The following is a 72089-nucleotide window of genomic DNA, read 5'->3' as shown; positions in this document are numbered from 1 at the left end:
AATTGAGACTGCCCAGAGTAGACAGAAGAGTTATGCTGACACACGCCGTAGGCCACTGGAATTCCAAGTAGGAGATTCAGTCTTTCTCAAGGTCGCTCCTATGAAGGGAGTGATGAGATTTGGCAAGAAGGGAAAATTAAGTCCTCGCTACGTAGGACCTTACCTGATCATAGAGAGGATTGGGAAAGTAGCGTACAAGCTGGACTTACCACAAGACATGTCAGCAATACATAATGTATTTCATGTCTCCATGCTAAAGAAGTGTCTCCATGACCCTATCCAAGTGATTGAGCCTCAGTCAGTGCAGATTCAGGAGGATCTTAGCTATGAGAGCAGACCTACACAGATAGTGGACAAAGAAGTTAAGAGACTAAGGAATAAAGAAGTACCACTAGTGAAGGTCATCTGGCAGAATCAGAAGCACGAGGAAGTCACTTGGGAGCGTGAGGACAGTATGAGACAGAAATATCCAGAACTATTCTAAGTTCGAGGACGAACTTTTTATAAGGTATGGGGATTGTAACGACCCAATTTTCCCTATTTCAAGTTCTAAAAGTCCTTATTAATACTTAAAAATTCTATAGAAATATTCTAGAGATTTTTAAAAATTTTAGAGTATTTTTACGCAATTTTTGGAAGTCGTTTGATATATTTACAGAACGAAAGAAGTTTTGACAAAAATAATGTCCAAGCTGAGATTCGAACTGTAGACCTCGGACAAGTCATAGGCCTTAAGCGAAGTGAGATAACCAAGTGTTCCACGGGAGTTTTGTTAATCAAGTAGGGAACAAAATATATATAAGCTATAGTTGGAACCGAATATAACCCTAAGTATAAGGATTTAATCCTTTTGCTGCGCCCGACGTGAACCCTAATTCCCTCACGTTCTCCTCTCCTTTCTCGCGTTGACGTTTTCTCGGGCGAAATCGCAGTCGCGTTAGGGCTTGGTCTTCGGCGACAGCAAAAGGCTTTTTTCCGGCCGGTCTTCACCCGTGAGTGACCACCTCGACGAGGGGAGCTCGGAAACACAAAGAAGCCGCCGAGATTTGAAGCTTCTCCGAACCCTAGAACCTTCCTCTTCTGGTTGTATGTCCCAAAAGCAAAGGTAAGTTGCTACACACCTACAGTAGGAGTAGCTCCGAATCTCCGTTGTTTTCTTTGGTTAATTCAGTGTGCACAGCCGGGTATTAGGGTTTTCCAAGTTTCAGATTTCTCTATAGGATTTGCAGTTCTATTTTTCCTTGCTAACGTGATAAGCATGAATTGTTAAGATTAAGTTTGGTTATGTAGTTCTCCTTTACAACTTGATATGCTAGTTGCTGGAAGTACCTTTGTTGATAATGCTGAAAGGTTTTGGTACTGATAGAAGTGTCAAACCTCATGTATTAGTGCTGAACTAAAATGTTAGTGCTGATGTATTAGTGTTTTGTTTGGATGCCATCACCCTCAGATATTATGTTTGAAGCAAATCTTAGTTCAATGGAAACTTGTCTTAGTGATGAATGCAGTATGCTAGAACTTTAATTTTCCTAGAAATCCAACCATGTTGAAGCATGCAAATTGATCATATTTGGTTATGAATCATTTTGCAGTAGAAATCTGAATACTTGAGACGTGACAAATATTGAGTTGATCTGAATATGTTTCATGAGGCTATATTTTTGGGTTATTTCTGGAATTCTTACCTTTACAACTGTCATGTATGAAAAGTTGGTATTGGAGTTAGTTCTGTAGTTTAATGTGAAGTAGGGATATGCTTAAATTGCTTTAAACCCTTAATGTGAAGGTGGCATACATTGAGCTTTAAATCCTATGTTAGACAGTAGTGAACAGTTGCAAAGCTAACTACTTACAGCCGCGTGTTTAGTATTTCTATTAGATTCTGTTATGTTATACTACAACCAGGAACATGCTGTAAGGAACAGTATTATTATGGAAACTAAAATGTCCTATTAAATCCTTTAGAGGATATGAGTATCTATAAGTAAAGGAAGGACCAAGGTCTAGAGAAGAAAAGATAACAAGTAAATCATTTAAAGAGGCTAGTACCCGACTTCCAAGGTTGTCGTTAAACAAATCCAGGTGACCAATTCCAAGGTCTTGGCCCTGGTAAGACCGAGGTCTTTACCCTCGTAGGACTGGTGGCTCGCTACCCCAGTCTCTACTAGGGAGCGTGCATTTGGTACTAAGCCTGGGCCCAAGAAAAGACAAGAAAAGAGAAATTAAATTAAATTAAATAATAATTTATAAGTATAATACTATAAGTATAAGACCATAAGTTTTTGGGACAAATGAAACAAACTTCATATATGTTTAGGATTAGCAAGTGTAGTTCTTTTAATTCTAAACACGCAGTATCAGTTTTCATTTGTTTTCCTTATGAGTTTATTGAGCATGATTAGTCTTATTTCTAGTTTGATTTTATTTTTATTCTTGTATAGCATGAGTAGCTTTACATGTTTAGCATTTCAGTTAGTTTGATTTCTTTGCTAATAGATGACCATGGGTAGCCCGCCCTCTCCTTAAGCATTCAGTTTTAGCATGTTTTCTTTTGTTATATACATGCATATCGAGTTTTTGTGAGTTAGATAGCGCTTACTAAGCATTCGCTTATAGTTTGCATTCCCTCCTACTGTAGATAAAGGAAAAGGAAAGCTAATATGAAGGAAGGCGACAAGGAGATGCGTGAAGGGCGTGTGATGCCTGGACTATGGAGAGATCTGGGGATTTGCTAAGAATTTATTCTTTAAATTGTTAGAGAGTTTAAATGGTTTGATTCTTAATGTTGTTGGATCAATTCCTTCTCCCTTCAGTTGTTGCTGGAAACATTGTAGTATGCTGGATATCTAGTTCTTTACCACTACTATCGTGTACTAGTAACATGCTAGAGTTTATTTTGCTTTCCTGGAATTATTTCAAGTATCTTGATGTTGTTTTAATGTTGCCGAATTATTCTGGTTTGATATAGTTGAAATTGTTTTCTTTGTTAATTGCCGAAGTTAATTCCTTTTGATGCTGCTCTAATTCTTGTATTGTACTGCTAGAATTAATTCATTTAATGTTGCTGGAACATTTCCTGGATATGTTGGAATTAGATTTTTGTAGAAGAATCTCCATGATGAAACAGTAGTATGCCTTGTTAGTAAATATGCTTCAGCTGTTCAAAATTCAGAACCGTAGCATGTGTTCGCAGCTAGATCTGTTTCCGTTGTTTTGGTTGTTTAGTAATGCAGCATGTTTTAAATTAGAAATGCATGTTATGTTTCCTTATGTTTGGTGAGAATGTTTATAGAACCATGGTCTTGTATGTTCAACTATCACATGATTGCATGATTGGATTTTATTTCCTAGAAATTTTAAGTATTACAAATATTAGAGTAAGGAATTCTAAGTTAAGTAGAGCCAATAGATAAGTAACGGTTACCCTTTTAGAGAGTAGTAAGATGGGTGGTTGTTACAGCAGAGCTAGGAGGAAGTCTAGAGCTTCTAGAGAGTCTGGGCCATGTAGCCCTGACCGACCGTGTAGCCCTCCCCATGAAGGAGCAAGGCAAGGCTGTGTGGTGATGACCGGTCATGTAGCCTTACCCGAATAGGAACGTGACATGGCCATGTGGTGATGACCAGCCGTGTAGCCTTGCTGAGGTCAAAATTTGGCACGACCGTGTGTGCCACACAGCCATGTGTGCCACACGGCCGTGTAAGGCATTCCTTGCTAGCGCAGGGCATGGCCGTGTGAAGGTCACACGGTCGTGTCACCTTGGCCGAGAAGAAGGGGTCTGAGGTCGTGTGAATCCACATGGTCGTGTCACGGGTCGTGTGGGGGTCACACCCTACTCTACAAAAGGAGTTGTTCTCCCCATTGAACTCATCCTTGGGTTAGGGTTCTCTTCCATTGCTTGAAGAGGGGTCCTCCCCATTGGGGAGACCCTAGATCTTCCCTCTTTGCCACTCTACTTACTACGAAACTGATAAATTCCATAAACAACTCTTGGTAGTATTTCTTTTTTTCTTAGAGTGGAGATAAGAAAATACATCAGCACCAAGATCTAACACCTTCCATGCATTAGCAAGTTCCAAGATCTTCTTTCACTATTCCGTCACACACACACACAAAACACCGCTCCTACTGCCTCCTCTTACTCGAGCTTTCCTTTACCTTTATCTGCAGTATAAGGAAATGCAAATCTATAAGTGAATGGTTAGTAAGTACCATCTACTCACAAAACAAGCATTAAAAGGGGAACATGCTTTCCAAAACTGCTTGGGGAAAACACAAAACTTACACTTGACAGTAATTCACGCTAAAATGCATAATTCAAAAATATGTACATGGCATGCATTTTTAAATAGGTTTATCATGTAAATCATCAACTTAAAACCATGCTACTAATATAAACGTGTAATTGAAACATAAGTCTTGCCATACTATAGAGTTCATCAATGCTACACTTTATACCTCAAGTTCTCAAACTTAGGAAGGCTTCCACTAAGACAAACAACGAATTTTGAAAACTTTATATTACATAACTAGTGAAAATAATAATAAACTTGCTTGGGCCTGACATTGTACCACTTTACACGCATCCTAAATAAGATTCGAGGTAGCTAATCCCGAACCTATTAAGGTACTACTAGACGATCTAGGGCCTAGGGCGATCTAGGAGCCCACCCATGGACCTTGTGTCCAGTACATGCCACTTTAAAGTAAAATACTTTCTTTTTAATATTGCTTTCTTATACTCGCACTTACTTGTCATTTAAACAAGCACCTTATGTGTTCTTAATCCCCCACACTTGTAGGGAAGCACTTTAGGGCACTTGAATATGCTTCTTAACCCCAAAACTAAATGGGAAGCAATTCAAGATACTCCAAACATGCTCTTAATCCCAAAACTTTAGAGGGCCTCTTACAATCATAACATGTATCTTCTTTAACATGCATAAAATATATCACAACATGTATCTTCTTTAAAATGCATAAAACATATCACAACTTGCATCATCGAAGCAACTCATATTGCAAGTGAGTAGTACTTAAATCCTTTTGCTATATCTTACTATTATAGGGTGTAGGAAAGACAATCCTCTCTTGTATGCCTTAATCTCCAAGTCACTCTTCACGCGCGTATTAATCCTTGTGAAAACTCTCCTCTTAGATTCTCCTCTTGAAGAACTTAGAAACTTGGAACCCTAAGGTTCTTAGCCGAAAACTAAAAAGGGGGAAGAGGAAGTTTCGGCTAGAGAGGAGAAGAGGAAAATGAAAAGTTAGGTTTTGGTCTCTTCCATTCCCTTTTATACTAAGTGGAAGTTGAAGCATCTCTTCACTCATAATCTACATATAATGAATAGTTTCCTATTTCTAATGTGATGCTTTACCACCACCCTAATGGCTACTTAAACCAATCTTAGATCAATGGTCTAGGGTTCAAATCCTAGCCCGGGTTATTTATATATATATTTTTATTCCTTTTCTCTTCTTCTATTTCTTTTTGCTCTTTTGGAAGAGAGGAAATTTACGGTTGTTACACATACTTCTAGTTGCTTTCCATTAGAAGATAAGAAACTTTTCTATGCTCAAATCACCTTACAAAACTAGTAAATTTCAGTTTACTAAGGTAGTATTTAAATTCTATTTTCAAGGTCATATTCATCATGATGTCGCCCTACGATTTCTTCATGTTTCCTCATATCATGTTTTATGTTAGTTCCTTGGGTTCATATATGTTTAGGTACCTTAAATGAATTCATGATTTTTATTTATGTTCTACTTATCATGATGACTATGTATATATGCTATGTCTAGGTTTCGGATCTCTAGATTAGGTAAGTTCAAGTTGCTTCTTGCTCCACTTCATGATAGTTTGGAATGCTATATGTAAAATTGCATGCTTGTGTCTAAGATCATGTTCATGTTCTTCTTATGTCTTATTATGATACCTTAATATGATCTAGGTTTAGGTGGATGTTATGTTTCTTTTTCATCTTATCATGATAATGAAAATTACTCAATGAGAATATTATGAGGGAAAAGGCCCCAAAGGGAGCCCGTTTACGGGAAAAGGCTCTAGAGGGAGTCCAATATCGGGTATGCTAACTGTAACAAAGTAATAATGATAATGATAAAGATGAAGATACTGTGAGAAAAAAGGCCCTAGAGGGAGCCCGTTTATGGGAAAAGGCCCTAGACAGAGCCTATTTACGGAAAAAGGCCCCAGAGGGAGTCCAATATCGGGTATGTTGACTGTGACAAAATGATAAGGATTTGATGGGAATACTGTGAGGGAAAAAGCCCTAGAGGAATCCCGTTTATTGGATAAGGCCCCAGAGGGAGCCCAATATCGGTTTCCATGTTAGGCTATGAATAAGTTAGGTTCTTGATATGCTAAGTTCATATTCATGTTATTCTATGAATATGTTAAGTTCATGATAGGCTATGTATAAGTTCATGTTATGCTACAAATATGTTAATTTCATGATATGCTATGTATAAGTTCATGTTATGTTATGAATACGTTAAGTCCATGATATGCTATGAATATATTAGTTTCATGATATGCTATAAATATGTTAAGTTCATGATATGATATGTCCATGCTCATGTATGTCCATGTATATGCTCATGATCAAGTCTATAATTATGCCAAGATCATTTACCATGCTTAGGTTTTTGCTCTCATGCTTATGTCGATGTCTATGCTTACGTTCATAGTATGCTACTAGGGAGATCCCAAGTTACCTTATATGTGATTTCCCTTAGTACACTAGATTTATAGTCACTAACTAATGCATAACACCATTTTGAACATGCTGAGTCTCTCGACTCACAGATTATAACCCTTTTTTCAAACAACGAGGTGAATGAGATAGGAGGCATTGACCAGTGAGCCAGCTCAGAACAAGGGCAGTACAACCCGAAGACCACCCAGTTTAAAAATTCCACATTTAGTTATGTTTTTTTTTGAATCGTCTATGTAATTTTATTTGAACTAAGAAACTATTATGGAAGTATGAGTAAGTGACATCCACAGTTTATGTATTATTATAAAAAAAATAAGAAAAAAAAATAGGGGTGTTACAGTTGGTATCAGAGCAAAAGCTTCTGGAAGGGTTGTGTCTATTACCAGTTTCGAGAAGCTCATGGAGTCAAGCCTCAGTCTATAAATTTAAATGCTTTATATCTTACGTGCATGAGGAAAAGAAAAGTTTGTTGAAATTTTTAGTTAGAGGTTTGATGGTATGGGTAACATTGATTAAAACTGCTTAGACTTAATTAATTGTTAGTTTGGATGTCAAAATATTATTATTAGCTTTATGCAAACCTAATATTTTTCCCTAATATAGAATGGTTTTAGCCCTTGGTTTAAAATGATATTATAGTAATTAACAAACTTAGGACCCTAATGCTTGTAGCTAAACTTTTGATCATAGCATGTCTTAGAAGTTTCAAATTTTCTTTCCTAAGTTTGGGAGAACGTTTGGGGACAATCTAGTAAATGCAGAAAAAATTTCGACATTGAGTGGTATCTTTCATGCAGCCCCGGAACCCCATGCTTAAAGGCTACAGAGTAAGGTGATAAAAATGTTCAAGGTTGGGTGGTCAAATTGCACCTAGGAGGAAATTACCTGAGAGACCAAGGGGGACAAAAGAAGTCACTTCCCAAGATTGTTTGGTAAGTGTTAATTTCGAGGATGAAATTTTATTTAAGGGGGAGGGGGAATTGTAGTGTCTGAAATCGCTTATTTAATTAAGGATATTTATTGAATTAAATTTTAATTTAATTAGAATTTGAATTTATTTTATTAAGAGGATTTATTGGATTAATTATAATTTAATTAGATTTCAAATTTATTTTATTAAGATTATTTATTAGATTAATTATATTTAATTAGAATTTAGATCTAATTTATTAATTTAAATATATATATTTAGTTAGATTTAATTAATTAGTTAGCTTACATTTATGGAATATAATTTGATCAATTTTATTAAGGAAATTGTTAGATATAAATATTTATTTTATACCCAAATATGCATATAAAATTTTATAGTCATACATAATAATATTAAATATATAATTAAATAAAAATAAAAGGAAAATATAAGATTAATATATTATATATATAACATGTATCATGTAAAATATATATATAATAACTAAGAAACTATAATATAATATGAATTATATATTTATATTATATATATATATATATATATATATATATATATATATAATTTAATATAATATCAAATTGACGACTTAGTATACATATAAAATTTTATATAACCATGGATATAGGTTTCTATTTTAGACATAGTATTAAGTTTTATAAAAATAATATAAATGACTTAGAATTTATAAATCTATAATTTATGAATTTTGTATATGTGGATATATATGGAATTATATAATCATGGATATAGATTTCTATTTAGACTTAGCATTAAGTTTTATAAAAATAATATATGGGACTTAGGAATTATAAAATCTATCTAGTATTAAATAAAAGTATATGAACTTATATATGACTCACGTGTATATGCATAATCTATAAAATACCTATGTTGTATATAATAACTAAGAACTACAATATTATCACATACAAATTATATATGTATATATAAAATTCAGATAATTATGAATATGGATAAAGGATAGGGATAAAGGTTTAGTAGATAAAAATCTAGACCAAGTCCTAAAGCCTCCACCGTATATAAACCCCTCACCTAGAACACCACTTGTTCTTCTTGTTGCCGCTGACCCTAAGGAGATTTCCCCGCCCTTTGTTTCTCCACCGGTGCTAGAGTTTCAAGGGAAGACAAGGAGCAATAGATAAGTATTTAAGGAATGTTCTCAACCATGTTATTTTTTTATTTAGCTACCATGTTATTGTTTTATTTAGCTTCTATGTCTTCTAAAATTTCATATTTATAGTTGTTAGGTTGGTTCTATTGTGGTGTAAATTATCCGCAATATGTGATCAAATTTCACTTTGGTGTCTTCTGTTGAAATGTAGGAAATTTAGTTAGCTTTTATTATCAATTTACAGTACCCTTTTCAGATCAAAGATGAATTTCATATGATTTTTATACCATTGACTGACGAATCTGGAATTATGCTGTGACCCTGCTACTTTTGGTTCTATTGTGGCATAAATTAGTCTCAATAGGTGAACGAATTTCACTTCGGTGTCTTCTATTGAAATGTAAGAAATTTAGTTAGCTTTTATTACCAATTTACAAACCCTTTTCAGATCAAATATCAATTTCATACGACTTTTATACCACTGACTGATGAATCTGGAATTATGCTGTGACCCTGCTGCTTTTGGTTTTGTTGTGGTATAAATTATACTCAATAGGTGAATGAATTTCACTTTGGTATCTTCTGTTGATATGTAGAAAATTTATTTAGCTTTCATTACCAATTTACATAACCCTTTGCAAATCAAAGATAAATTTCATATGATTTTTATATTACTGACTGACGAATCTAGAATTATGTTGTGACCCTGCTACTTTCGGTTCTGTTGTGGTGTAAATTAGCCTTAATGGGTGAACGAATTTTAATTTGGTGTCTTCTATTGAAATGTATGAAATTAAGTTATAATTTCATTTCCAATTTACAGAACCCTTTTCGGTCAAATGATGAATTTCATATGATTTTAAAATCACTAACTGACGAATCTGGAATTATGTTGTGATCCTTCTACTTTTGGTTCTGTTGTGGTGTAAATTAGCCTCAATGGGTGAATAAATTTTACTCGATGTCTTATGTTGAAATGTAGGAAATTTAGTGAGCTTTCATTACCAACTTATATAACCCTTTTCAGATCAAAGATGAATTTCATATGATTTGTATACCACTGACTGACGAATCTGGAATTATGTTATGACCTTGCTACTTTTGGTGTTGTTGTGGTGAGTTTTAAATTGTGTTTTAGAACCTTAGTCATCATGATCTTGCTCAATGAGTTGTTTCATATTTTATTAATTGTATACCCTTAGGAACAAGAGAACTATGTATGCTCAAAATAAGTTATAGACCTTGCAAGGTTCAGACATGATAAATGTAGGTTTAAATTCTATTTTAAGAGTTATGAATATGAATGTTGCATTACAATTTGGGGTCATGCTTCTAGTTGCTTTTTATTAAAAGATAGGAAACTTTCTGATGCTTAAATTGCCTACAAAACTAGTAAATTTCAATATACTAAGAGTAGTTTTTAAATTCTGTTTTCAAGGTCATATTCATCATGATGCCGCCCTACAATTTCTTCATGTTTCCTCATATTATGTTTTATGTTAGTTCCTTAGGTTTATATATTTTTAGGTACCTTAAATGAGTTCATGATTTTGATTTATGTTCTACTTATCATGATGACTATGTATATTTGCAACGTCTAGGTTTCGGATCTCTAGACTAGGTAAGTTCAAGTTTATTTTTGCTCCACATCATGATAGTTTAGTAATCTATATGTAAAATTACATGCTTGCATCTATGATCATGTTCATGTTCTTCTTATGTCTTATTATGATACCTTAATATGATCTAGGTTTAGGTGGATGTTATGTTTCCTTTTTCATCTTATCATGATAATGAAAATTACTCAATAAGAATACCATGAGAGAAAAGGCACCAGAGGGAGCCCATTTATAGGAAAAGGTCCTAGAGGGAGCTAGTTTATGGGAAAAGACCCCAAAGGGAACATAATATCGAATAAGTTTACTATAACAAATTAATAATGATAATGTTAAAGATGAAGATATCGTGAGGAAAAAAGGCCCCAGAGGGAGCCCGTTTACGGGAAAATGCCACGGAGGGAGCCCGTTTATGGGAAAAGGTCCCAGAGGGAGTCCAATATCGAGTAAGTCAACTGTGGCAAAATGATGAGCATTTGATGAAAATACTATGAGGGAAAAGGCCCTAGAGGGATTCCATTTATGGGACAAGTCCCCAGAGGGAGCCCAATATCAGTTTCCATGTTAGGCTATGAATAAGTTAGGTTCATGATATGCTAAGTTCAGATTCATGTTATTCTATGAATATGTTAAGTTCATGATAGGCTATATATAAGTTCATGTTATGCTACAAATATGTTAATTTCATGATATGCTATGTATAAGTTCATGTTATGTTATGAATATGTTAAGTCCATGATATGCTATGAATATATTAGGTTTATGATATGCTATAAATATGCTAAATTCATGATATGCTATGTCCATGCTCATGTATGCTCATGTATATGCTCACTATCATTATTCCTAGGTCATTTACCATGCTTAGGTTTATGCTCTCATGCTTATGTTGATGTTTATGCTTTCGTTCATAGTATGCTAGCAGGGAGATCTCAAGTTACCTTGTAGGTGGTTTCTCTTAGTACACTAGATTATAGTCGCTAACTAATGCATAACACCATTTTGAACATGTTAAGTCTCTTGACTCATAGATTATAACCTTTTTTTAGACAATGAGGCGAATGAGACAAAAGGCATTGACCAATGAGCCAGTTCAGAACAAGGGCAGTACAACCCGAATACCACCTAGTTTAAAAATTTTGCATTTAGTTATGTTTTCTTTCGAACCATCTATGTAATTTAATTTGAACTAAGAATCTATTATGGAAGTATGAGTAAGTGACATCTGTAGTTTGTGTATTATTATAAAAATATAAAAAAAAACTAGGGGTGTTATAGTTCCAAAGTGTCAAATATTTTATTAATCATATTTTATTGTGCTAAGTTTATTTTACAGTGTATAATTTGTATTTGGGCTAATATGCCTTGTAGCAAGTGAAAAGCATAAAGGCTCAGATAAACAGTGTTGGAGGTGCCTTCCATGTGGTCGAAGGTGCCTTGGAGATGGGAGTGAAGGCACCTTTGAGTGCCTTGAAGGCACCTTCAGATTAATGAACTTTGCAGAACGTGGAGGTTATCGAGTTTGAGGTCTTGGGGATAAGATATAGTTCTGGAGGCACCTTCCATGGTATTGAAGGCACCTTCAGCACTCTATAAAAGATGTCTTCAAGTAGTGATTTCTACACAACTCATCTTCAAGATCTTTATCTTGTCGTTGCTCCAAAGATGATCTAACAAAGCAATAACGCTGTTCCAACAATCAAAAGCTTGCAATTTCAACAATGTCGTTGTCAGTATAATTTTTAGTTGTAGTACTTAAGTTATTAACTTGTTGTACTCATCTTTATACTATTCTATATTGATAGTGAATTATGCAAAGTAAACACTCAATGAATGTGGGCCTTGCATTAGGAGTCGTCACAAGCTCCGAACCATGTAAAACCAACAATGTTAGTATTGTTCTTTCATTTTTACTATGTTTATTCTATGTTTTTCAAAAATATAAAAAAGTCATAAGCACTATTCACCCCCCCTAGAGCTTTCAATCCTACACAAATCTCGTGTCAAGAAACACTTGAACAAAATGGGGTTGTGGAGAGAATGCATAGACATCTTGTTGAGACAGCTCGTTCATTATTGTTGTGTGTGGATGTACCTAGTATTTTTTGGGGAAAAACTATTCTTATTACTACTCATGTAATTAATAAGATTTCAAATTCTCACAATTCAGGTTAATTTGTCTCCTTTTCAAAAACTATATGGTCGTGCTACTGATTATTCCTCTTTATGTGTTTTTGGATGTACTTGTTTTGTTCTCCGACCATACGTCGAGCGTGATAAGTTTTCCTCTAAGTCTGCTTTGTGTGTCTTCCTTGGTTATGGTGTTGGTCAAAAGGGATATCATTATTTTGATCCAGTTAGTAAAAAATTATATGTCTCTCATCATGTTGTGCTTCTTGAGCATATTCCTTTCTTTAGTACCAACACTGACGATGCCTCCCCTATGGCTACTCTTCCACATGACGATTTCACTGAATCTGGTGTTCTAGAGACGTCTCCTCTCCTACCTCTCCTGCGACTATTCCATCACCTCATGAGATTGCGAACAATCCTACTTGTCGGTCTACAAGTCCTCGTAAGTCTACTAAACTACCTAATTTTACTTATTCTTGTTAGAGCAGTTTGCACTAATGATGGACTCAGGTTTTGATAAATAACAAGTAAGTTAAGTTAGGTGTTTTGTGATCTGATTACTCTACCAAGTATATAGGAATTGATGGATCTGAAGGACCTGGCACCAAGATAAAATCCAACTAGGCCCACGAGACCGGATAGTTGGTGTGAAGTCTAGATAGGTCAACGGGACAACCTGAGATCTGGCAAAAGGTCATGTCGGATCCATAGGACTTGACAATCGATAGAAGTCTAGTTGGGTCTGCTGACTTGACAACTAACATGAAGACCTAGTGGGTCAAGAGGCTAGTCAACCAACTGCAAGTTGGTAAGTAAGGGTAAGTCACTGGAGGAGAGTGACTCAATGAGGATGTATCCCGATTGAGGGACAGTAGGCGTCGGTTCAGTTTATGTACATTTTGGATCCCTAAACTGAGACCTCAACTAGATCCTGGTCTTAGGAGAGACAAGGTCTAATTACTACTTAGTAATATTGTTCTAACACTTGTCTTGCAAGATATTATTTAGTTTATTGGACTAAGATGTTTTGAAGGGCAAGAAAAGCAAAGAAAAGCCTCGAGTGAATAGTACCTAAGGCACCTTCAAGCAGTGGAAGGCACCTTCCACAGGATAAGAATCATACCTCGTCACGGATAAGGGCCAAGTTGTTCGGGATTGAATTTGTCCTGTTGGAGGTGACTTCAAGGCCTTTAAAGGCACCTTCCACAACCCTTATAAGGGCTTCTCGACCTAACCTTTAACAACAACTTCCCTACAAGTTTCTAAACGTCGATTTGACGTTCAAAGTGCTCTGGCTTCCTGTAGTGACTCTGATATGACATTGTTGTACTTGACTACTATCGAGGAGTTGATCGATACCGAGCCTAAGATGACAATCTTTGAAGGTGTTGGGTAATAAACTTGTAATTTGTACTTAATTATTTACAAAAGGAGAAGTGTAGGGTGTTACACTTGTTCCATCTTTTCTGTGTACTTGATTCCCTTTTCCAGATGTACCAAAAAAGGTATTTTAGTGGATTACCTATTGATAGGTCCGCAGAACCTGGGTCTTGGAGTAGGAGTCACTGAAGGCTCTGAACCAAGTAAACTGACCATGTTTGCTTCTGTTTTCTTACTTGCTTTTGATTTGTGTGTCTTTCTGTTGCATTTACTTTGATCTCAAAATGAAAGCAAAGTTTTTTCAAAACCACATGATTCACCCCCCTCCTCTCACGTGTGACTTGATCCAACAAGTGGTATCAGAACAGGTTATACTCTAAATTGGTGCAACCACCAATCAAGCTAAGGGGAATTGACTTTTGGATTTTAGTTTTTCACATTCCATTTGAATCAGTAAAAGTTTACCTCTTCAAATAATTTTTTTTGTTCGGTTTTCACTCAAAATTGGTGCAACACAACTCAAGTTTCTCAATATATTTCATTTTCTTAAAACTTTGCTAATCCAAGACCAAGTCTTGTACCTTCTTCATGTTTTCTATTTCAGTTCTAAATGGCCCAAAAATAAGGATATAGCACCATCCAAACACCACTTTTCAACGAAGATAATTTTTCATATTGGAAGAAACTGATGGAGGTGTACCCAAAGACTAACTTCGACTAATGATTTAGCTTCACCAAAGGATACAAGGCGCCAGTCAACCACAAACATCAGAATTTCAATGGATCCAGAAAATTAGGATTGAGAAATGAAGAAGAAGGCCCAGATTGACTTCAAGGCCCTCAACACAATCTAGTATACACTAACGAAGGAAGAGCTAAACCACATTGGTCCACAGGAAAATGTAAAGGAGCTATGAGATAAGCTCATAGAACTACATGAAGGAACCAACGACGTAAAGGTAATAAAAAGAGACCTATTTTTAAATAAATTATTTAACATTAAAATATAGGAAGGAGAATCTGCCAATCAATTGCACGCGAGAATAAAAGACATCCTCAATGGGCTCCACACAATTGGCTATCAGATGGAGAACTGAGATTTGATAAGGTATGCCCTGAATGCCTTCCCTCGAAAGGCATTGTGGGAATCCATCGTGAATGCCTAGAAAATTTCAAGGAATTTATCTAAATTAAAGTTAGATGAACTTTTCTATGATGTAGACTCAGATGATGAAGAATACCTAGTGAACTTGGTAAGAAAAATGTTTAGCAGGAGATAGAAGAATTTAACCAAAAAGGACTTGCAGAGATCAACTCCACTTCTGACTCTAACAACAAAACAAACGTCACATGTTTGGATGCAAGAAGATGGGACACTACAAGAATGATTGCCCGAATCTCAAGAAAAAGAGAGCCCTCAAAGCAACATGGGATGAGTCATCCGTGGAGGAATCGAACGACAATGAACTAAGGTACACCAACTACCTCGCACTGATGCCATTTGAACTAGAGTCAGAGAGTGAATCAAAAGATGGGTCCGAACCTGAATTGAGCCATAAGTCTGTACTCATTTCTAAAGGTTCCATGAGGTACAATCTACTCTTAGTAAGAAATTCTTTAAAATCATTACATCTTTAGATAAAAAAATTAATTATGTCTATAAATAAAATAAATAAATTAAATATGGAAAATAAAATACTTAACGATTAACTAAAATCTATCTCAATGATAGAGTCGATTCAATATAAAATTCTGAATCGAGTTGCAAAACTTGAGGAGGACAATTCTAGATTGAAGGTGAAATACTTGAACTATATGAACTACTAGAAAAATTTATAACTAGATCCAAGTACCTTGATATGATACTTGGATCATAAAGAGCTATGTACAATAAGTTCTGACTCGGATACAAGTCCGGCTCGACTAAAAAAATATTTATATCACTTATAAATCAAAATAAGAAACTAACCAAAGCTTGGGTTCCGAAAGCGTGCCTAACCACACAAGTAGGACTCAATCAATTTTATATACCCAAAAATGAAATTCATTATTTAAAACCAAATCTAACTAAACCTATTAATTCAAAACCAAACTAAAATAAATCTTCAAAACTAAATTTCAAACTAAAGAATAAAATAAAATCAAACAATTCAAATTTAAATAAATTTAAATCAAATAATTATAAGGCTAATTTAAATTACCATCAAGTTTATTATTGTAACGGCCCACCTTCTACTAACTAGGCTGTAAGGTCGGGGTTACATTATGCTAAGTTATTCTATGGTTACCACTCTGTAATATTGTGCGGGAAAAAAAACTACACTAATTAAAACTTTCTGCTATTTGCTGTGAAATCTGGAATCTAAACTTTTCATGGTATATCATACCATATAACACCATTCCAAACTACTTAATACTTGTTTCTATGAAATTGAACATGATCTGATAGTCTCTAAGTGACCCCAACATTTCATATGGTCGAGGAGCTGAAATCAGACCTTTCCCGTCGAGATCAAACTTCCTCAATCGATCGGGGTCGGGACTCGATCGATTGAAACATATCAATCGATCCACTGATCATTCAAAGTGCTACTGTGCACAGAAGTCAATTCTGGATCGATCGACTGATCGATCCAGCCTGGCCAATCGATCTGATGGTCGATTCAGCTGTAACACCCACGAAATGCTAAGTTATACCTAGGAGTATTTTTCTTTAAAATAGAATAATAAAAGAAAGAAAGAGAAAAATGGAAAAATAGAAACCAAAATAAAAAGAGGTGAGATCAAGGATTGAACCTTGAACCTCCCACAAATGATAGAGTTAAATTGGTGCATAGAACCACTAGAGTAATGAATGATATGTGAATAGAAAAGAATGGAAATGGTAGTTAAAGGTGAGAAGATGGTTAAGTAAATGAACAAGAGAAAACCAAGTAACTTACTTTCTTTTCCTCTTGGTTAAGAGAAGAAGCAAGCAAAAGACAAGTTGCTTGCTTCCCTCCCTCTCTCTATTTTCGTGAGATTAAAAGAATGAGGAAATAGAGGGGTTAAGGGAATGAATGAAGACATGCTTCATTTACATGGAAATAAATAGGATTGAGAGAAGAAAAGCAAGAGATTAATCCTTCCTTCTTCTTCTTCCTCCTTCCTTCTCCTTCTTCATTCCCCACCGAAACCAAAAGCTCTCCCTCTCCTCATTTCCAAAAGCTAAGCTAAGGTTCCTCTCCAAGAAAACTAATTTACAAGAAGGAGCCTTCAAGATCTACCCCTTCCAAGCAAGAGAAACAAAAGGGAGTGCAAGAAAAAGAAGCTCTCTTCTTCCTCTTCACCTAGAGTATCTTTCCTTAAGAAAAATCACAAGCGAAAGGATGTAAGTATTCCCTCACCTGTGGTACAAGTTGCTTTTGTTTTCACATAAGAGTAGAATGCTTAAAACCTAGGGTCACAAGTTGGAACTTTCGGCCAAGTATAGAAAAAGAAAGATTTGGGTAGATCAAGATCTAAATAAAGCGTGTTCATTATGTTCTTATGATAAGTACCCTAGTATAAGAAGCTAGTTAATGTTCTCATGTTGTATGTTGACTTAAAACCTAGATTTATAAACATGAACTTTCGGCCAAGTATAGATGAAGGACCTAGGAAAGCTTAAGACCTAAACTAACCGTGTTCACTACATCCTTATGATATGTATGCTATGTTAAGGGATTGGGTTGGTTTTTTCTTATGCTTGAATGTTGCTTAAAGCTTAGCTTACTCTTCATGTATGTTTCGGCCAAGAACCAAATTAGGGTTTAGAGAAGCTAAAAAGTTAACCTAGCATGCTCATGTACCTCTTGATGATATGATATGAATTTAGCTAGGTGTTTATGTTTACATGTTGTTTAAAGCTTAACTTCCCTTCATGAGTGGTTCGGCCAAGAACCAAATTAGGGTTTAGAGAAGATAAAAAGTTAACCTAGCATGCTCATGTACCTCTTAATGATATGATATGAATTTAGCTAGGTGTTTATGCTTGCATGTTGCTTATAGCTTGGTTTCCTCTTTATGAGTGGTTCGGCCATTATGAGTTTAGAAGCTTAGATATGCCTCACATGATACGTTATGAATTAGGAGATGTTATTTAATGATGTCATGCATGATTGTGTCTTTTATGATTTGCTATGTGCCCAAAGATGCATGTTTTATGATATGACAAATAACATGCTCATTATGTATGCTTATGATCCATGCATGTGCTGTGTGCCCAAATATGCATGCTTTATGATATGGTAAATGACATGCTCATTATGTATGCTTATGAACCATGCATGTGCTGTGTGCCCAAATATACATGCTTTATGAAATGGCAAATGACATGCTCATTATGTATGCTTATGATCCATGCATGTGCTGTGTGCCCAAATATGCATGCTTTACTCCTCATGATATGATAAGATAAGATATGTTATGTTATGATATGAACCATGATATGGTATTTTACTTTGTATGGCTTGTACCAAGGGTGGGCTCCATAAGCGCCCCTAGGCCGACGGACTATGAACGGGTCTAGTAAAGGGATGGGCTACTTAGTACGCCCGTAGGTCGACGGACTATGAACGGACCTAGTTCCCTAGTAGGTTCGGGGCTAGCTATCCTGTCCTAGGGATTTCGCGCATTTATGTATGTATGTGGTACAAGCCGGGCCCTCATGATGATATTATGTTCAAGTACTATATGATATATTTCAAAAGACATCTTGCATTATGAAACATGATGATTTATGATATGATATAGCATGAAGTTCTTTATGATTTATGATATGACATGTTATGCTCTTATGATTTATATGACATTATGATTATGATATGACATGATGATTATGATATGACATAGCATGATGTTCTTTATGATTTATGATATGACATGCTATACTCTTATGATTTACATGACATGGTGATTTATGATGTGATATAGCATGATGTTCTTTATGAGATAATATGTTATGATGCTATGCATTCACCATGTGATATTAGATGATTATATTTCCATGATTATATGCTATGTGTTTATGCTTGAAATATGGATTTTGTGAGTAGGAAAGGATCTTACTAAGCCCGTGTGCTTACAGCTTACTTTCCTTGTACCACATATAATGGCAAAGAATGGATGACTGTTACGCTCCGCAAGTGTACGGAAATGTCGCAAGTAATATAAAAGATTATCGTATCCACAGGGACTGGAATAAGCACTAGAAATGCCTCAATGCGAATTAGCTAAACAACTATCCGATTGTTTCAAATGCAAAGTGAAGGTAAACAAATCTAATATTAAAGATCAACAAACAAGAGTTTAGTGTTTTGGGTTATGATAAGGGGAGATTCTAGGAGTTTCGGTTTCTTTGTAAGATTTCTTGAATGTAAATAGTTCACCAATTCTTATTGTAACGCCCGCCCTTCTTACCCAACCAAAGGCGGCGCTACGTTCTTTATACTACTTACGTACATGCTTTGGTTATACTATAGCAGCGGAAGAAAAAAACTTTTAAAGATTCATTTTATTTAAATAAGCATGATATCACAGATAAAATATGCATATATTGATTCTATAACTAATCATATTAATCTGTCCGAATCGTTCTTTGCCGAGCCACCACCACACACATCCTTATCCGCTCCTCCTGTTGCTCCTCTAGTTCATCCAGTTCTTTTATCTGCGGTACAAGGAAAGTAAGCTGTGAGCACTCATGGCTCAGTAAGTTCCTTTCCTACTCACTAAAAACCGAAAATCATCGTATATTAATATCATGCGTAATATCATAAGCATATAACATACAAAGGTATCATATTCATATCATCATGGCATCATATCAAATCATTAGCTAATTCAAGCACATATGCAGGCAATGCATCATGAATTTGAAAACTTATACTTGTAAGTACTTGAAATTAATATCATCATCATTGGGGATCCCGGTTTGTACCACATACATCATACGTAGGTCCAAGGTAGCAAGTCTTGAACCCTACCATATAACCGTCTTATTCCATCGACCCCGGGGCGTTTACGGAGCCCACCCTTGGTACAAACCATACAAAGTAATTTATCATGCATAACTATCATATCATATCCTTAACAATCTTTCATGCATTTCATTTTTCATTCTTCTCATTATGTATAGCATTTCATATGCTATTACATATCATGGCATTCACATAATTTCATTCTTCTCATTATGTATAGCATTTCATATGCTATCACATATCATGGCATTTACATACATTTCATTCTTCTCATTATGTATAGCATTTCATATGCTATCACATATCATGGCATTTACATAAATTTCATTCTTCTTATTATGTATAGCATTTCATATGCTATCACATATCATGGCATTTACATAAATTTCATTGCATAACATTTCCTAGGTTTCTTTCTTTCCCTTTTTTTTTTTCTTTTATTTCCTTCACATGGCCGAAACTACCATTCTTTAGCTAGGTTTTTAAGTAGTCTAAAGCATGAAAACCTAAGAGAGTTTCATGGTAAAATTTACTAAGAAACAAACATATAAATTTAGTTCATGAACAACTTGGCCGAAACATACAAATCTTTTAACATCTTTGTATCCTACCTCATGAGCATGTTTATTTAAATTTAAGGGTATTCCTAACCCTAAACCCCTTCTTGGCCGAAACATATGGGTGGGTTTCCTTTTAGTTCAAACATCTTCTAAGCAAGAAAACTAATTACATGGTCCCTAACATTTCATAGGAAGAACCTTGTACTAGTTGAGTAAAATAATGAATTTCTCTAGCCTCTTAAAAATATTTTTGGCCGAAATTCTAGGGTTAAGTGCTCCTCTTATCAAGCATCATATAGGTATAAAAACATGAAGAAGAATCCTTTTCCATGGCATAGAAAATCTATCATTTAGTGAAGACTAGTTAAACATCACTAGATTTCGAAAGCTCTTCTTAACCGAATTTTCTCATACTTGTTTCTAGGTTTTAAAATTCTCATAAAATCATAAAAACATATAAAAAGCCTTGTACCACAGGTGAGGGGAAGCTTACCTTCTTCGCTTAAGTTTCCTAGAATTGAGAACTTGCTTGGACCTTTCTTCTTGCTTGCTAGGTTCGGCACCAATGGAGGGAAAGGAGTGGCTAGGTCTTTTGGTGGAGAGGGGAGGAAGAAGAAGCTTCTCCCTCTTGTGTTGCTCGGTAACAACAAGGAAGAAAGAAGAGGGAGGGTGTGAGGAGGAAGAGGAGCTTCCTTCCTCTTGTGTTGCTTGGCAACAAGAAGAAGAAGAGAGGGGGTCTCGGCACAAGAGGGAGGAGGAGAGGGAGAGGAGTGGAGGATGAATTTGAAGTCACCCCTCCATGCCTATTTATACTAAAATGAGGGGAGGAAATTTGACTTGATTCATCCTCCCCATTTATTCCTCTTCTTTATGATAGGAATATTCTAGAGATATGCCTTGTGAGTTCTCTCTTAATCTCTCTCTTTTCTCTCCTTTAATAAAATTTTCTATCTCTCCTCTTACAATATCCTCTCTTATCCCAATTGGTTAACACATGCATGCATTCACAAGAGAACCAAGGTTCAAAACTTGGTTATGCATATTTTTACTTCTTTTTCTTTTTAAGTAGAAAGAATCCTTTCTTATTCTTAACTACTTAATCCTTCCTCTCTTTACTAAAAATTCTCCTATCCCCTTTGGTATCCTATACATGTTCCCTACAAGAGATCCAAGGTTCAATCTCTCTTCTAACATTTTATTTTCTTTTACACATAATAATTCATATATATTATGCATTATGCATAAATATTTCATACATGTACATATTATCTCTTATTTCTTTCTTTTGTCCACATTAATTCCATACATTTTAAATCATGTATAGATGATTATATTCTCAACTTTATTTTTCTTTCATAAAGTTTTAATCATCTAAATCCATCTTAATATTTAACATAGAGTATTTACATCCTCTTTTCATTCGTACTCCCATTACCCTTCTAGGCTTTCTAGGGGTGTTACAAACTCCCCTACTTATTGAAAGTTCGTCCCCGAACTTAGAATAACAATTTCTGCTCCGATTCATTATTCCTCTTATGTTATAGCCTAAGGTACTTGTATCTAGGCTACCATTCATGCATCCTACTTATCATCATGCACCATTCTCTAGGGTATAGCTTAAGGTATCCTTCCTAGGCTACCATTCATGTATCTTAGAGTATCATACTATTTTGCATACAAATAAATTATGCAACTGTACTTACGTGGAGCGACAGGAAGGAGCTTGATGTGTGTGTAGTGAGCTGGCAAAACTTCGCTCTGATACCACCTGTAACGCCCGCCCTTCTTACCCAACCAAAGGCGGCGCTACGTTCTTTATACTACTTACGTACATGCTTTGGTTATACTATAGCAGCGGAAGAAAAAAACTTTTAAAGATTCATTTTATTTAAATAAGCATGATATCACAGATAAAATATGCATATATTGATTCTATAACTAATCATATTAATCTGTCCGAATCGTTCTTTGCCGAGCCACCACCACACACATCCTTATCCGCTCCTCCTGTTGCTCCTCTAGTTCATCCAGTTCTTTTATCTGCGGTACAAGGAAAGTAAGCTGTGAGCACTCATGGCTCAGTAAGTTCCTTTCCTACTCACTAAAAACCGAAAATCATCGTATATTAATATCATGCGTAATATCATAAGCATATAACATACAAAGGTATCATATTCATATCATCATGGCATCATATCAAATCATTAGCTAATTCAAGCACATATGCAGGCAATGCATCATGAATTTGAAAACTTATACTTGTAAGTACTTGAAATTAATATCATCATCATTGGGGATCCCGGTTTGTACCACATACATCATACGTAGGTCCAAGGTAGCAAGTCTTGAACCCTACCATACATACATACTAGGCCCGAGTCTTACTCCATCGACCTATGGCATCAGAAGCCCATTACTGACGAGGCCCGAGTCTTATTCCATCGACCCCGGGGCGTTTACGGAGCCCACCCTTGGTACAAACCATACAAAGTAATTTATCATGCATAACTATCATATCATATCCTTAACAATCTTTCATGCATTTCATTTTTCATTCTTCTCATTATGTATAGCATTTCATATGCTATTACATATCATGGCATTCACATAATTTCATTCTTCTCATTATGTATAGCATTTCATATGCTATCACATATCATGGCATTTACATATATTTCATTCTTCTCATTATGTATAGCATTTCATATGCTATCACATATCATGGCATTTACATAAATTTCATTCTTCTTATTATGTATAGCATTTCATATGCTATCACATATCATGGCATTTACATAAATTTCATTGCATAACATTTCCTAGGTTTCTTTCTTTCCTTTTTTTTTTTCTTTTATTTCCTTTACATGGCCGAAACCTACCATTCTTTAGCTAGGTTTTTAAGTAGTCTAAAGCATGAAAACCTAAGTGAGTTTCATGGTAAAATTTACTAAGAAACAAACATATAAATTTAGTTCATGAACAACTTGGCCGAAACATACAAGTCTTTTAACATCTTTGTATCCTACCTCATGAGCATGTTTATTTAAATTTAAGGGTATTCCTAACCCTAAACCCCTTCTTGGCCGAAACATATGGGTGGGTTTCCTTTTAGTTCAAACATCTTCTAAGCAAGAAAACTAATTACATGGTCCCTAACATTTCATAGGAAGAACCTTGTACTAGTTGAGTAAAATAATGAATTTCTCTAGCCTCTTAAAAATATTTTTGGCCGAAATTCTAGGGTTAAGTGCTCCTCTTATCAAGCATCATATAGGTATAAAAACATGAAGAAGAATCCTTTTCCATGGCATAGAAAATCTATCATTTAGTGAAGACTAGTTAAACATCACTAGATTTCGAAAGCTCTTCTTAACCGAATTTTCTCATACTTGTTTCTAGGTTTTAAAATTCTCATAAAATCATAAAAACATATAAAAAGCCTTGTACCACAGGTGAGGGGAAGCTTACCTTCTTCGCTTAAGTTTCCTAGAATTGAGAACTTGCTTGGACCTTTCTTCTTGCTTGCTAGGTTCGGCACCAATGGAGGGAAAGGAGTGGCTAGGTCTTTTGGTGGAGAGGGGAGGAAGAAGAAGCTTCTCCCTCTTGTGTTGCTCGGTAACAACAAGGAAGAAAGAAGAGGGAGGGTGTGAGGAGGAAGAGGAGCTTCCTTCCTCTTGTGTTGCTTGGCAACAAGAAGAAGAAGAGCTCTCGGCACAAGAGGGAGGAGGAGAGGGAGAGGAGTGGAGGATGAATTTGAAGTCACCCCTCCATGCCTATTTATACTAAAATGAGGGGAGGAAATTTGACTTGATTCATCCTCCCCATTTATTCCTCTTCTTTATGATAGGAATATTCTAGAGATATGCCTTGTGAGTTCTCTCTTAATCTCTCTCTTTTCTCTCCTTTAATAAAATTTTCTATCTCTCCTCTTACAATATCCTCTCTTATCCCAATTGGTTAACACATGCATGCATTCACAAGAGAACCAAGGTTCAAAACTTGGTTATGCATATTTTTACTTCTTTTTCTTTTTAAGTAGAAAGAATCCTTTCTTATTCTTAACTACTTAATCCTTCCTCTCTTTACTAAAAATTCTCCTATCCCCTTTGGTATCCTATACATGTTCCCTACAAGAGATCCAAGGTTCAATCTCTCTTCTAACATTTTATTTTCTTTTACACATAATAATTCATATATATTATGCATTATGCATAAATATTTCATACATGTACATATTATCTCTTATTTCTTTCTTTTGTCCACATTAATTCCATACATTTTAAATCATGTATAGATGATTATATTCTCAACTTTATTTTTCTTTCATAAAGTTTTAATCATCTAAATCCATCTTAATATTTAACATAGAGTATTTACATCCTCTTTTCATTCGTACTCCCATTACCCTTCTAGGCTTTCTAGGGGTGTTACACTTATCCCTCAATTGCCAAACACTTGTAGAAAGTTGCCGGTTCTCTCTTGCAATAGATAACCGGCTAAGGACTGAGAAATGTATCTAAATATGATCAATTAGACGTGAACCTACGTTGTCCTTACACAGAAGCGCACCTATTACTATGCCTTCCTCGGATATTAACATAGAAGCCCACAACTTATTAATCTATCAAGATACAAGAAACTAATCACAAGATCCATCCTACTCTCTTGAATATTCCTATTTCCTCTTCAAGATTATCTCTCAAATGTCCTTACACGGGGTTGCACCTGTCACGTGGATCCCTCGGATGATCGAGTGAGAGTTTATCTTTACTGAGTCCACAAGAAATCCAAACAATCAATCAAGAATGAGAATTAAGCACAAATCACCATTAATCATTCAAGATCTAATTGATACAAGCAAGACAATGTCATTGAAACAAGAAATTGGCAAATCCATAAGAGATTACATCAATCCATCATACAAATACTCCCTTAATCCTAGAATACAAGATCTACTCCATGAATCGAGGAAGAATACCCGAAGAAATAAAGATTACAAGCATTTCTTAAATCCCCAATCCAAGAAACCAAGAAAAGGGGGAAAGAGAAAACTTATCTACGAAGAAGCCTCGTCTTCGGATCCAATCCTCGCTCCGGAGTCGAAATCGTCAAGAACTCCCCTCGAATCGCCCAGAAATCCTCCCAAGAATGGGAGGATACCAGCAAATCTTGCCTTCTCCAAAAGGGGAAGAGATCCCCTTTCAATTCATGAAGGAGGGTTTAAATAGAGGAGGAAATCGGGCGCCACACGGCCCCATGGCACGGCCGTGTGAAATTCACACGGCCATGTCCAGTTCCTTCTCTGCCAAAGTTGCACGGCCGTGTGACTCACACGGCCAAGACCCTTCTATTCTCTGGAAATGCTACACGGCCGTGTGGTGCACACGGCCACCACCTGCTTGGCCTCTGGAAACCTCACACGGTCGTGTAGATCTACACGGTCATGTAAGGCATCTGCTCTAATTTCTTCAAATCAAGACACGGCCGTGTGAGATTCACACGGCCGTGTCCTATTCCCTTCCAGTTAAAACTACACGGTCGTGTGTGATACACGGCCTGATGCTCTCTCCCTTCAATTCCTTCCAAGTTTGTCCGAGGACGCATAATCTTCACCAATTTCGACTCCTGTGTACAGAAAATGCACAAAAAGCAGATCTCCGAACCAAAAGAGTAAATATGCTAAAAGGAAAGCTGGAAGTATAAAAATGCATAGATCAAGCATGCTCAAAGTATGTAAATGTGCGTAAAAACATGCATAAAAGAGTATATAATCTACGCACATCACACCCCCAGACTTAAACCTTTGCTTGTCCTCAAGAAAAATGCTGCAGTCTAAATTCATATGTTCTATAACACATTCATAAAACCTAGTGCACTTTCCTAACTCTATCAAAAAGTTTCATTAACAAACGTGATCATGGAAACAAGTAAAGTATGGTTCAAGCATAAGAATCTTGTGCACAGTGTAAAAGTAACTCAACACCCTTCAAGTTTCAATCCATGTCCTAGTCAAGTCATCATCAAATTTGAATTCCTAATGTTTCCAGTGAAAGACAAGTAACCAGTGATAGGCACTTACTCACCATTCACTTGGTTCATATTTCTCAACTAACCCAAGGTCTCAAAGGTGTGCTCAATCTCAAGGGAAGCTAGGCAGTCATTTCCCCAGTAACCTAACTCGGTCTCAAAGGGGTTGACTTGCTAGATTCCACTCATGACAACTGTTTTTTATATCCCTTATTTATTTATTTTTTTATAAGTGTTTGCATTGTGCAAAACTTATTCACAAATGTACTTTTAGCACACATGTTGGGATATTTTGATTTTTCCAAATGAGCTTTAATGATTTGAGCCTCATCCAGTAACCAAAATGAAAGTTGAGAAATCACCATGGAAACCAAGTACTAAGCAAACAAGATGAATCATGACTATTTCAATGACATCAACTATTCAAGCATCAAGCACAAGTGTAGTGAAGATAAAATCCTTAAGGTTGAACCAAAACTAAAACTCATCACCATAAGATTCTTAACTTATTAATGCTTCCCAAGATAGAAAAAAGAACTACACAAAGTTTACTACTAGCATCATTCGAACATCATGAATCAAGATAATAATCGTGCTAACATTTCACTTGAATCCAAGAAAGCATATAAGTGAAGATTTGATGTTCTCAAAAAAAAAAAATTTTTTTTTTGCCATGATTATTTCAAAAACAAGCAAAATAAAGCAACAAGCAATGAAAATATGAACCAACATGAAAAACTAACAAAAACTAAAAACTGAAAACCAAACTAAACAGTACATGACACCCCCCGAGACTTAAACTTTTCATCGTCCCGATGAAATCAATATGGTGGAGGAGGTGGAAAATCAGGAAAATTAGGGAAGAAAAATGCAAAATCTTTAACAAACCATTTAACTTCGTTTCTGAAAAAATTATGATACTCAAACAATTTATCAATATCATCCTGCACAAATCTCATAAAACCTCTAAGATCTTCATGAAATTCCATTTTAGCCTTATAAGCATTCATCATTTTAGAAATCTTATCAAACAATTCTCTCTCACTCTTAAAACAATCTTGTAGCTTTTTAAATAGTTCCTCCTCCATAAGCTTCTTATTCTCAAGAAATTCATTAGTTGAATCTAAATCACTATGAATATTCTTTAAAGCAGAATTAAGTTCTTGAAACATAAAACTATAAATCTCTTGGTTACCCTTAGAAACATTTCTTGGAGTAAAAGATGACAAAGCTCTAGATTGTTGCCTAGCTAACTTTAAACACCAATTCTCTTTATTATGAATTGTAGTAAAATCATGATTGGGCAATTTTAAAGGGAAACCATTTTTAATGAATAAACTAAATCCATGCTCTTCATGCTTAATCATTTTCATTGCTAAACATGAATTCAAATCCAATGTACAAGAACTCTCCACCACCTCTGATTCACTCAAATCACATCCTAATACTAAGGCCAATTGAGTAAGTAATCCCCCTAAAATAATAGGTGTGGTAGAATTCGATTTCCCTAATTTTGCCAAATGTTTAAGAAAGAAATAACCAGAATTAATTTGAACATTTTCGACCATTGCCCACAAACAATACAAATCTATAAGTCTTACTGATCCCTCTTTGTCCTCCCTTCCAAATATAGTGTTTTTCATGAATAAGTAAGCATATTTAAAAATAGGATTGATAATTTGGAAAACTCTAGAATTATGAGGATCAAATAGCGGTTGTTCAGAAATTTGTCGCCAAAAATGTGAATTCTCAAATTGGGGCAAAATCACACACACGTCATTCTTTGGCAATTCATAACAAGTATTAAAATCTCCCAACGTCCATTCATAACTTTCATTAAACAAACGAAATTTAAACTTCCCCCCACCTTGAACATTATCAACCTCTATTGAGCTTAAAAATTCAAAAACAATTCTAGGATAAGTAGGATATTTTATGTTCACTAAACCACTCCATCCTATCCTTTCAAATAACCAAACTAAATCATCCTTAAACCCCAAAGTTTCTAAAGTTTCAACATCAAGAAACCTAGTGCTTAAAAGAGGTCATTTACATAAAGAAGAATATCTATACCGTTGCTCATCACCAGAGAAAACAATACCAAAGTCATTAGAAATACCTTTAAAGCAAACATTCCTCTCCTTTCTTGCAACCACCTTCTCCTTCCCTTTTCTTGTGGCCGAAATCTCCTCAATCACGTTTTCCATGGAAGAAAATCAAATCTCCTTAAGAAGAATGAGAAAGAAAAATTAGAAGAAGTAGTTTAAACCTTTAGAAATGGGAAAATAGGAAAGAGGAACGAGCGGCGGTACACGGCCGTGTGCCGCCCACACCCCGTGCCCTAATTCCCTAAAAAGATGTGGATCAGGCCGTGTGATATCACACGGCCATATTCATTTCTCATCGCACGGCCGTGTCTGTGACACGGCCCCCTTCTCTTTCTTCTCTGGATTCCAGACACGGGTCGTGTCTGGGACACGGCCTAGACTTTTTTCTCCTCGGGATTCTTTACACGGCCGTGTTTGAGACACGGCCTAGACCTTTTTCTCCTCGGGAGATCCTACACGGCCGTGTCTGGATGACACGGCCCAAGCACTTCCCTTGAATGTCATGGCTTAACCTGAAAACAAAATTAAAAACAAGTAAAAACCAACAAAATGAATTTATACTAGCTAAAAGAATTCAATCTGGAGGGCGAGGTTCAGAAAAATACAACCTTTGTACCTCTTCTATTTTCGTACCATGAATATATTTTTTCAAACGTTGACCATTTACCTTAATTATCCCAAAATCTTTGTTCCAAATATCTGCAGCTCCAAAAGGATAAACCTTCTTTACCTCATATGGACCCGTCCACCTTGACTTAAGCTTCCCAGGAAAAAGTTTTAATTTTGAATTGAACAACAAAACCAAATCTCCTACACTAAAGTCTTTACGAAGAATGTGCTGATCGTGACATTTCTTCGTCCTTTCTTTGTAAGATTTAGCATGCTCATATGCATCCATCCTTAATTCATCAAGTTCGTTCAACTGAAGCTTCCTTTTCTCCCCTGCTTCCTTTAAATCCATATTCAAATTTGCAATTGCCCAATAAGCCTTATGTTCTAGTTCAACTGGAAGATGGCAAGGCTTACCATAAACTAATCGAAATGGGGTCATCCCAATAGGAGTTTTATAAGCAGTTCGATATGCCCATAAAGCATCATCTAATTTCAATGCCCAATCCTTTCTTGAAGTGGATACAGTCTTTTCCAATATGGACTTAATTTCCCGGTTAGATATCTCAGCTTGCCCATTAGTTTGAGGATGATAAGGTGTTGCTACTTTATGCTTCACTCCATATCTTCTAAGTAAGTTTTCAAACTGTTTCTCTATAAAATGTGATCCTCCATCACTAATGACTGCCTTTGGCACCCCAAATCTTGGAAAGATAATACTCCTAAATAATTTGATAACTGTTTTCGCATCGTACGTAGGAGATGCCACAGCTTCTACCCATTTGGACACATAATCTACCGTCACAAGAATATACCTATTCCCATATGAAAGAGGGAAAGGTCCCATGAAATCAATTCCCCAAACATCAAATAACTCAACCTCAAGAATGTAATTTAACATCGTTTCATTTCTTTTAGTTATATTCCCAGTTCTCTGACATTGATCACAAGACTGAACAAACAACTTAGCATCCCTGAATAAGGTTGGCCAATAAAATCCTGCTTGAAGAATTTTCGTAATCGTTTTTGAACTACCCAAATGTCCTCCATAGGACAAAGAATGGCAATGAAACAAGATATCTCTAACTTCTTCTTCAGGTATACATCTTCGATAAATCACATCATTGCACTTCTTATACAGGAGAGGTTCATCCCAAACATAATTCTTAACTTCTGAAAAAAACTTTTTCCTTTGTTGATGAGAAAAATCCGGAGGTAACACTCCACTAGCAAGGAAATTCACAAAATCTGCGTACCAAGGAGTTTTCACACTTGATAAAGCTAATAAGTGTTCATCCGGGAATATGTCATCAATAGGTAAATCAAAATCCACCTCATTTTCTGACTTTTGAGATATTCTAGATAAATGATCCGCTACTACATTTTCAGCTCCTTTCTTATCCCTAATCTCAAGGTTGAACTCTTGCAAAAGTAAAATCCACCTGATTAACCTAGGTTTAGCGTCTTTCTTTCCAAGTAGATATCGAATAGCTGCATGATCAGTATATACTATTACTCTTAATCCTACTAGATAGGATCTAAATTTATCAATAGCAAATACCACTGCCAATAATTCTTTTTCTGTAGTAGAATAGTTTACTTGGGTTGCATCAAGTGTTTTACTTGCATAATGGATCGCATGTAAAATCTTATTTCTTCGTTGTCCCAAAACTACTCCTATAGCAAAATCACTAGCATCACACATTATTTCAAAAGGAAGATCCCAATCAGGTGCTTGAATGACTGGAGCTGTTGTAAGAGCACTCTTGATTTTATTGAAGGCTTCAATACATTCGCTATCAAAATAAAACTCAACATCTTTAATCAACAGATTAGTTAATGACTTGGAAATCTTTGAAAAGTCCTTAATAAAACGTCTATAGAAACCAGCATGTCCTAAAAAACTCCTAACTCCTTTTACATTGATGGGTGGGGGTAATTTGTCTATTACTTCCACTTTTGCTTGATCTACCTCAATACCACGCTCTGAGATTTTATGCCCCAAAACTATTCCTTCCTTAACCATAAAATGATATTTTTCCCAGTTCAACACTAGGTTTGTATCTTCACACCTTTTTAGAACAGTAGAAAGATTTGACAAACAAGAATCAAAGTCATTTCCATAAACTGAGAAGTCATCCATGAAAACCTCCATAATTTTTTCTATTAAATCTGAAAAAATTGCCATCATGCATCTCTGAAAAGTGGCTGGAGCATTACAAAGACCAAATGGCATCCGACGATAAGCAAAGGTACCATAAGGACAAGTAAAAGTAGTCTTCTCCTGGTCTTGAGGATGAATTGGAATTTGAAAAAATCCAGAATATCCGTCCAAGTAACAAAAGTAAGAATGTTTAGCTAATGTTTCAAGCATTTCATCAATAAATGGTAAAGGGAAATGATCCTTCCTTGTTTCTTTATTCAACTTCCGATAATCAATGCACATTCGCCACCCCGTCATTGTTCGTGTTGAAATTAGCTTATCTTCTTCATTCTTGATAACAGTCATTCCTCCTTTCTTTGGAACCACGTGGACTGGACTCACCCATTCACTATCCGAAATTGGGTAAATAATCTCTGCATCAAGAAGTTTAATCACTTCCTTCTTTACTACCTCTTTTAAATTTGGATTTAGTCTCCTTTGATGCTCAATTGAGTTCTTGTACCCCTCTTCAAGTAAAATTCTATGCATACAGAGAGATGGACTAATCCCTTTTATATCATCAATTGTATATCCAATGGCCTTTCTATGCAACCTTAACTCATCCAACAGTCTCTTTGTTTCAAACTCATTTAACTGAGCATTAATTATAACTGGATAAGTAGAATTCGGCCCAAGAAATTCATATTTAAGATTTGGTGGTAATGGTTTAAGTTCAAGTTGAGGTGGTACTATTTCTGGTAAAACTGGCTCTTGTTCTATCAACATAGTCTCCTCCTTAGCCAAGCTTTCTTCTAAAAACTCTTCATTATCTAAAGACAGATCATCCTCCTTATGATCACCAAGACATACCCCCTTTTCTGTTGAAAATGCTTTTTCACCAAACATTTTTGATAATGATTCACAGCACCAAGGAAATAATGTTTGGAAATCGTTTTGATTCAAGATAAGCCCTTTTTCAACATCATCCTTTTCTCTAATGATATCCATTGTTAAGAATGAGCTATCTTGCTCTGCCCAATCATTGGAATTTTGTGTAATTCTGCCAACTATCTCAAAAGTTTCTTCTAGACTTTTTTTCAAAAATGATCCTCCAGATGCTAAATCCAGTTGATTCTTATTTGAGAAAGAAAGCCCAACATAGAACAAATGCATAATTAACCATTTCTCAATTCCATGATGTGGACATAACTGTAGAAGAGAAGAATATCTTTCCCAGGCTTGGTATAATTTTTCTCCATCCAATTTCTTAAAATTTAAAATTTGACTTCTCAAATAAGTAGTTTTCCTTGGAGGGAAATATTGGTCAAGGAATTTTTGCTCTAACTCATCCCATGTTTTGATACTTTGAGACTTTAGAGAATTATACCATCTTTTTGCAGCATCCTTCAGACTAAAAGGAAAAGCAAGCAGCTGAACAATATCAGATGAAACTTCTTCATATTTCAAAGTATAACAATATCTATAAAACTCCATCAAATGGGAATAAGGGTTCTCAATCTCCAATCCTCCAAACTGAGTTTTTTGAACCATGGAAACAAAAGATGGTTTGAGTATAAAATTTCTTGCTTGTATGTTAGGGTAAACAATTGCTCCCATTTGTTTTGCAGACTTCGGAGCTCCATAATCTCCTAGTGACTTGCACACCATGTTTAGATATTCTTGTTCTTCTATTTGCCTTTGCAGAATTCTTCTTTTATGGAAAGTTCTGTCAATCTCAGGGTCAAAAGGAAAGAATTCCCCTACAAAGTTAGATCTTCGCATACACAAGAACAAGATAGCAAATGACAATTCAACAGAAAAAGAAAAAAAAATAAAAGAATCAAAAATACAGAATTGAATTTGTACAAAAAGAATTAACAAGAAGTAAAAGTTATACAAGAAAGTAAAAACAGAAATCTAATGATTAGTTACAACTATGCAATATGAAAGGAAAACAAATGTTATGTTTAGTCTAACTCAATTGATAATTCCTAATATTATAGCGCAGTCCCCGGCAACGGCGCCAAAAACTTGTTACGCTCCGCAAGTGTACGGAAATGTCGCAAGTAATATAAAAGATTATCGTATCCACAGGGAATGGAATAAGCACTAGAAATGCCTCAATGCGAATTAGCTAAACAACTATCCGATTGTTTCAAATGCAAAGTGAAGGTAAACAAATCTAATATTAAAGATCAACAAACAAGAGTTTAGTGTTTTGGGTTATGATAAGGGGAGATTCTAGGAGTTTCGGTTTCTTTGTAAGATTTCTTGAATGTAAATGGTTCACCAATTCTTATCCCTCAATTGCCAAACACTTGTAGAAAGTTGTCGGTTCTCTCTTGCAATAGATAACCGGCTAAGGACTGAGAAATGTATCTAAATATGATCAATTAGACGTGAACCTACGTTGTCCTTACACAGAAGCGCACCTATTACTATGTCTTCCTCGGATATCAACATAGAAGCCCACAACTTATTAATCTATCAAGATACAAGAAACTAATCACAAGATCCATCCTACTCTCTTGAATATTCCTATTTTCTCTTCAAGATTATCTCTCAAACGTCCTTACACGGGCTTGCACCTGTCACGTGGATCCCTCGGATGATCGAGTGAGAGTTTATCTTTACTAAGTCCACAAGAAATCCAAACAATCAATCAAGAATGAGAATTAAGTGTTAGTTAGAGCCCTAGAGCCAATCATTTGATGATTGTATGGACTCATGTATATCATATTCTTGTTTATTAATAAAGGCATTTGTTTGGTTATTATACTTATTTATATTAGTGCCAAATAGACTAAGTATAATAGCATCCTTGAGTAGAAGGTTCATACCTATATCAATCGATTAGTTGAATCGATAGTGAGATGATATAGGGAACACTACTCTAAATCATTCCTAGTCGAGTATTAGCATTCAGGGACAATGTTAATACAATAAGACTAGCATGTAGGTCAGCTCGATGACTTGATCTCACAAGTCATGGATATAGAGATATCAAGCTGACACATGGGTATGCATTAGAGAATGTATACTGAATGACCCGCCATGAGAAAGTATCATGGATCGTTATATGAGTGTCATATACTTTCTCATGTGGCTATTAGTATGACTATTAGTCCTTAGACCTGAAGTCACCATGGATCCCTACATAAGGAGTTATGTACTTTAGTTTCGTCAAACGTCACCCGTAACTGGGTGGACTATAAAAGCGATTATTGGGTATATAACGAATTATGTAGAGGGATGTGAGTGAGATGGGATCTATCCCTCCCTTATGACGGGAGCGACATCGGTATTCTTGATAGAGTGAGACCACTAAGTGCATGGAGCCCAAATGAGTCAACATTAGATGTTGAGCTCATTTGATCGAGTGAGTCTACTTGGAGTTCAAGATTTAGATTGATTAGAGGATGACACGGTCTATGCCTCACATTGATCAATCTAGATGTCTAGGATAGAAGGACACTTGTCATTATTTTGTGAGTAGTCACAATTGGTAGTCACGAGGTGATGTCGGATCTCGACATTCTTGTAACTTGGGTAGTAATGATGTGTTGCTAGATACCGCTCATTACTTATGCTCCTAAATGGTTTTAGGGCATTGCCAACGTTACAAGAACCTATAGGGTCACACACTTAGGATAATTAGGTGAAGATTAGGTTCATATGATGAACCAAGAGGATTAGATTCATTTGATGAATCAAATTGGATTAAGAGTAATCCTAATTGGGCTAACTTGAGTTCGACTCAAGTTGATTCATGTGTTAAATGAGTCTAATTTAGATTTTGACTTATTGAATCAATTTAATTTAATGAATTAGATTCATTGTATTAAGTTGGCTCGAATCAAATGGTTGGATTAGATCCACCATGGTAGAGATTGAGTCAAGTTTGACTTGACTTGAGAAGGAAGACCAAAGGTCAATTTTGACTTGACCTTTTGCCACCTCATTGGTGAGTTGGCATTAGGTGGACCAATAATGATGTTCCACATCATCATGAGTGTCACCTCATGGAAGTGACAAAGTCACTCTCTTAATGGTTTCATATTAATTGCAATTAATGCAATTAATGTGATTTTATGGTTTCATATTAATTGCAATTAATGCAATTAATGTGAATTTTGAAATGTGGCCGGCCACTTTGTTTTGGGTGAAGAAATTCATTTTTCATTTACTTGTGTGTATCTTCCTCCTTCTCCCTCTCAAGCTCTCCCTCTCCCTCTCCTCCCTTGGCCGAACCACATAGGTGCTAGCACACCTTGGTTTTTGGTCATTTCCATCTATTGTGTCCGTGTGGATACTTCTAGAGGACCGGCGCTTGACGGTCTTGAGATCCGGCATCATTTGGACGAGCGGGAACGCGAAGGGCATCGCATCAAAGGTATAAATGGTTTATCCTTATGTAGATCTACTGTAGATTAAAGTTTTTCAAACTCGTACTCGTATTTTCGTTCGGTTTTACCTTGCACGAGATCCGTGGCTTGGGCGATTCGGGGTTTCCGCGACGCGAAAAGCGGTTTTCGCTGCCCGAAAAACCCAACATTAAGCACAAATCACCATTAATCATTCAAGATCTAATTGATACAAGCAAGACAATGTCATTGAAACAAGAAATTGGCAAATCCATAAGAGATTACATCAATCCATCATACAAATACTCCCTTAATCCTAGAATACAAGATCTACTCCATGAATCGAGGAAGAATACCCGAAGAAATAAAGATTACAAGCATTTCTTAAATCCCCAATCCAAGAAACCAAGAAAAGGGGGAAAGAGAAAACTTATCTACGAAGAAGCCTCGTCTTCGGATCCAATCCTCGCTCCGGAGTCGAAATCGTCAAGAACTCCCCTCGAATCGCCCAGAAATCCTCCCAAGAATGGGAGGATACCACCAAATCTTGCCTTCTCCCAAAGGGGAAGAGATCCCCTTTCAATTCATGAAGGAGGGTTTAAATAGAGGAGGAAATCGGGCACCACACGGCCCCATGACACGGCCGTGTGAGATTCACACGGCCATGTCCAGTTCCTTCTCTACCAAAGCTGCACGGCCGTGTGGTGCACACGGCCACCACCTGGTTGGCCTCTGGAAACCTCACACGGCCGTGTAGATCTACACGGCCATGTAAGGCATCTGCTCTAATTGCTTCAAATCAAGACACGACCGTGTGAGATTCATACGGCCATGTCCTCTTCCCTTCCTGTTAAAACTACACGGCCGTGTGTGATACACGGCCTGATGCTCTCTCCCTTCAATTCCTTCCAAGCTTGTCTAAGGACGCATAATCTTCACCAATTTCGACTCCTGTGTACAGAAAATGCACAAAAAGCAGATCTCCGAACCAAAAGAGTAAATATGCTAAAAGGAAAGCTGGAAGTATAAAAATGCATAGATCAAGCATGCTCAAAGTATGTAAATGTGCGTAAAAATATGCATAAAAGAGTATATAATCTACGCACATCAATGACCTAGGGGAGCTGCAGGAGAGGCAAGGAGATGTGTGTAGTGGTGGTTCGGCTAAAAGAAATGGAAGACCTGCTTATGTTATTTCGTTCTGATGAAATGGACTAAGTGTGTTATGTTATTGTCCGTATGACTTCAGGATATTTTTAAGTATTTTATTTTCGAAAGAAATTTTAATATGCATATATGTTTCCGCAATAGTAATGGTTAAGTACGTAACCCCGCACCCTACTAGCAGAAGGGGCGGGCGTTACATCAGCAGTCTTCTGTTCCGCTGGAATTACTTTCTGATCGATCAGCTGATCGATTCATAGCCAATCGATCAGTTGATCGATTCATCAGCTTTATGTACGCGGAAGTCACGTCTCAATCGATCGGCTGATCAATCGAGAACTTCTCAATCGATCAACTGATCGATTCTGCAACTCTCTATTCGCGGGGAATTACTTCCCAATCGATCGGCTGATCGATTGAGGACTCTTCAATCGATCGGCTGATCGATTGAGTTTCTGATTTCACTGAAATCCCACACGAACTCATACAGAACTTTCAGAATTCAACTAAACATAAAACAATACTACTAGGCATGTTATTACTCATACCTTGCTATCTAATATCAAGACAATTAGCAGTCTAAGCATGGCATAATACATAGTTTCACAATTCATGATACCTAACATCCTAAAAGTGTAGAAAAGTGACAACATAAAAAAATACTGAGTTTTAAATTTGCTAATTCCCAAAAATCTTTATTCCAGGTTCCTTCTCACACACATCTTATCGCATTGTCCTCCAGCTTCCGCTAATCCATCTTCCCTTTACCTCTATCTGCAATATAAGGAAAAAGGAAACTATAAGCTTGAGAGTTTAGTAAGAACCATCTACCTCACAAAACATGCATTCGATGAAACCATGCTTTTAAAAGATGCTATTTGAAATACATGCTGATATTCATGCTGAAAATGCTAAAGCATGGCATCAAATACTGTTCATAGAATCTTGTTGTATCAATAAGAAAACTGAACTGATACATAAGCTGAGCTAAACTGATGCTAGGCTAATGCTAAATCCGAACTGTATTCACATAACTGATTTGTGAAGTTTTGAAAACTATTTTCATAATAGATAAAACTAGTAATCATGCTGCTGATGGGCCTGACAACTGTACTTGCTATGCGCTCATTCCTAACTAGACCCAAGATAGCTAGTCCCGAATCTAGTAGGGTTTACTAAGTTATCTAAACCTAGGGACGACTATGGGAGCCCAATCCAAGGACAACTGAGAGTCCAGTACAGTGCCACTGATAAAAGTAAAATACTGTTCATAACTGATTTATCTTATCTTGCTCTTACTAGGTTATCTGAACCTAGAGCTAGGTTATCTGAACCTAGAGGCGACTATGAGAGCCCACCCATTGGACCATAGTCCCATATAAGCTGAAGCAAGACTAAACATGCTATTTAAAATGCTTCTATGACATTTAACTGAGCTATTAAAATGCCTATTGTCGCATTTAACTGTACAAGTCATTCTATCGAGCACTTGGTGTGCTCTAACTCTCCTCGAACTAATGATCATGCATATGGCTGAACTAAAGGTATAAAAATGCACGATTAACTACTTATACTGCAGGTGAGGGGTTACTTACTTCCTGCGCTAAGTTTTCTTACAATCCGATCGCTAGGTTTCCGGAGAAGAAGATCTCTTCGACGATCCTCTTACGTCTACACGTTCTTCTCGCGGAGGGGAGTGTCCTCGTGCCGGAGTGGTCGCCGGAAGGTGCTCCTACGACCCTAGGGATGGAACCCTAGGTCTCTTGAGGTTGGCGTGCCGAGAAGGTGCGGGAAAAAGAGAGAGGGTGGCGTGTGAGGATTTGAGGGAGAGTTGTCGTTCAAGAATAATAAACTCCCACTTAAATTCCTTATTTATATTAAGGGATCAATACAATCCAACTTGATCTTAAATATAATTCCTCTCCTCTTCTTTCAGCACACCCCTACTGGGGCCCCCTGGTTACTAAGGTCATTTATAAATCGTAGGGTCTAATAGGACTCGGGTTCAATTCCCGCTTAGGCCATTTTATGTTTTTATTTAATTTTGCTACTTCTGCTACTCCAAAAATTCCATAAAAATATTCTAAAATTCCAAAAAAATAATAAAATATTTCTAACATTTATTTTGAGAATTTTCGGGCATTACAATTATGACTACAAAAATAATCAATATAAACCTAAAACCTAAACCTAAAAGGTCAATAATTCAGGGGGAGGCTCCAAACTAGCTTCCACCTCTAAAATCAATAACTTACTGGGTGGGTAATTAGGACTAGTCTAAATAAGAAAAAAGTTTAACTTGATAAACGATACTGGTAAAGTTTTGGATGATAGTCGGTTAGGGAATCTCTACTTATGCATGTCTAGGAAGATATGACTTTGACCTGGTGCATTTGGTTTAGTGAAACTAACTGAAGCTACCCTTTATGAATCTTAACTGGTTAAACCAAAGTTTTGTATTAAGTTCAGTGGATAGGACTATTTGAAAATTTTCGAAGGCGTGGTTACTCTAATGATGTCCACGTGACTCACCATAACTTAGAAGTTTATCTAAAGAATGTCTATTTGTTGAACCCAAGACTAAACATGAATCTAACAAAAAGTCACACCCAACCATCGAACTCATCTAATTTATCTCACAATATTATAGGATTCCCTGACTAAAAATGTAGATCGAGTGAGATGATTAAGGATTTAAAATTAAATTAAAACTTAAAAATTAAAACTAAATTAAACTAAAATTAAAAATTAAAAATTAAAATTAAATTAAAACTTTAACATTAAAACTTGAAAATTAAAACTAAATTAAAAATTAAAAATTAGAAATTAGAATCTAAAATTAAATTTAAAATTACAATTTAATTAAAAACTAAAATCAAATTTTAAATTAAATTAAAACTAAAATTAAATTAAATTAAAAACTAAAACTAAAATTAAAATTAAATTAAAATGAAAATTAAATTAATTCTAAAACATAAATCAAAACTAATAAAAAAAAGGCGCCTCTGAAGGCGCCTCCAAGTCAATCGGAGGTGCTCTCGTAAGGGTGGGAAATTTCTTTCCCTAACTGATTAAAGAAACCTTCAGTCGATTGAAGACGCCCTTCATAACACCTTGAAGGCGCCTTTGATGAGGTTGAAGGCACCGTCAACTCAAATTTTTTCAATGAATAGAGCTACACTCTATTCATAATTGTGGCATCCAGAAGGCACCATCCACAGCGAATCTTCGCTACTTCTTCATATTTTCCCCTCCAAAATCTCAACAATGCCTCCTCGGTATATCCTAACTTAACTACATAACTCTTTTTGGCTATTTATTTGCTATTATATGAATGTCTTGTATGTTTAAAATTTTAGGAAACAATGACATGTTAACCCTAGCCCTAACAATGCCCCATCTACTTATTGCTAGGTTTCCCTCTGAGAGGCTTAGGTTAGACATTTTACGGCATACATATGTTGCACTAATATCTAGGTTTTTGAGTAGGTCATTCTTCATCAGATACTGTGCACCTATCGTAGAGATTATTGATTACTATCAGTTGGATAAATTAGTTTACTATAGTCATTAGTGAACTTAGATTTGTGTGCCTAATTTTAGAACAATCTAATTAAGATTGATGACCTCATCTATTCCACTAGAATTGGTGGAAAGGACTTTAGTTTTTCCCCTACTTTATTGTATGATAGCTTAGGACTTAGGAGATCAGCCTATCCATTTTTGTGCTATCCTAGTAGAGATTTGTCATTTGGAAAATCTTACTCCCATATTACATTAGATAATATCTACATGTATTTTTTTGGGGAGGAGAGACTACCTATAGTGACTGACTTTAGGTCACTCTCTCTTAGGGTCTAGGACTATATCCTATATTGAGTCCTAACCACCTGCATTCTGCTTATCACATCTCGTGATGTTGTGATGATGCAACCATCTCATTCATTTTTTCTATATACACTATGCCAATGCTTTGACATCGACATAACATTACACGTATTCCACAATGTCATTCATGCATCTAGTCTTGTCACTAGGATACAGGTTCATATGTTATATTGTTATATTTTAACATACATATTCTTGGCCATAGGGATAGATATGACGCAGGGTACGACCACTCCCCTTAGCACATATGATGAGATTGGTCAGTATCAGTTTTCATTAGTGCATATAGATATCACTGCTCAGGAGGGACTAGCTTGGAGAGCAGGACCACAGCCAGATATACCAAGTGAGGCTGAGGATGATTTCCCACCTATCATTCCGGACGAGGGGGAGGAGTTACCGACATTCACGGAGGAGGAGCTCTTTAGACAACCTCTGACTCTGACCTAGCCCTCAATCGCACTATCCATCGAGGACCGACTAGCACGACTTGAGGAGTCTTCCGCACAGTTATGACAGTCAATCTCGGATGGATGCACTCTTAGAGGAGAGATGATGACTAGATTTTCCTCGATCCAAGAGGAGATGACCGTCGGACTTCAGCAGATTCTTCGAGCTGTGCGAGTGTCTGAGCAGTCCCCACCCTCTCTAGCTGATGAGGACCAGACTTGATCATCTTAATACATTATCATATGTTGTACACTTGGTTGACTAGATCTATATAATTGTCCACTCCTTGTCATCTTATTTAGATAATCTAGGATTATGTCTCATAGACTAGGCCTGCTGTTTTCAAAATATTTTCCAAATAATTTGCAAATTCTAGGAAAAGTTTCTTACCTTTATTTTTCAAAAGTTTCCCAATTCCTTAGATTTTCAAAAATGATTTTAGTCTAAGTCTAGATCAAATCAATAGAAAGCATGATATTATTGATCTAGGACTTGAGCATCTCACAAACACACTAGAACTTCCTTGATTGTGTATTCAAAAACTTAGAACGGTGTGAGATGTGTAGGAAAATTACCTAGACTTATGATACTTATATCAGTGCATCGACACAAGTATGGGCGAGAAACACCAAATTATAGTGATCAGGTTAAGTAATCCATCTTAGTTAAACATTAACTAGAGACATTTACTTAACTTGACTAATCAACTAAATACTACTATCTTCTAGTAGTTAGTTAGTAACTAAAGGCTAGACAAGTTAGGATGATTTTTAGATGAATATTTTTAAATACATACCAGGTCCAAGGGGAGGTAATTTCGAACCTACTTTTAAACCTTTTGTTTAGTTTTTTTTTATACAGTGAAAAATGTTTTAAATCATCTTATTAATTTGCTAGAACAAATTAATAGTTGAAAAGTTTGAAAAATTAATAGTTAAAGTATTTTGCAAATTATGTTTGAGAAAATCTCTAAGTTCTTAGCATTTCAACAATATTTCTAAAAATTCTTGGCATTTCGAAAATATTCTTAGCATTTCAAAATTATTCTTAAGCATTTAAAAAATATTTCTAAAAATTATTAGCATTTCCAAAATATTCTTTGTATTTCAAAAATATTCTTAATTATTTTAAAAATATTTCTAAATTAAAAAATTCTTAGCATTTCGAAAATATTTTTAAATTAAAATCTTATTGTTGAGAATAGCTTTCAAGCTTTTGTTATAATACTTAAAACTCCTTATTTTGTTTACCTAAACAAATGTTATTTTTGAGAAATTATACTTGCATCTTGAAAATTTAGTTTTGTAAAATTTAACTTTGAAAATATCTTGAAAGCTACTTTAAAAATTATTTTGCAAATAAAATTAATTCCACTAACTACTCCCTCCAATACACCTGGGAGTTTTATTTTTAACTTAACTAATTTCTCTGTGTATTTTTTTATGAATGTCAAAGGGGGAGGGTCAGGGTTTAAGTTAGAGTTAAGTTAGAGAACCAAAGAAAATCAAAAGAACTTAACTCTAAAAATGATCAAGAGAACAACTAACTTAGACTTCTCTTAAATCATTTCTTCCAAATATGTTTCATTTTGTCATATATGTTTTGTATATCTTTTCCTAACTTTAACTCAGGTTGTCATTGTATCAGAAAGGGGGAGATTATTGATGCAATTTGTACTAATCATCTAACTCAAGTTTTGATGAATGATAAGAGAGTTAGGTGTTTTTGTGATCTGATTACTCTACCAAGTATGCAGGAATTGATAGGTTTAAATGACCTAACACCAGGTTAAAATCCAACTAGGCCTGCGGGACTAGATAGTTAGTGTGAAGTCCAAATAGGTGAATGAGCCGACTTGAGATCTGGCAAATAGAACAGTTGGGTCCGCAGGACCTAATAGTCGATAGAAGTCCAGTTGGGTCTGCAGACCTAACAACTAGCATGAAGACCAAGTGGGTCAAGAGGCTAGTCAACTGACTGCAAGTTGGTAAGTAAAAGTAAGTCACCGGAGGAGAGTAACTCGGTGAGGGCGCATCGCGGTTGAGGGATAATAGGTGTCGGTCCAATTTAGGTTCATTTTGGATCACTAAACTGAGACCTCGACTAGATCTTGGTCTTAGGAGAGATAGAGTCTAATTACTACTCAGTAATATTGTGCTAACATTTATCTTGTAGGTTATTATTTGATTTATTGGACTAACATATTGTGTAGGGCAAGAAAAGCAAAGAAAAGCTTTAGGTGAATAGTACCCAAGGCGCCTTCAAGCACTAGAAGGCACCTTGGCATTGTTCATAGAAGGCGCCTTCAGTACATGGAAGGTGCCTTCCGAAAGATAAGAATCATACTTCATCTTGGATGAGGGCAAGGTTGTTCAGGGTCAAATTTGTCGGGTTGGAGGCACCTTCAAGGCCTTTGAAGGCATCTTCCATAGCCCTTATAAGGGCTTCTCGACCTAACCTTTAACAACAACTTCTATAGAAGCTTCTATCCATCTATTTGAGGTTTTAACTAAATGTCACACCCCGGAAGAGTCCCTGCTAGAGGAAATTTCAACAACATCTCCCCTGTACGAGTGACAATGTGAAACTTGACTACATAGCCCTCGGGGCCCCTCACAATCCTCGGCCAACACCATCGAAACATATACAATAATATAAACAATCAATCCACGCAGTTTATAAAAAATCAGCCTTCGGCTGACTACACAACACATCATAACACGCAGTTTATAATACAACCTACTCCACTACTCGAGGAAAACTCAACCCACAATGGAAAACCATCGCAATGGAAAATAAGGGTAGTAGACTAAAACTCAATATAAAATCCATGAGTGCAATATCTACACATCACAAGTATGTAGATCACAAACATGGAAACAAAGTCTGAAAGTAGAAAACCATATCTACACGAGGTGGGGGACTAACGATTGGAACCTCCTGACAGCCTCAACCTGAAATAGAAATAAAGCAATGGGGTGAGTTCAACAACTCAGTGGGTATCAAGCTGACATGCATAGAAAGATATATCTAACAGAAATAATCATGGAGTATAGTCTCCTGATCAAAAATAGGAAATGCAAAAAATTGAACAAGCAAAGTAGCTATACTCACCAGGACCTCCTATCCAGATATAAGGGTCGTCAGACCAAACACAACATGTATCCTATATGCATGTCAATCATATGCAACCACAAAAATACAACATCCAAAATGCAACAATCACAAGCAATAAATGCAATTTATGCATATGATGCAAATGTTTTGGTCACCCCTGACGTCAGTCAGCCACCTCACACACAATGGCGAGGTCGAGTGGGTAGGGTTATGACAACTGTGCACTCTGCCATCATTACTCTTGAGTGACCGAGTGAGCAGGATACTGTCGGAGTACACCTATCCTCCTACCCCAAACAGAGTGGGAGAGCCAAAGCTCTCATTTCCCTGTGTCATAGTCAAGAGGGATCCTTGCCCCGCTACCTATGCTGCAGTCAACACTACTCATGAGTGGACCAGCGGAGCATGACAAAGCAAAACTACCACACACCCTGCCTGATAAACCACTAACCCATGAGTAGTTGTGTGTGCAGATCATGTAACTAGCGATGTGCTCAACAACAATGGAGTCGACAATCGCTTTGTATGCAATCATGCAAAATAGTACATGACACTAAGCATGTAATCCTAAAAATACCAACCTCCTCATAATGTTTACCAAAAGAAAAACCAAGTCCATATCAATGATCTAGGTACACATGCCAAGTACACATGCCAAGTAGTAAACTTGGTACACATGTCAAGTAAATCTAGTAGCTAGACCTATATCTGGTAATACATTATATATCACTACATAAGTACATAATGCAAGAATCAAGAGGACATAAGCATAAATGCATAACAGATAACAATATGGTAAACTATGGTATCAAGTAGTGACATACCAAGCAGATATAAGCATAACTATTACGACTAGTTATAACTCACTAAGCATATCAGAATGATAATATCAAAAAGATAAGTCAAAGGTACCCGCCTAAAAATGGAGATCGTATCCGATATAGATCTCATGTCGAGACTCTCGTCTCGAATCAAAGTCCTATAATCAATGTGCATATAATTAATTCAATAGCTAAATCCAAATTTCCTATTAACTAGGAAACCCTATCATTGATCTCGGTTAATTAAATAAATCGGATCTAACCTGAAGCTTAGATTAGATCCAACATTTTAACCTCAATTGTCAAGACAACCACTTGGATCAATCTTAGCTAATCTTTCCTAGCTTCACTTACAGGTGTACGCTCAAGCAAGAGATAAATTCTCTACACCTTACCACAATACAAAGTCATCCCTGATGACTCACGGCCAAGATGAGCAGCTACCAGAAATTGCTTGCCGGAGAAGGTTGCTGCAAGAGACATGTGGCTGACTTCTCCCAAAAGCCACTGCCAGATCTTATCGCTAGCAGTTTCCTCCCCAAGGAAAACTAGGGCAAGCTACGATCGAAGTTGGCAAGGAAGAAGTTGACGATACTATGAAGCCACTGCCAGAAAGCAAATACCCAATTAACACACATCCTATCCTAAATTCTAAAATCCAGACCTTTACAAAACCTAGAACCCATAGTTAACGAACTTACCCAAATCGGTAGTTCCTCTCCGATGGAGACTGGACCTAGCGGCTGTTGAGAACAATGATGAAAGGATCGAAGGTGGCCGCTCAATATTGGTCAATGGAGGAAGAGGTAGCCATTTGGGACGCCGATACAACCTAAATCTAGCGCTGGAACCTGAGATATCGGTGGAACTAGAACTCATATCTCCCTTTCCTGACCGAAGATGAGCTTGTGCGAAGTGGCGATTTGGAGATTGGGTGGTGCTAAGGTGGCTGGCGACCAGTGTCGGTTCACGGCGGTCATCTTCAGGCTGCGACGACCGATCTTGTGTTCGTGGTGGTCGACAGCAGCGCAAGATCAGGGAAGAGGAAGGGCTCGGGTGGAAGCTAGGGCAGAGGGAAAGAAGGGGAAAACGCGATGCAAAGGAGGAGAAGAGCTTGGCCAGTGATTTTGTTCGCGAGGGAGGTGAGGCGTCACGCAGCATCCATTGGGGGAAGAGGAAGAAAAGGCGATCGACGCTCCACGCCGCATGAGGGAGAGGCGACGTCGAGCGAGAGGGGAAGAATCGGGCAGAGATCAAAAAATAAAAATAAAAGATTATAAACTTAGGTATTTTAATTAAACCCTAGGTTCAATTCCTCAATCATCTCTCATTTTTTGATATTCCAAATAGGTTTTCCCCAAGCCTATAAATTCATTCCCTTAACCTAGTCATACAAGCTCCGAAAAATTTCCAAAAAATTTCTAAAAAATCCTAAAAATTTCTAAAAATACCAATAAGATTATTTATCTATCAAAAGTTATTATTTAATTATTATTTGGGTACCTTATTTTACATTCTCCCCTGCTAATAAAAAATTTGGCCCCCAAATTTTATTACTTACCAACAACATGTACTAGCAATAGATAAATAGTATAATGCTAAATGGAAAGCTAACCCACATACCTCAAGTAAAAAGATGGGGGTATCGAGCTTGGATCGTATCCTTGAGGTCCCAAGTGGCCTCCTCATTAGAATGATACTACCATCCGATTTTAACTAGCTGAATGGTCTTGTTCCGCAGCTGATGCTCCTTGTGGTCCAGAATCCGTATCGGAACCTCCTCGTGGGTAACGTCAGGCTGAATTGGAACTGATATATCTGACAGAACATGCGCTCGGTCGGATACGTATCTCCTTAGCATGGACACATGAAATACATCGTGAATGCCTACCAGAGCCGGAGGTAGTGTCAGACGATAAGCTACCGCTCCAATCCTCTCCAAGATCTAGAAAGGTCCAATGTATCGTAGAGCTAGTTTACCTCGGAGACTAAATCTCTTCACCCCTTTTGTAGGTGAGACTCTTAAAAATACATGGTCGCCTATAGAGAACTCCAGGAGTTTCTGTCTTCGATCTGCATAACTCTTCTGGTAGCTGGGCCTCCCCAACCTCCTCCCAAAGGGTGGGTGTCCGACATGGCCTACCATGCAACACTTCAAACAGTGCCATCTATATAGTCGAATGATAGTTGTTGTTGTAGGCAAACTCTACTAACGGCAAGTGGTCCTCCCAGCTGCCTCTGAAATCCATAACGCAAGACCTCAGGAAGTCCTACAATGTCTGGATGGTCCGCTCTGACTGTCCATCTGTCTGCGGATGGAATGTTGTACTGAAATGGAGTTGTGTACCCAAGGCCTGCTGTAGACTCTGCCAGAACCGGGATGTGAACCTAGTCTCTATCCGATATAATTCTCAAGGGAACACCATGCAACCTGATGATCTCCTGACAATACAGCTCTGCCAATCGATCCAGCAAATTGGTCTTCTGAATCTCTAAGAAGTATGTAGATTTGGTTAATCGGTCAATGACTACCCAAATCACGTCATGACCTCGTCATGTCCTAGGCAATCCCACCATGAAATTCATGGTGATGTGCTCCCATTTCCACTCTGGAATGGGAATCCTCTGAAGTAAATCGGCAAGTCTCTCGTGCTCAGCCTTCACTTGCTGACAGACTAGACATCTAGCTACAAACTCCGCGATGTCTTTCTTCATGACGTTCCAACAATCGGAATGCCTCAAATCTCGATACATGTAGGTTCCACCAGGGTGGAAACAAAATGGGAGCAATAAGCCTCCTGAAGAAATTCCTCCATAACTGGGTGAGATTAAGGTATGCATAATCTACCTCGGAAATAAATAACACCCTCATCATCTCGGCTGAACTTCGTCTGCTACCCGAAAGCTATCTGGTTGCCAATGAACTGTAAGCGCTGATCATCGGCCTGGGCCTCTCAAATCCTCGTCCTGATCGACGACTGAGCAACCATGGTAACCAGATACCCTGCTCTGTCTACCCTTGCTCTTCAAGGCTCAACTCGGAGAAACCCTGAATCAAGTTCGTGACCAAAACTTGGTGGAAAGCTAAAGTCCCTCTGGACTTCCGGCTAAGTGTATCGGCAACCACATCAGCTTTCCCTGGGAGGTAGTTAATAGTACAATCATAATCCTTCAGGAACTCCATCCATCTCCTTTGTCGGAGATTGAGTTCCTTCTGAGTGAAAAGATATTTGAGACTCTTATGATTAGTGAGCATCTCAAATATAATACCATACAGATGATGCCGCAAAATCTTCAAAGTAAAGATAATAGCGGCTAGCTCCAAATGATGTACTGGGTAGTTCTTCTTATGATCCTTCAACTGACGAGAAGCATAGGAGACTACCCTGCTGTGCTGCATCAAAATAGCACCCAAACCTTGTAGAGAAGCGTCGGTGTAGAGCACGAATCCGTCCTCTCCAGAAGGCAAAATCAGAACTGGTGTCGACACTAATCTCCGCTTCAACTCCTGAAAGCTGGTCTCGCAGGCTTCTGACCATGTGAACTTCGCACCTTTTCTGGTCAGGCGTGTCAACGGCAAAGCAATGTGAGAGAAACCCTCAACAAACCATCTATAATATCCGGCCAATCCCAAGAAACTATGGATCTCCTGAATCGATTTCAGTTACTCCCAGCTGGTGACAGCCTCGATCTTCTGAGGGTCTATGGAAATCCCTCGGCTAGAAACCATGTGTCCCATAAAATTGACTGAGGATAGCCAAAAAGCACACTTGCTGAACTTCGCTTAAAGACGATGTTGTCGAAGAGTCTCTAAGACTATGCGAAGATGTTGTGTGTGTTCCTCCTCAGAACGTGAGTAGATCAAAACGTCGTCGATGAAAACAATAACGAACTAATCTAGATACTCCAGAAAGACACGGTTCATCAAATCTATAAATATCGCTAGAGCATTGGTAAACCTAAATGGCATTACTAAAAACTCAGAATGTCCATATCTAGTGCGGAATGTTGTCTTCTAAATATCAGAATCTTTGACTCTCAACTGATGATATCCAGACCACAGATCAATCTTAGAATACATTGATGTACCTCTGAGTTGATCAAACAAATCCTCGATCCGTGGTAAGGGGTACTTATTTTTTACGGTGACTATATTTAGCTATCTATAATCAATGTACAACCTCATAGTACCATCCTTTTTCTTGATGAGCAATACCGGAGAACCCTATGGAGATACACTAGGATGAATAAATCCCCTATCCAATAACTCCTAGAGTTGGACCTTTAGCTCGTCCAACTCTTTCGGTGTCATACGATAAGGAGATTTCGATGCCGGCACGATCCCCGGAATCAGCTCAATAACAAACTCCACTTGCCTTCGAGGAGGCATGCCTGGTAGCTCATCTAGAAATACATCCAGATACTCTTGACCATGGGAACGTCTGAGAGTTGAGAACTACTGTTGTTGTCAGCGTTAATCAACGACAATAGAAATCTCTGACAGCCATGTAACAATAGCTTCTGTACCTGAATCGTAGAAATGGTTGATATACCATCATCCCTGATGCCAGTGAAATCCCACGAGGGTTGGTTTGGAGGTAGAAATGTGACTACCCTCGTCTGGCAATCAATCGTGGCATGATATGCAGACATCCAATCCATGCCAAGGATAATGTCGAACTCGACCATTTCCAGTACTAGTAAATCTATAATGAGTATATGGTTTCCGAAGTCCAATGGACATCCTCTAACCTCCTAAGTGACATCCAATACATCATCAGATGGCAGGGTGATGGTCAGTCACCGCGGTCTAAGGATAGGTAGTCTACCAATCTCCCTCATAAATGCACGAGAAATAAACGAATGTGAACTACCAGTATCAATAAGCATATCAGCGGTAAATGCATAAAGTAAAATCATATCGCAGAAATGGATCCGTTGGCCCGCTGTGCATCCTCTCTGGTAACCATGTGAATTCATCCAGTCTCTGGAGGTGGTAGCATTGCCAAAGGCTGCAGCGTCTGAGCCTGAGCCTACCACTGAGGCAGTGCCGAATACTGAGCCAGAGATGGATAGGAGGGTTGCAACTTATACTGAACCTATGGCTGGGGCTGCGGCTGGTACTACACTAGGGGCTGAGGCTGCGACTGATACTGAACTAGTAGCTGGGGCTGCAGCTGATACTGCACTAGTGGCTGAGGCTGTGACTGATACTGCCCCTGCGTCAGATATTGAGGTCCCGAGACAGAGCTCTAGGATACCATAAGGGCACTGGAGTGATCCTGTTCGTGCATGCCATATGCAGCTATTGCAGGGGCTGTCCTCTGTTGGTGATGTGAAGATTGGCCTTTCTGCCTTCCTCGCTGAGTCTGAATGATCTATCCTCCCTGAACAGAACCCCCAGAAGCCACATGTTGAGCCTTCAGTGAAAAATCTTGGCTCATGTGCCCAGGCAGTTTGCAATAATAGCAAACTGACTGTCCCAGGGAGCAGACTAATGTGATATGATCTCTGGACCCACATGGGTTGAGTGAATATCACTGGCGGGCTTTTTCTAGTTCTACGAAGAAGATCGAGAACGTCCTGATGAAGCCCGCCCTGACTTCTTAGACTGGCCAGATACCCCAGAAGTACCCTGACCTGCCTGACTGCGACCACTCTGCTATGGTCCGGTAGCCTGTGGCTGCTCGATCTGTCCTGAAGCCTGATCTGTCTACTTCCTTTTCTTGTTCGGATATGCTCTCTGCTGAGCCAACTTAATCATATGTGCTCTATCCAATGCCTCTATGTAAGACGAATTACCAAAACCTATAATATTTACTTGCAGATGTCCATCTAGTCCTTGGACAAACTGAAGCACACATGATCTATCCTCAGCAACTAACTTTGGACAAAATCTAGCTAACTTATTAAATTTAGTATTATATTCTATCACTATATGGTTGTTCTGCCAAAGACTCAGAAAATCCTAACGGCGTGTCATCTGATATAACCGTAGAAAATATTGGCTCTCAAAAGCCACTCTAAATCTTCACAGGTAATGTGTTGCTCGCTTATGATCAAGTACTACGTGTCCCACCTGATATCGACCTTGTCTCATAAATGGAAAGCAGCTAGTTCTGCTTTCTCCCACTCGAAGCAAGCCATATAAAAAAAAGTGCACTCCATAGTCTCTATCCAAGACTGAGCCACACTCGGATCGGTCTCTCCGCAGAATAGCGTGAATCGGCTTTTCACTGACTCTGCCAAAGCTGGGATCCGATCTTGTACCACAATTATGTTAGTAGGGTGAGTAGAGATCGCCGCGGGAACTGGTGGAACTACTGGAGCTGGTACTACAAGTGGTACCGCTGGATAGGCCGGGGAAGGTACCCCTGGTGCTGTTGCATAAGCCGGGGTAGGTACCATTGGTTGCACTACATGCAAAACATAGGTAGGAGAGGCTGGTACTGTTGGTGCGGGTGTCGGGTCCATAGTAGTAGGCACAGGTGGTGGAGGTGCCGGGTATGCAGCAGCAGGCACTGCTAGTGGAGGGGCCAAATATGTCGCAAGTGTTACCGCTTGTAGTACCATGAATACTGTAGGGGTGGTTCCGATGTTTATGGTCGGGATAAGTACCTCTGGAGAAGGAACCTTCGGAAAATGAGAGCCCGATGCGCCCACAGTACCATGAGGAGTCTATCCCTACCCGACAGGCTCGATCCCAGATGACATCTCTGGCAACTCCATCGCCAGGGATTCCAACGCCCTCTTACGTGGCCGTCCTGTGCCATGTCTCGGCGCGGGAACACGTGTAGTGTAATGACCGCCCTTCTTCAGCTCTAACCTAAGGCACGGACGTTACTCTTTTATACCTTCTAAAGACTTCGTTATATGCACACTACTCGAACCAAAAATCTATTTTAAATTTGTTTCGACTGTTAAGTCATGTTTTGGAGCCAAGCAGAGCTGAGATAAAGTATAGAGCTGCTAGAAGGTCTAGGCCGTGTGGTCCTGACTAACCGTGTAGCCTTACTTGAGAGGGAGCTAGTCGGGGTCGTGTGGTGATGACTGGCTGTGTACCATACCAAACCCGAGTCTGGGCACGGTCATGTGTGGCACACGGCTTTGTAAAGCCTTCCTTATTGGAGCATGGCACGACCGTGTGACTCCACACAGCCGGGTCACCATGACAGAGAGGGAGAGGGGCACGGCCGTGTGACTCACACAGCCGTGTCACCTCGGCTGAGACAAAGGGGGGCACGACCGTGTGAATCCACCCGGCCATATCATCTTGCTCGAGAAGAAGAGGTGCACGACCGTGTGAGCCACACGGCCATGCCACTCTGGCCGACAGGAAGAGGTGCACGACCATGTGAAACCACACGGCCGTGTCGCCTTGGCCAAGAAAAAAAGGTGCGCGCACGATCATGTGGGTCACATGGTCGTGCCACCTTGGCCGTAAGGGAGAGGGTTAGGGCCGTGTGACTCCACACGGCCGTGTCACGGCCATGCAGGGGTCAGACACGACTACACAAAAGTAGTCCTTCTCCCCTTTATACTCCTCCTTGGCTTACCATTCTATCTCACTACTTTAGGGGGAGTCTTTGACACGCTATTTACTACCAAACTATAAATTCATCATACATGACTTTTACTAATGTTCAGGTAAATATGAGATAATAAAATACATTATCACAAATCCCACGATTTTCTTCCACTGTTTCGGCACAACACACACACCCAAACACCGCTCCTGCTACCTCCTCTTACTCGAGCTTTCCTTTAACTTTATCTGCAGTATAAGGAATGTAATTCTGTAAGTGAATGCTTGGTAAGTACCATCTACTCATAAAACAATGCATTAAAAAAGGAAAACATGCTTTGCAAAACTGCTTGAAGGAACACAAAACATGCACTCAATAATTACTCATGTTAAAACCCATATTTGGAAATATGTACATGGCATGTATTTTTAAATAGACCCATCATGCAAACATCAACATTTTTAAGTAGGATTATCATGAGACGTCAACATAAAACCATGCTTGTATTGAAAACAAGTAATGAAAACCATAAACCTTGCCATACAATAGAGTTCATCAAACCTGCACCTTATAGTCTCTAATTCCCAAACTTAAGAATGCTTTCACTAAAATAAACAATGAACTTGGGAAAACTTCATATAACGTACTAGTGAAAATAATAATCGACTTGCTTTGGGCCCGCCCGGCATTATATCACTTTACGTGCATCCTTAAAAAGATCCGAGGTAGCTAATCCCGAACCTATTAAGGTACTACTAGGCGATCTAGGGGCCTAGGGGCGATCTAGGAGCCCACCCATGGACCATATGTCCAGTACATGCCATCTTAAAATAAAATACTTTCTTTTTAATACTTCTTTCTTGTACTTGCACTAACTTGTCATTTCAACAAACACCTTGTGTGCACTTAATCCCTCACACTTATAGGGAAGCACCTTGGAGTACATGATTATGCTTCTTAGTCCCAAAACTTAATGGGAAGCAAATCAAATATTGTAAACGTGCTCTTAATCCCAAACTTTAGAGGGCATCTTACAATCATAACATCTATCTCCTTTAACATACATAAAACATATCATGGCATGAATATTCTTTTAACTTACATAGATACATACTACAACATGCATCGACGAAGCAACTTATACCGCAGGTGAGAAGTACTTACATCCTTTCGCTAAATCTTACTAGTATAAGATGTAGGGAAGACAATCTTCTCTTGCCCTCCCTAATTTCCAAGACACCTTCCTGCACGTTCTACTTCCTTGGGAGAGCCCCTCCCCTTAGATTCTTCTCTTGAAAAGCTTAAAGACTTGAAGCCCTAGGTTTCTTGGCCGAAACTTGAAAGGAGGAAGGAGAGATTTCGGCTAGAGAGGAGAAGAGGAAGATGAAAAGCTAGGTCTTCATCTCTTCTTTTCCCTTTTATACTAGGTCGAAGTTGAAGCATCTTTTCACACAAAATCTACTTATAATCAACTGTTTCCTATTCCCAATGTGATGCTTTACCACCACCCTAATGGCAACTTCAACTAATCTTAAGTAAGAGGTCTAGGGTTCAATCCTAGCCCAGGCCATTTATGATTATATTTTTATTTCTTTTTCTCTTCTTCTACTTCTTTTTACTTTATTTAAATAGAGGAAATTTATGGGTGTTACAATCCCTCATACCTTATAAAAAGTTCATCCTCGAACTTAGAACAATTGTGGATACTTCTGTCTCATATCATCCTCGCGTTCCCATGTTACCTCTTCATACTGTTGACTTTGCCACAACACTTTTACTAACGGTATCTCTTTGTTCCTCAGTTTCTTAACTTCTTGATCTATTATCTGAATAGGTCGACTTTTATAACTGAGATCCTCTTGAACTTATACCATCTGTGGCTCAATCACTTGGTTTACATCGGAAACATGCTTCTTCAGCATTGAGACATGAAATACTTTATAAATAGTCGGCATTTCCTGAAGTAGTTCCAGTACATAAGCTACCGTGCCAACTCTTCTAGTGATCAGGTATGGCTCCACATATCGTGGACTTAACTTTCCTTTCTTCCCAAACCGCATTACTCCTTTCATAAGAGCTACTTTGAGGAATACTGAATCCCCAACCTTAAATTCCAGCAGTCTACGGGGCACATTCGCATAGCTTTCCTACCAGCTCTGAGCAGTTTCTATTCTCTGGCGAATGTTCTGAATAGCTTTGGTGGTGTCTTCGATGAGGTCTATCTGGAGTCCCATTTCTTTCTTTTCACCACCTTCATATCAACAAATAGGAGATCTACATTTCCTCCCATATAGAGCCTCATAGGGTGTCATTCCGATAGTAGCTTGATAGCTATTATTGTATGCGAATTCTGCTAAGTATAGGTATCGACACCAGCTCCCCTTGAAATCTAAGGCATAAGCCCGTAGCATATCCTCTAAAATTTGGTTCACCCGTTTTGTTTGCCCGTCAGTTTGAGGATGAAATGCAATGTTGAATCGTAACTTAGTGACAAGAGCTCTCTGAACACACTCCCAGAAGTGTGAAGTAAAACGACCATCTCTATCAGAAATTATGGTTTTGGGAACTCCATGCAATCTAATGACCTCTTTCACATACAATTGTGCTAACTGCTCAATAGAGTAGGATGTTCTGATTATTAGGAAATGAGCAGACTTGGTCAATTTATCTACTATTACCAAGATAGCATCATAAACGTCCTTAGCTCTGGGTAATCCTACTATAAAATCCATAGATATATCCTCCCACTTCTACTCTGGGATCTGGATAGGCTGTAGAACTCCGCCTGGTCTCTGATATTCTGTTTTAACCCGTTGATACGTCAGATAGGTACTGATGTATCTAGCAACATCTCTCTTCATTCCAGACCACCAGAAGCATTCCTTTAAATCTTGGTACATCTTGGTGGAACCAGGATGCATTGCATAGGGTGTTCTATGGGCTTCATCTAGAATTTTCTTTAGCAGTTCTTCTTGATTAGGGACACAAAGACGATTACCATAATATAGCATCCCACGGTCTGATATTTGAAACTCCCCATTTTCTCCTTCTTGTATTCCCTGCTTGATCTTTTGAATATTAGGATCTTCATCCTGCCCTTTCTGTATATCGTCAAGTAAGGTTGATACTAGTGTCAAAGTGGAGAGCTGCCCAGTAATAATTTCTAGCCCAAAACTCACTACTTCCTTCCGTAGGGGTTGGGACATGGCAGATAAGGACAATAAAGTTGCGCAAGATTTTCTACTTAGCGCATCTGCCACCTTGTTCGCCTTCCCTGGATGGTAGAGGATTTCACAATCATAGTCTTTGACTAACTCAAGCCATCTCTGTTGTCTCATGTTTAGGTCTTTCTGAGTGAAGAAATACTTCAAACTCTGGTGATCTGTGTAAATCTTGCACCGAGTTCCATATAAGTAGTACCTCCAGACTTTGAGAGCGAAAACTACTGCTACTAACTCGAGGTCATGAGTGGGATAGTTCTTCTCATAATCTTTGAGTTGTCTCGCGGCGTAGGCAATGACTCTGCCATTCTGCATCAGTACAGCTCTAAGTCCCAATTTAGAAGCATCGCTATACATATCGAAGCTCTCGCCATTTTCTAGAAGAGTCAGGATTGGAGCACTGGTCAGTTTCCTTTTTATTTCAATGAAACTCTTTTCACAATCCTTTGTCCACTCAAATTTTCTATTCTTTCTGGTAAGTCCTGTCAATGGAGAGGCAATCCTTGAGAAGTTCTCAACAAATTTCCTATAATAGCCTGCTAATCCAAGGAAACTTCTGATTTCACTGACATTCTTGCGTCTATTCTAGTTACTCACAGCTTCTATTTTTATCGAGTCTACCATAACCCCATCCTTGGAAATAATGTGACCTAGGAAGGACACTTGATCGAGCCAAAATACGCACTTGGAGAACTTCGCGTACAACTGTCTCTGCTGAAGAATCTGTAATACTGTCTTCAGATGTTCAGCATGTTCTTCTTGACTTTTGGAGTATATAAGAATATCGTCTATAAAGACGATTACAAACTTATCCAAATACGCTTTGAACACTCTATTTATCATATCCATAAACGTAGCTAGAGCGTTCGTCACTCCAAAAGGCATGACTACGAACAACTAGTGTCTATACCTTGTTCGGAATGTCGTCTTCGGTACATCATCTGCCCTCACTTTCACTTGATGATATCCGGACCGCAAGTCTATCTTGGAAAAGACTGTGGTTCCCTTTAACTGATCAAATAGATCATCAATCCTTGGCAAGGGATACCTGTTCTTGATTGTTACTTTGTTCAGCGCATGGTAGTCAACACACATTCGCATAGACCCATCCTTCTTCTTTACGAACAACACTGGAGCTCCCCATGGTGAGTGACTAGGGCGAATTAAGCCCTTGTCGTGTAGCTCCTGTAACTGTCCCTGAAGTTCTTTTAATTCTGCCGGAGCCATGTGGTAGGGTGCTTTTGAGATTGGATGGGTACCAGGGATGAGTTCAATCTCAAATTCAATTTCCCTATCCGGCGCTAAACCTGGCAACTCCTCGGGAAACACTTCTGGGTAGTCACACACGACTCTAACTTCCTCTAGCTCTTGATTTCTTTCTTGCTGGGTATTAACCACATGAGCTAGAAACCCAGCACATCCATCGGCTAACATCTTCTGAGCTTTCAGGGCTGATAAAAATTTCTAGGTTCTCTTCTTTGAATCTCCGATGAACTCAAACTTAGACTCTGCCTCAGGTTGGAATAGAACCCTTCACTTACTCGATGGAAGCACCATACTTGCTCAAGAAGTCCATCCCAAAAATAACATCATAATCAGACATGTTCAGCAAGATCAGATCGATGTGTAATTCTCTGTCTGAAATTTTGACTGGCACAGCTCGCAGCCAGTGCGTAGATGTCATTATCTCTCCCGAGGGTAGTGTCATCAAGAATTGTCTGCTTAGGACCTCAGGGGGTATAGCTATTCTTTCAGCAAATACTATGGAGACAAACGAATGGATTACCCCGGTATCAAATAGCACAGTTGCATATTGATTAAAAATACATATCTGACCTGTAACAACGGTGGAGGCGTTTTCTACCTCCTCTCTGGTAAGGGAGAAAACTCAGGCATTTGTAGAACTTGGTGGAGCTTCCAGTCTACCTTGGCTAATATGAGGACCCTCCAATGCGGCCTGCATCTAGTGTAGTTGTGCCTGCTTGCCTCCATATTGCATAGGTTGTATAGGAGGAAGGTTGATCTTGGTTGGGAAATTCTTGGCCATATGCCCCTCTTGACCACATGTATAATAGTCACTCATGCCCTTGCAACAGATTCTAGGATGCATCTTTCCGCAGGTGGAACATGTGGCATACTTAGGTTGCTTGTTTACGGATCCTCCCTTCTTATTACTCCACTATTTCCTCTTGGAGCTCCCTTTCCAGGTTGACCCATGACTTTGGGGTTTTTGTGTAACGCCCGAAAATTCTAAAAATTGCATTAGAAATATTCTATGATTTTTCTGGAATTTTTAGATATTTTTCCGGAATTTTTAGAATAGCGGAAGTAGCAAAAATAATTAGAACCGCAAAATAGCTTAGGCGGGAATCGAACCCGGGACCTCTCGGATCCGATAACTTTTAGTTAGCCTTAGTAACCAGATGAACCCAGCAGGGCCGTGCTGAAAGGAAAGGGAAACGATTTAATTTATATTAGAGTTGGGTCAAAGTACCCACTTAATATAAATAGGAAGTTTAAGTGGGGTTTGGTTTATTTTTGTTTGATTCGGCAACTTCTCCTCCTCTCCAACCCTCACCGCCGACTCCCCTTCTCCTCTCCTTCTCTCGGCGCCAACCACAAGAACAACCTAGGGTTCCTTCCCTAAGGGCTCTAGGAGCACCTTCCGGCGACGACTCCGACACGAGGACGTTCCCCTCTGCGAGAAGAACACGTAGACGCGAGAGGATCGTCGAGAATATCGTCCCCACCGGAAAACTAGCGCACGAGGTAAGAAACCCCTCACCTGCAGTATAAGTAGCTTTCGTTTGATTGCATGCCTTTAGTTTAGCTATATGAAGATTTTTCGGCACCCAGGGTGTGTTTAAACCCTCCTCGCAGATTAGGGATCTAGTTGAGCACCTCTAGATGGGCCAGACACATTGTTCTCCTTCAGTTGGAGGCTATGGACGTTGTCGGGTGCCTAGAGGTGGTCTCCCTATTAGAGGGGAGAGTTGGAGCACACCAAGTGTTCGACAAAATGATTAGTGTAGCTAAATACTACCTCAGATATTTTTAACAGCTAAGTTAAATGCATTAGTAGCATTTAAATCAGTATATTAGTCTAGTTTCAGCTTACATGAGACTACGGTCCAATGGGTGGGCTCCCACAGTCGCCTCTAGGTTTAGATAACCTAGCTCTAGGTTCAGATAACCTAGAAATAGCAAAATAGACAATTAGTAGCTTTATTCAGTATTTTATTTTCAGTGGCACTGTACTGGACCAGATGTCCATTGGGTTGGGCTCCCACAGTCGTCCCTAGGTTTAGATAACCTAGTAAACCCTACTAAATGCGGGACTTGCAAACCCGGGTCTAGCTAGGATGCGCGCACAGCAAGTACAGTTGCCGAACCCAAACAGCAGCATGATTACTATTTTCACTTATTATGATAATAGCTTTCAAATTCGTAACCTAGTTATGTGAATATAGTTTAAGCTCAGTTTTAGCTCAGTTTTAGTTTCAGTTCCAGTTTAGTTCTCCTAGTTGATACCATGAGATAGCTCCATGCTTAGATTTTATTATGCATGCCATGTTTCAGTATTTATGCCATGTGACTTCAGTATGCCATGCTTTAACAAATTCAGTGCATGTTTTTAAATAGCATTTCTTTAAAAACATGTTTGCATCGTTGCATGTTTTAGTGAGGTAGTTGGTTTCTTACTAAGCTTTAAGCTTACAGATTCTATTTTCCCTTATACTGCAGATAAAGGTAAAGGGAAGATGGACTAGCAGAGGAAGCTGGAGGTCAATGCAGAGATGGTGTGTGTGGCAGGAACCTGGAATGAAGATCCTTAGGAAGTTTAGCAAATTATGAACTTAGTTTTTTTTCTTAAGACACTTTTATGCATTTCTAGTGGTTTAAATGCTATGAATTAATAAACCTTACACTATGTCGTGTTAGAATGCTAGTTAGTGGATATTAGAATGTTTTCCATGCCTTGTATAATTGTTGTGTGAGGTTTTGACACGAACTAGTGCTGAAATCAGAGTTTCAGTGCGAAATCAAAAACCCAGATCGATCTACGGATCGATCAGAACTGGGTTGTGCCACTGGATCGGTCAACTGACCGATCCAGTCGCGAACAGAGAGTTAGCGTCTGTTATGGATCGGTCAGCCGGCCGATCCAGATGCGAACAGTGGGTATAGAAGCTCACTGATCGGTCAGCCGACCGATCAGTGTACTCCTGGATCGGTCGGTAGACCGATCCAGCCGCATACAGAAGCCATATAGCCACTGGATCGGTCAGCCGACCGATCCAGAGTTTTTCTCCGTGCCAGTATCAAGCTGGATCGATCACTGATCGATCTGACAGCCCAATCGATTCATGGATCGATTGAAATGCCTGATTACAGCTAGCAGGACATCCGAGAGGCATATATTATCTTCCCTAGCATGTGTACAACTCCTAGGTACACCTAGAATATTAAGTTCAGATTTTACAATAATCAGTTTAGTAAAATTTTAATCAATCCAGATTTTCGCAATAATAATTTAGCACAGCATAATGTAGCGATCGGCCTCACAGCCTAGTCAGTAGAAGGCGGGTCGTTACAGAGTGGTATCAGAGCAGTGTTCCATACTTCCTACACACACATCAGCATTGTACCTGCAGCTTCCAAGTAAGAATACCTCTCACTTTGTATGTTTATTGCTTTTCTGTTATAGATAACTATAGCATGCTTATATATGATAGCTTTAACATTTTTATAGTAGCTAGCTAAACATGATAGTAGAAATTCTACAAACATGAATGCTTTAGTTATATATGTCTTCGGTGTACGAGAAATGGCACGAGGACGCCCAGCTAGAAGGGCACCAGCCACTGAGCCCCAGCATGAGGCAGGCAGTTCAGTGCCTCCCCTAGACCTTACAGCACTAGTGGCTCAGTTACAGCAGCAGCTAGCTGAACAGCAACAGGAAATAGCCACCTTGAAGGCTAGTCAGCAGAACACTCCCACTGTCACCCCGGAGCCTAACTTAGCGACACCAGTGGTCTTAGAGGTTCCACCAGTCCAGCCTACGGCACCAGTAGCCCCAGCAGCAGGAACGCAGAGAGAAGCCTATCTAATCCAGTGGCAGATAGTCAAGCCAGAGAATTTCTCAGGCAGCAATGAACCATGGGATGCTCAGGTATGGTTCAAAACACTGGAAAGTACGATGGAGCTTCTGGACTTGCCAGAACATGAGAAGGTGAAGTGTGCCTCCTTCTGTCTGACAGGAGATGCACGTATGTGGTGGGAGAGAATCAGAGCGAAGCGCCCAGTGAACCAGATGACATGGGCTGACTTCGAGAAGGAATTCTTTGAGGAGTTCTTTCACGTGCGGGTCACCAACCGTCACTACGACGAGTTCACTGAGTTTCGTCAGGGCAACCTATCAGTTGAGGAAGCCGTGAAGAAATTCAACAGGTTGGCTCGTCTATGCCCTGAATTAGTCAGCACAAAAAGGGAACGAATCCGGTTGATGCTCAAGATGCTGAGGCCGGAAATAGCAATGAACGTGGCTGGTGGCGTTCATAGGCCACAAACCACAGAAGAATTAGTGAGCAGTGCTCTAATCATTGAGCATTACCAGAATAGCATCAAGCAGCAGAAGCAAGTCCTCTCACAAGCTAAAGGTCAAGGAGGCTCAGGCACTCAGAAACAGCAGGGCCACAGCTCCCATGGCTCTAACTGGAAAGGGAACTCCAGCAACAAGCGCAAACCAGGGAGTTACCCAAAAGGAGGGCCAGCCAGCAAACAACCTAGTTATCCAAAGTGTGCTACTTGTGGGAAATTCCATCCTGGAGTTTGTCATAAGGGCACACGAGGATGCTTTGAATGCGGACAGGAAGGGCATATGGCCAAGCAGTGTCCAAACAAGACCAGTCTTCCTCAGCCACAGTCGATTCAGTATGGAGGCCAGCCAGCTCAGTTACATCAGATGCAGGCCGCTTTAGATGGTCCACATATCAGCCAGGGCAGATTAGAAGCCCCTCCAGCTACGACCAATGCGAGGATCTACTCACTCACCAGAGAGGACGCAGCAAATGCCTCGACAGTTGTTACAGGTCATATTAGTATTTTACAGCAAAGTATAACTATCTTATTCGATACTGGGGCAACCCATTCATACATATCCAGGGCATTTGCTGAGAAGTTAGCAGTACCTCCAGAGGTACTCAGTAGCCAGTTCCTTACGACGTTACCCTCAAGAGAAATCATGGCGTCTACACACTGGCTCAGAGCATTGCCGGTCACTATAGCAGACAGAGAGCTCTTTTGCGATCTGATAGTGATTAATATGACCGACTACGACATCATCTTCGGGATGGACTTCTTGATCAAATACGGTGCCTCCATCGAGTGCCGTAAACAAAAAGTCATATTCCAACCTGAAGCGGAAGCACAGTTCGAATTCGTCGGAGAACCCGGGAGAAAGGCCAAGAAGTTTCTCTCAGCTATGAAGGCACAGAGGTTGATGGATTAGGATGTATGGGGTTCTTAGCACACGTAGTCAGTACCAGTCAGGACAAGGACCAACAGCTAGCAGAGGTCTGAGTCGTATGTGACTACCCAGCAGTCTTCCCTGAAGAGTTACCAGGCCTAGCACCAGACAGGGAGATCGAATTTGAGATAGAGCTCATTTCTGGTACAAATCCTATCTCCAAAGCGCCTTACCGCATGGCTCCAGCAGAACTGAAGGAACTTCATGAACAACTACAGGAGCTACTTGACAAAGGCTTCATACGTCCTAGTCACTCACCATGGGGAGCGCCTGTATTGTTCGTGAAGAAGAAGGATGAGAGCATGCGCCTGTGTATAGACTACCGAGCGCTGAACCAAGTCACCATCAAGAACATGTATCCTCTTCCCAGAATTGATGACCTGTTTGATCAGCTAAAGGGAGCAGCAGTGTTCTCTAAGATAGACCTCAGATCGGGTTATCATCAGGTGAAGGTCAAAGAAGGGGATATACCTAAGACAGCATTCAGGACTAGATACGGACATTACGAGTTCGTAGTCATGCCCTTTGGTGTGACCAATGCTCCAGCTACCTTCATGGACCTCATGAACAGAGTATTCAGAGAATATTTAGATAAGTTTGTCATCGTGTTCATCGATGATATTCTTATCTATTCAGGAACTCAGGAAGAACACGCAGAGCACCTGAGAACAGTATTGCAGACCCTTCAGTAGAACCAGTTATATGCCAAGTTCACAAAATGTGAATTTTGGTTAGATCAAGTGTCCTTCCTGGGTCATATCATCTCAAAGGATGGTATCATGGTAGACCCCAGTAAGATAGAAGCTGTGAGCACTCAGGAAAAGTGAATAGGGTAGCAGACGCCCTCAGCAGGAAGTCCAGCGCTACCCTATTATCTCTAGCAGCCATGTCACCGCCCCTACAGAAGGAGATCTCAGATTTCGGTCTCGAGCTCATAGTCGGACAGCTCTCTACTATGACATTAGAGTCTACCTTGCTCGGTGACATCCAGACAGCTCAGGAGCAGGATCCTGAAATTTAGAGAATCAAGCAAGGTTTAGCAGAATCAGAAGGTGGAGAGTTCAGAATATCAGATAGCGGGGTGTTGTATTTTGGTGACAGGCTATGTGTTCCGGATCAGGAGGAACTACAGAGGAAAATCCTAGACGAGGCTCACAAGACTCCCTATGCGATGCATCCTGGCTCCACCAAAATGTACCAGAACATGAAGAAACGTTTTTGGTGGCCTGGGATGAAGAGAGACATCGCTCGATATGTCAGCACCTGCCTAACCTGTCAGAGGATTAAGGCAGAACATCAGAGACCAGGGGGAGTTTTGCAGCCCATACAGATACCAGAGTGGAAGTGGAAAGACATTTCTATGGATTTTATAGTGGGATTACCCAGAACCACGAATGGTTTTGATACCATCTGGGTAATAGTCGACAGATTGACTAAATCAGCCCACTTCTTAGCTATCAGGATATCCTACTCCATGGAACAGCTAGCACCGTTGTATCTCAACGAGATCGTTAGGCTACATGGAGTCCCACGAACCACTATATCAGACAGAGACAGTAGGTTCACATCACACTTCTGGGAGTGTGTACAGTCAGCTTTGGGCACGAAGTTAAAGTTCAGCACAGCCTTCCATCCTCAGACAGATGGTCAGACGGAGCGAGTAAATTAGGTACTCGAAGATATGCTCCGAGCATGTGCCCTAGATTTCAAAGGAAGTTGGTGCAAATATCTGAGTCTAGCAAAATTTGCATACAACAACAGCTATCATGCCACTATCGGCATGGCACCTTACGAGGCTCTCTATGGGCGGAGGTGTAGATCTCCAATCTGCTGGTATGAGAGTGGTGAACAGAAAGAACTAGAGCTTCAGACAGATCTAGTGGCAGATACCACAGCAGCTATACAGCAGATCCGCCAGAGGATAGAGACAGCTCAGAGCCACCAGAAAAGCTATGCTGATACACGGCGCAGACCTTTAGAGTTTTCAGTTGGGGATTCAGTGTTCCTTAGAGTAGCTCCCATGAAGGTAGTAATGCGTTTTGGGAAGAAGGGCAAGCTAAGTCCCCGATATGTGGGACCATACCTTATCAGCAGAAGAGTGGGCAAGGTAGCATATGAGCTAGAGTTACCCCAGGAAATGTCAGCTATTCACAATGTATTTCATGTCTCTATGCTGAAGAAGCATATCCCAGATGCCACCCAGGTGATTGAGCCCCAGTCGGTACAAGTCCGCGAAGACCTCAGCTATGACAGTCGGCCTATTCAGATAATAGACCGAGCAGTTAAGAAATTACGGAACAAGGAAGTACCATTAGTAAAAGTTAATTGGCAAAGTCACACAGTAGAAGAGGCAACTTGGGAGACAGAAGTCAGCATAAGACAGAAGTACCTAGAGTTGTTCTAAGTTTGAGGATAAACTTTTTATAAGGTATGGGGGATTGTAACGCCCGAAAATTCTCAAAACTGCATTAGAAATATTTTATGATTTTTCTGCAATTTTTAGATATTTTTCCGGAATTTTTAGAATAGCGGAAGTAGCAAAAATAATTAGAACCGCAAAATAGCTTAGGCGGGAATCGAACCCGGGACCTCTCGGATCCGATAACTTTTAGTTAGCCTTAGTAACCAGATGAACCCAGCAGGGTCGTGCTGAAAGGAAAGGGAAACGATTTAATTTATATTAGAGTTGGGCCAAAGTACCCACTTAATATAAATAGGAAGTTTAAGTGGGGTTTGGTTTATTTTTGTTTGGTTCGGCAACTTCTCCTCCTCTCCAACCCTCACCGCCGACTCCCCTTCTCCTCTCCTTCTCTCGGCGCCAACCATAAGAACAACCTAGGGTTCCTTCCCTAAGGGCTCTAGGAGCACCTTCCGGCGACGACTCCGACACGAGGACGTTCCCCTCTGCGAGAAGAACACGTAGACGCGAGAGGATCGTCGAGAAGATCGTCCCCACCGGAAAACTAGCGACTAGATTCGTAAGAAAACTAGCGCACGAGGTAAGAAACCCCTCACCTGCAGTATAAGTAGCTTTCGTTTGATTGCATGCCTTTAGTTTAGCTATATGCAGATTTTTCGGCACCCAGGGTATGTTTAAACCCTCCTCGCAGATTAGGGATCTAGTTGAGCACCTCTAGATGGGCCAGACACGTTGTTCTCCTTCAGTTGGAGGCTCTGGACGTTGTCGGGTGCCTAGAGGTGGTCTACCTATTAGAGGGGAGAGTTGGAGCACATCAAGTGTTCGACAAAATGATTAGTGTAGCTAAATACTACCTCAGATATTTTTAACAGCTCAGTTAAATGCATTAGTAGCATTTAAATCAGTATATTAGTCTAGTTTCAGCTTACATGGGACTACGGTCCAATGGGTGGGCTCCCACAGTCGCCTCTAGGTTTAGATAACCTAGCTCTAGGTTCAGATAACCTAGAAACAGCAAAATAGACAATTAGTAGCTATATTCAGTATTTTTTTTCAGTGGCACTGTACTAGACCAGATGTCCATTGGGTTGGGCTCCCATAGTCGTTCCTAGGTTTAGATAACCTAGTAAACCCTACTAAATGTGGGACTTGCAAACCTGGGTCTAGCTAGGGATGCGCGCATAGCAAGTACAGTTGCCGGGCCCAAACAGCAGCATGATTACTATTTTCACTTATTATGATAATAGCTTCCAAATTCGTAACCTAGTTATGTGAATATAGTTTAAGCTCAGTTTTAGCTCAGTTTTAGTTTTAGTTTCAGTTTAGTTCTCCTAGTTGATACCATGAGATAGCTCCATGCTTAGATTTTATTATGCATGTCATGTTTCAGTATTTATGCCATGTGACTTCTGTTAGTTAGAGCCCTAGAGCCAATCATTTGATGATTGTATGGACTCATGTATATCATAATCTTGTATATTAATAAAGGCATTTGTTTGGTTATTATACTTATTTATATTAGTGCCAAATAGACTAAGTATAATAGCGTCCTTGAGTAGAAGGTTCATACCTATATCAATCGATTAGTTGAATCGATAGTGAGATGATATAGGGAACACTACTCTAAATCATTCCTAGTCGAGTATTAGCATTCAGGGACAATGTTAATACAATAAGACTAGCATGTAGGTCAGCTCGATGACTTGATCTCACAAGTCATGGATATAGAGATATCAAGCTGACACATGGGTATGCATTAGAGAATGTATACTGAATGACCCGCCATGAGAAAGTATCATGGATCGTTATATGAGTGTCATATACTTTCTCATGTGGCTATTAGTATGACTATTAGTCCTTAGACCTGAAGTCACCATGGATCCCTACATAAGGAGTTATGTACTTTAGTTTCGTCAAACGTCACCCGTAACTGGGTGGACTATAAAGGCGATTACTGGGTATATAACGAATTATGTAGAGGGATGTGAGTGATGTAGATGGAATCTATCCCTCTCATATGACGGGAGCGACATCGGTATTCTTGATAGAGAGAGGCCACTAAGTGCATGGCCATGCCCAAATGAGTCAACATTAGATGTTGAGCTCATTTTATCGAGTGAGTCTACTTGGAGTTCAAGATTTAGATTGATTAGAGGATGACACGGTCTATGCCTCATATTGATCAATCTAGATGTCTAGGATAGAAGGACACTTGTCATTATTTTGTGAGTAGTCACAATTGGTAGTCACAAGGTGATGTCGGATCTCGACATTCTTGTAACTTGGGTAGTAATGATGTGTTGCTAGATACCGCTCATTACTTATGCTCCTAAATGGGTTTAGGGCATTGCCAACGTTACAAGAACCTATAGGGTCACACACTTAGGACAATTAGGTGGAGATTAGGTTCATATGATGAACCAAGAGGATTAGATTCATTTGATGAATCAAATTGGATTAAGAGTAATCCTAATTGGGCTAACTTGAGTTCGACTCAAGTTGATTCATGTGTTAAATGAGTCTAATTTAGATTTTGACTCATTGAATCAATTTAATTTAATGAATTAGATTCATTATATTAAGTTGGCTCGAATCAAATGGTTGGATTAGATCCACCATGGTAGAGATTGAGTCAAGTTTGACTTGACTTGAGAAGGAAGACTAAAGGTCAATTTTGACTTGACCTTTTGCCACCTCATTGGTGAGTTGGAATTAGGTGGACCAATAATGATGTTCCACATCATCATGGGTGCCACCTCATGGAAGTGACAAAGTCACTCTCTTAATGGTTTCATATTAATTGCAATTAATGTAATTAATGTGATTTTATGGTTTCATATTAATTGCAATTAATGCAATTAATGTGAATTTTGAAATGTGGCCGGCCACTTTGTTTTGGGTGAAGAAATTCATTTTTCATTCACTTGTGTGCATCTTCTTCCTTCTCCCTCTCAAGCTCTCCCTCTCCCTCTCCTCCCTTGGCCGAACCACATAGGTGCTAGCACACCTTGGTTTTTTGGTCATCTCCATCTAGTGTGTCCGTGTGGATACTTCTAGAGGACCGGCGCTTGACGGTCTTGAGATCCGGCATCATTTGGACGAGCGGGAACGCGAAGGGCATCGCATCAAAGGTATAAAGTGTTTTCTTTTGTAGATCTACTGTAGATCGTAAAGTTTTTCAAACTCGTACTCGTATTTTCGTTCGGTTTTACCTTGCACGAGATCCGTGGCTTGGGCGATTCGGGGTTTCCGCGACGCGAAAAGCGATTTTCGCGGCCCGAAGAACTCAACAGTGGTATCAGAGCCACGTGCAAGGCTTGTACGAGTTTATTTTTATTTTTATGAAAAATAAAACCTTCTGTTATTTTCTGTAAAAATTAGTTTTTTATGATTTTATGGGTAATTTTTCCGTAGAAGCGAAGCACAAGTGTCTCGGCACTTGTTGGCTTCGGCTACCGGAAAGATCTTTCAAAACCGGCTTCGTTTTGCCCCAAATCCTTTTGGGACAGCGAGCTTGGGTGCCATTAGATCGCAAAGGAGCAACTCACGATGGTTAGATCGTGGGTAGGGGTACTGCCCCTAACCCCGCAAGGGGATTTGCTCTGCGATTGCACTCGAAATCGCTAAAAACGAACCTGCCGGGAAGATTTTTCCGAAACCACAATGTCTCGACCCAAATCGTTTTGGGACAGCGGGTTTAGGCACTGTTGGATCGCAAAGGAACCCTCGCGATGGTTAGATCGCGGGTAGGGGCGATGCCCCTGGGCCCCGCAAGGGGATCCGTTCCGCGATTGCGCCCGAAACCGCTAAACGGGACCGCCGGGAAATTTTATTCGTAAAATTATAAAAATTAATTTTAAAATTATAGAAAATTATGAAAATATATAATTTTGAATTATATATATTAATTTGTGATAGTCATGGCCCAAAGCCCAATATGATTGGTTGTGTTGTAATTCATAATACGGCCTGCGTGCCGTTATGAGTTTGCGAGTGTTGTATTATATTCGCGACCTGCGTGTCGTGCCTTCTCATATTTTCTTGTTGTAAATTAGATTTAGACTCGAATGTAACTCGAGTTTCAAATTGTAATGTACAAATTGGAGCGGTGGAGGGTCCACACGAGACGGAGTTCCGAGGCGGGCACGAGCAACACAAGGTGGTCAAAGGGAGGCGCTTGGAGAAGCTGTTGACCCTAGGTTGACCAATCGATCTTCTCATTGGCTTGAGAAGATCGTAGTAGGGCCATGACTAAATCACAAATAGATTAATTAATTAATTATTATGTATTTGATGCATGTTTAATAATTAATTAATTAATTAGTGCCTTAACGATTAGATTAGATCTAAGTCGTGCACATGATGCACCCTTGCGATTAGATTAGATCTAAGTCGTTCACAAGATGCATTCTTCTCGATTAAATTAGATCTAGATCGAACCAACTCTAAAATGCCTAACCATGCCGTGATACCTATCACTACCTCGATCACATGTATTGTTGAATCTGCCAAAGCAGAGCAATACATATTATCTTGGAAGGGTACGGAGGGACAATCTTGGTCCCGTCTATCAACGCATGGGTGAATACAAACTCAATTAGATTGAGTATTCATAGTTACTCGGTTGGATTGAGTCAACTATAGGCATTCTTCCAATAGTTGGAAAGATAGGTCAATATCACATCTATATTAACTCTCAGGTTAGCCAAAGCTAACTCGAGTTTTAATATAAATGCGGATATTGATTCTATAAACAAGAGTTGCATAGAGATGTAATTGGTAATCGTTACCTACCGATCATACTAAGCCTTGGGCGTATTAGCCAAAGCTAACTCAAGGGTTAGTATGATGTGGATCTTGTCCCACAGAATTATAGAATTCAGTGGGAGCATCATTTAATTAAAAGGCCTAATTAAATGATTTTTAAGAATATGATATTTATTTCTGCAAATTTTCTGTTGTAGATAACCATGACGTCAAACACGAATTCCTTCTCCCTGCGATCTGTCCTTGAGAAGGACAAGCTCAACGGAGCGAATTTCCTGGACTGGTACAGGAACTTGAGAATAGTTCTCACCCAGGAGCATAAGCTGTACGTTCTGGAGCAGCCCATTCCGGAGGCTCCTCCTGCCAATGCCTCGCGAGCCGACAAAGATGCTTACAAGAAGCATCAAGACGACGCATTAGATGTGTCCTGTCTTATGCTCGCAACCATGAACTCTGAGCTTCAGAAGCAACATGAGTTGATGAACGCTTACGATATGGTTGAACATCTTTGTCACCTATATCAAGGACAAGCAAGGCACTGGAAGAGGAACTCCAAAGAATACCTGGAAGATCTTAAGAAGAAGAGAAATAAGATTTCTACTTTAGGTATAAATGTTATAGAAGTCAACCTCTCTATTTCTTCATCGTGGGTATTAGATACCGGATGTGCTTCGCACATTTGTACTAATGTACAAGCGCTGAGGAATAACAGAGCATTGACGAAGGGTGAGATAGACCTACGAGTAGGCAATGGAGCACGAGTTGCTGCTATTGCTGTAGGAACTTATCAGCTATCTCTGCCCTCTGGGCTTGTACTAGATTTAGATGATTGTTGTTATGTGCCTGCTCTTACTAAGAACATAGTTTCAGTTTCTTGTTTAGACAAGAAAGGGTACTCTTTTATAATAAAAGACAAATGTTGTTCTGTTTATTTGAAAGATATGTTCTATTGTAGTGCACCACTAATAAACGGACTCTATATTCTAGACCTTGAGAGCCCTATCTATAACATTAGTACCAAGAGGTTCAAGTCAAATGACATGAACCAAACATACCTCTGGCACTGTCGCTTAGGTCATATAAATGACAAGCGCTTATCCCAGCTCCATAAGGATGGTTTGCTGGACTCATTTGATTTAGAATCATATGAGATATGCGAGTCATGCCTACAAGGCAAGATGACCAAGAACCCCTTTAGTGGGCATAGCGAGAGAGCAACTGATTTGTTAGGACTCATACATAGTGATGTATGTGGCCCTTTCAATGTTGCCGCTAGAGGCGGTTATAGATACTTCATCACATTTACTGATGATTTTAGTAGATACGGTTATGTGTACTTGATGACACATAAGTCTGAATCATTTGAAAAGTTCAAAGAATTCAAGAATAAAGTACAGAACCAGCTTGGCAAGAGTATTAAGGTACTTCGATCAGATCGAGGTGGTGAATACTTAAGCCATGAGTTTCGTGACTACTTAGCTGAGTGTGGGATTTTATCTCAACTCACTCCTCCTGGAACACCACAGTGGAATGGTGTATCCGAAAGGAGGAATCGTACCTTATTAGATATGGTGCGATCTATGATGAGTCACACAGATCTTCCGACATATCTATGGGGATATGCTCTAGACACGGCAGCTTTCATACTCAACCGAGTTCCATCAAAGGCCGTGATAAAGACACCATATAGGATATGGACTGGGAGAGATGCCCAGGTGTCTTTCATGAGGATTTGGGGTTGTGAGACTTACGTTCGACGTCAAGTCTCAGACAAGTTAGGACCCAAATCCGACAAGTGCTACTTTATTGGATATCCCAAGGAAACTAAGGGATATTACTTCTACATTCCCAGGTAGTTGTGGCAAAGACTGGGGTCTTTCTAGAAAGGGACTTTGTTTCTAGAAAGACTAGTGGGAGCACGTTCGATCTTGAAGAAGTTCAAGATGCGAACAATAGCACTGATGCCTCGATGGAAATTGAACTGGAACCACAAAGTGTTGTGGATGATGTTGTTCCACAAGGAGTTGAGGAACAACAACCAGTTCAAGTAGACATACCTCTTCGCAGGTCTGATAGGGTACGTCGTCAGCCTGAGAGATACTCATTTCTCTTGTCTGACCATGATGACATTGTGCTCATAGAGGATGAGCCTACCACCTATCAAGAAGCTGTGATGAGACCAGATTATGAGAAATGGCTAGAAGCCATGAGATCCGAGATAGAATCCATGTACACCAACCAAGTATGGACTTTGGTTGATCCACCTGAAGGGGTAAAACCCATTGGGTGTAAGTGGGTCTTTAAGAGAAAGACTGACATGGATGGACTTATCTATAAGGGTCGCTTGGTAGCTAAAGGTTTCAAGCAGATTCATGGTATTGACTATGATGAAACCTTTTCTCCAGTAGCGATGTTTAAGTCCATTCGGATCATGCTTGCTATTG

The 72089-nt window shown here is 38.9% G+C and overlaps 1 long non-coding RNA gene across 1 annotated transcript; it reads right to left on the bottom strand.

Annotated features, from left to right (window-relative positions):
- Positions 1-43900: 43900 nt before the first annotated feature.
- Positions 43901-46443, bottom strand: LOC121984387. The gene is made up of 3 exons (XR_006112872.1): positions 45885-46443; positions 45579-45788; positions 43901-44199 (listed from the first exon to the last, which is right to left on the bottom strand). It is a non-coding gene; the product is annotated as an uncharacterized LOC121984387 (long non-coding RNA).
- Positions 46444-72089: the final 25646 nt, after the last annotated feature.

This window comes from Zingiber officinale, chromosome 5B (assembly GCF_018446385.1).
Source record: "Zingiber officinale cultivar Zhangliang chromosome 5B, Zo_v1.1, whole genome shotgun sequence".
NCBI lineage: Eukaryota > Viridiplantae > Streptophyta > Magnoliopsida > Zingiberales > Zingiberaceae > Zingiber > Zingiber officinale.
Note: the sequence above shows the minus strand (reverse complement) of the source record. Positions and strands in the feature narration are given on the sequence as shown.